Source organism: Camelus dromedarius, unplaced genomic scaffold (genome assembly GCF_036321535.1).
Source record: "Camelus dromedarius isolate mCamDro1 unplaced genomic scaffold, mCamDro1.pat HAP1_SCAFFOLD_114, whole genome shotgun sequence".
In the NCBI taxonomy this organism is placed as follows: Eukaryota; Metazoa; Chordata; class Mammalia; order Artiodactyla; family Camelidae; genus Camelus; species Camelus dromedarius.
In genome coordinates this window covers 5388587-5454736 of record NW_026989787.1, presented here as the reverse complement: position 1 = coordinate 5454736, position 66150 = coordinate 5388587, and the positions used below count along the sequence as shown (strand labels likewise).

At 40.9% G+C, this 66150-nt stretch overlaps 1 protein-coding gene and 1 long non-coding RNA gene across 8 annotated transcripts; both read left to right on the top strand.

The window, feature by feature from the left end:
* Positions 1-8437: 8437 nt before the first annotated feature.
* On the top strand, positions 8438-29762 carry LOC135320722 (uncharacterized). 7 transcript variants are annotated; one of them, XR_010379990.1, is made up of 12 exons: positions 8438-9267; positions 11117-11232; positions 11338-11419; positions 12714-12779; positions 13577-13640; positions 14999-15066; positions 17029-17233; positions 18518-18625; positions 20493-20607; positions 20993-21055; positions 23286-23370; positions 26268-29762. XR_010379990.1 is itself a non-coding variant. In XM_064483811.1 (2 exons), exons 1-2 carry the CDS (start codon positions 8571-8573, stop codon positions 10767-10769), a joined length of 711 nt encoding a protein of 236 aa, XP_064339881.1. In that variant the 5' UTR covers positions 8438-8570; the 3' UTR covers positions 10770-11106. The 7 variants fall into 7 exon arrangements, 1 of the variants encoding a protein (XP_064339881.1); XR_010379987.1 differs by adding an exon at positions 12074-12112 and having other exon boundaries at positions 23286-29762; XR_010379991.1 differs by lacking the exon at positions 20993-21055.
* Positions 29763-32711: 2949 nt separating this feature from the next.
* LOC135320723 (uncharacterized) lies at positions 32712-60612 on the top strand. The gene is made up of 4 exons (XR_010379992.1): positions 32712-34437; positions 41856-42008; positions 42758-42865; positions 60122-60612. It is a non-coding gene; the product is annotated as an uncharacterized LOC135320723 (long non-coding RNA).
* Positions 60613-66150: the final 5538 nt, after the last annotated feature.

Here is a 66150-nt window from a genome sequence, read left to right as displayed (position 1 = left end):
GTAGTTTACATAGCCTCAGAGCATCTGTTATCTGAATATGAACCAAAAACACTCTTTAAAAGATCCTGGGCACATTAATGGAATCATGATTTCCCCTAAAAGTAAATAAACCTATAGATTAATATTACAGGAAACTGTGTAAGAGGATATAGTAAAATATTTATTCAATGTTATTTAAAAAAAAATACTACTTCTGTTCTACCACGTGAGGACATCCAAGTATCAAGAATTTGAGTGGAAAGAACAAAGGAAGAAAAAGAAATAAGTAGAAAAAAGGCTTGCAGTCAATTTTCCTAGAAGCAGTACATTTTTCCTGGGCTTGGCACTTTATAAAATACAATTGTCTATGCCTGCTCTTCAAATAGAATCATTTATAAACATTGTGCAAATCTATATTATAAATTTCATAGCTCCTGCCAAAATTAAGGATATTTTCTTTGAAAAACACCTCATTTAATTGTTTTAACTGCAAAATTAATGAAATTCAGAACATCTAAGAAAAATTACAAAACAAATGACTAACATATTTTATAGCACCTCCTATTCAAGAGATGGAATCTGCATCTCAGTTCTGTGAATCTGGGCTTGTCTATGACTTGCTTTGACCCAGAGAACCTGACAGAAGTAATGGTTATCTTTTTAAGTTGTTAAGTTTCCAGGTGTTTCTTTCATTCAACACAAAATAACTGATACAACACTGACCAACAGGAATTGGACAAAATTATTTCAATAAATTTTCCCTGACAAATTAAATATCAAGTGATATCTAGATATTAAGTTCACTATTCATGCCCCCTGCCAGAATGTGGCTTTCTTCACCTGTCTAGAAATTCTAGAGACCCTGAGCTGTGGTTGCTTCTTTCTTAGAAAGGATGGATGAGAGTGGACTAGCCTGCTTATTGGCCTTGTCCTCTGTTAGCCACATCTGAATGTAGCTGCTCATCTAAAGGTGGGATTCTGCACTGTTCCTATTTATTATTTTCTCCAGAGCAGAAACTGTGGACCTATGGTTACATGTGATCACAATCCATGGAAGGACATATCACCATGGTCTTTTAAATAGATATAAAATGTCAACAGCCCTGGCTTATTAACACATACATGTCCTTAATAAAGGCTTAGGTAAAGATCGATCTTTGAGCTTCAAAAATGAAACAAAGAGCTATTGGAGGTCATCAATGAGAGGATGTGACTTCAGCTGACTCATGAGCTGGACCCACCAATCAGAGGCTCCTCAACCCCTCCCCTGCCCTTGCCATGTAACTTCTGACCACCTTTCCCACAGCTGGAGCTGTTTTCAAGGACACAGACTTGAGAGAGCAATGTATGATGCAGACCATCTGGAAAGTACATGTGACTGAATCCAGTAAAGGCCTCCAAATAAACTTTTAAGATTCTGGTGGGCAGGTTCAGAAGTCTATTTGTCCCACAGCCACCCAAGACAAACCTCATATGTAACTTCCCATGCTTATTAAACCTGCCACCTACCAGTCTGGAGTGGTTTGCCTCTTTCTTCAGGCTCTCTTTGCCCTCCATGCATGGGGTCAGTTTTTGAAACAACAAGAGCAGCTTCATTTCTCTAATGTGGCTATTAGCAGAAACCATAGATTGAATAAAGCACATCTGGTTACTACCTCCATCTACCTTAGAGGGTGGAGGAAGAGGGTAAAGGATAAAGGGCTCCTGACTTGAGTCCATGATGTTTGTAGAGAGGAGATTGCTCACTGCTTGGTAGTGAGTTCTTGAGTGCAGTATCTCAGCTTTACTACTTCAGACAAAGGCAGTGATTTTCGTAGGGAATGGCTGACAGCTGCAGCACTGATTCCACCAGGTATCAAAGGAAGAGAGGCTGAAGTATTATGCTTTTAAGTGGCCAGGTGGGTTGCTCAGATTTTTTTTATTTATTTATTTATTTTTTTAAGCAGTAGGTCTCCACCTGGAGTAATTCATCCCTGGGACATTTGGTAAGATCTGCAAAGATTTTTGATTGTCATACTAGGAGTGCAATGCTATTGCGATCTCGTCTAAGATGCTGCTAAATGTCATAAAATGTACAAGTCAGCATCCCTCCTCACTCCCCCCTACCACAGACACACACACAAGCACAATTCCGTCCAAAATGGCAATAATGCCAAAGTCCAGAAACCCTGGTCTGGAGGAGATAGACCTTCCTTCCCAGATCAGGAGCACACAGGTAGTTTTTGCTCTCAGTCTTTCAAATTGTGTAATTAAATCCCAATGACACTTCTATAATTGAAACAGAATGGTTGTGCTTAAATTTAAACTACTCTATTATAACGAAATAATGTTATCCTATTTAAAATTTACAGGGAACAGATTTCAAATGATTTAGGGAAGAATCTGTTATTCAAAGGGAAACAATAGGCCCAGGTCCCCAGTGTGGGATTCCATGAAACAATTTACATAATACATTTACCATTTAATATAATAAACCCTCACTTATTATACAATTTTAGTTTTATAAAGAAGCTTTCATGTACCTTGTTATTAACAATAGCCCCAAATCACTGCTTAAAAAACTCATCTGTTACCGAAGTTGTAAATGAATCATTTCCTTGTGATGTCAGGGATCTTGGGGCCCATAAAAGGAATTTTTTTAGTGTCTATCAGAGTACACTACAAAACAGATATCATTAAGCATATGAAAAACAATATAATGCCCTTGCTTTTTGAGAAGACTTAGAAGAAAACACTTATTTAATGAGATCCTCACACTGAACATTATACAAAGATATGTGTAGCTTAATTAGGATTAAATTTAAGCCTTGTTTAAGTTGTAATTTAAATTATGCTTTTATGTCAACTTTTTTAAAAATTTATTTATGTGTATTTCTGAAATTTATTTGGATGGATATTTAGTTATATCATATTTACTCCTCTCATTCTTTCTAAAATAGAATCTAAAATAGATTGAGGGTTGTTTATCATCTGAAAGTTAACACTCAAACTATAGATGATTTTTAGCTCCTTACGCCATTCATTTTTCCCTCCATTGTGAACTGGCCAAATGCTGTAGTTATTTAGAACTCTTTTCCATTGTCTCCTGGAGAGAGTGAAAAGAAACAGAAATGGGATAGGAGAAATTAGCCTAACGCATTGACTTTAGAAGAAATAAATGTGAAAGCTGTTATTGTACAGTTTTGCAGTTGGATAACTATTGTAAAAAGTGACAGAAAACCAATTTTTATAGAAGTTTTATACCATTAAATGTATACTTAATTTTTTTTTAAATTCTTGTTTTTCCCTTTGTTACTTACAGATCAAAATTTATAATGAGTGCTTTTTGTTATTTTTTCTTCTCCATGAAAGTCATTTTGATAATTAGTCAGTTTATTACTGTGTTCCTTGATTTTAAGTTATTTCTGCTTCTTCATTACCTTGATTACATTATCTTATACAGTGATCCAAAAAACTGCTCTTACCCCTTTTATTTACTGATTTATAAGGCAGTGAATATAGTTAGCAGAAATTTTGTAAAAACTGAAGTGTGTCATGCATGTGGAAGTATTTAATTTTATTTTTCTTGAATCTATATCCTGACATTGATGTTGTCATTCAAAACTGCTTTAAGCATTGCTTTCTAAATTCTTACATTTATTCAACAAATATTGAATACATATAACACATCAGAATGTCCTTAGACAAAGGGATATAATGATTAAAACAAAATATGCCTGCCTCCACGAAACTTGCATTATAGCATCCTCTATCCTTCTGATTATGGTGTTTCTCTTGATTCTTTCTCAATCTATGCATTCATCTTTTTAACAAATATTTATGGTGTTCTTATGTGCTTGGCTTTGTTCTACATGTTTGGTACATAATGGTGAGATGATTACTATCTTCGTGGTTTTTAAATTAGAATGGGGAAATGAATATTATATAATAAAGGCAGACATGAATACAAAATAATGACATTTTAAGTACTAAGAAAGAGACAAGTGCTTTGTAAGAAAACAATCTGGGTAGCAGATTCTTGTATAGAATATGCAGCCCAATATTGTCCTTAAAGAAGTAAATCAACCTGAGAGCTGAGTGAAGAGAAGGAAATAGCCATGCCCAAGAATTCAAATTCATGTTTTTCTGATAGAATATCATCACATTTAAGTACTGAGATGGGTAAAAGCCACAGTCTTCAGTACACCAGAGTCCAGTGCAACTGAAATTCAGTGAATAAAAGGAGAGAAAGATATTAGAAGATGCTGGGTGGTGGCCCTGATGCTGAAGATCAAGAAGGTGTTTTTTGGAAATATAATTATCAGGAATTGGTGATTTTTTGTATGTGAGGACTAAGGAATACAGAAGTATCAAGGATGGCCCCTAAAATCTGAGCTTAAGCAGCAAAATAGGGGACATAGTTTATGGAAGGAGTGAGATGAGTTTGCAAAATGTGTTAGAGACACCCTTTCTGGCACTAAAGCAGAGATGTCAGGTGGAAAGCTGAGTATAGGTCAAACTTCAGAGGAGGTGATCAGATTGAAGTTAGAGGTATAATGAGAGATATCTTGGGCTGCAATTATAAGTCATAAAAACAGGTTCCCCAAAGAGTGTCTAGAGAAGATACTTCCAGTATAGATTCAATAGTAAGGTTTGAGTAGAGGAATAAAATCTGGGAGCATGCACTAGGAAATGGAGATACAGAAAAAATAGAACAAAGCTTTGACTTCTAGGGGATTAAGGTCAAGCTGAAGAGATATACAAGTATCTGAATAGTTATATGATAAAGGTATGTACTAGCTACTAATGGAGCACAATGGAGGAAACATTTAATTCTACTGAGGATAGTTCAGAGGAGTTACAGAAGGATAATATGGAGCAATTCTGAAAAATCTTCAAAATAAAAACAAGCTAATAGGACACAGGGAAGAACATTCTGAGCAAAGGATTTGAGATTAAAAAATTCAAAGCATTTGAACAATTGTAAATAGTTCAGCTTAATTACACGGTTATAGCTTGTTTCACAATTCAAGATTTAGGTTAACCTTCACTGATGTACCTTTCCACCTGCATTTTACATTCCTGTAGTAATTAACAAATCATATCGCTTTTGCCCTCTCATTGTCTGCATTAATATTTTCTCTCCTGGCTTGTCTTTAATCTGCACACTAAAAAGAGGAGCGTAATTCCTTTTTATAAGCAAATGCTCATGCAGTTCTATGCAAAGAGCAGATGGCCTACAAATGTATCATTTTCTAAACAACTGTATTCTTGTCCCTTTGTCCTTGGTGGAGATGGAGGTAAAACTTTTAATTAGTGTGAAAACCAAAATAACTGTATCCAAAATATTACAACATATCATTCTATCCTATCTGTGATGCCCTGATGTAAATAAAATAATTCAGTGATCTGAAATTAACCTGTAATTAAAGTGTTGAGAATCAATCAGTACAATTTGTTTCATTAAATTCAAACACACTCAAAATTGAATCAATTTATTAAGCTTACTTATTTCCCAGCCCCCAACAGACACAATATTACCAACATGTAACAAGTTCACATATAAACAGCTTCACTATTCCACTTACAGAAGTGAGACTACAACTTCCCAACTAGAATAAGGTACACTCTAAATGCAAATTAAAAGCAAGACAAGACACTCTAAATTGGAGATCTGCTTGCTGTTGGTGAGAATGCCTTGAAGTATTGTTTTTGATCTATATGCAAAAGTATAGGGACACACACTTTTCAAAAGAGAATACAAAGTTCAATCTAACTGATCTATCTTGTGCAGATTTTCCCTTCATTCAGTGCAAATTTAAAATGTATAAATTATTTTGATCAGAATTCAACAATAAAATCTTAACTCAAAAACAAAAACAACAGAAGTGTCTTGTTCACACAATGCCTGTGTGTCTTTGAAAAAAGAAAACTACCTGGAAGCAATCGTCTCTGTACCTCTCTGCCAATTTTGGTTAACAGATTCCCTCTTCTTGACTTGGAGCAACTCTCTTAGAATCATAAATTGTGAAAATGAATTGCACATTAAAGGTTCTGGCACCCGAGGACCTTGAGTTTTCCAAATTATGTTTTTCAAGACATTTAACTAAATGCAACTATTGTGTAAGGGGACGGTAGTTGTCAATATGAACACTTCAATAGAGTAGTAGTAGTCATGTTGAATTTTTTGCATTCAATTATTCATTCTATTTTATGTGATAACACATAATCTATGAATTATTTGTTAACTATCACAATTAAATTTGTCAGTTTTTTTTTGGTGAAACCACTACCAAAAACAGCAATGACTAAACATGCTTTTATAAGGATCAATCAACCAATGCAGTTTAACACATGATCCATTAGAACCTCTCTTTTCAAAGCCTGGAGTTCTTTGACAGGTGCAAAAAATGTACATACTGTATACATTACAGAAGAGATCTTACAAAATTCTATCAATAAATATCCACAAAACTATTGCATGTCACTGCTAAAATTCAGTTTCACTATTCTGTTGAAAAAATTCCATTGGTTACATATCTCATTTAAGTGTTGGAAAGAATACTCCATGACTTCTAAGAAATGATGGACAATCTGAATTAAATAGCTAATTAACTTAAAATCAAAACTATAAGTTACATATTTGATAAAAGTAATCTATATGTGTGCTTATCACACTAATATAATGTAGAATAAGATGGCTATAATTGTGGGAGACTAGATCTACAGAGGTAGTAAAATGGTCCTGCTAGCTAGTAAATCTGATTATTAAAATCAGGAAGAAATAAGAAGAAAGTAGGGAAGAGAGGGAGAGAGGAAGATGAGAGGGAGTGAAAGAGAAAAAGGAGGGAAGGAAGGAAGGAAGGATTTGTAGTCAAACTGTTACATGTCAGGACCTAAAATACATTCTTTCCTCAATTCCATGAATTCACTTATTACACAATATTAACAAACTACTTAAAGAATGAATCAAAACCATATAAGATATTATTTCTCATGTAATGGAAAAAATAATACTATGAAGCAAATTAAATCTAATAGTGTTAAAATATTCAAAGCCTTTCTAATGATAAAAACTTTAAATATAAAGTATTCTACTTCAAAAATGCTTTCAGAGATGTTATCAATGGTGAGAGGATGTATATATCATATATAGTTTTCTGTTTATGAATTTGATTATATTATAGCAATGGAACAGTGTAATATTAAATTTAAAAAATGCATATCAATTGAAGATATAAATTAACCTCAAATTTGGGTTGTAAATAATTTTATATTTAGCTTTCAGTTTTCTTTATGTTTTTATATAATTTCAGGAAAATAATTATCATACATAAATGTACAGATCTGAGTCTTTATCTAATATGTCTCAATCTCAAGAGTTCTAAAACCCCTCAATATCCTTCTTTCCTTTCTTTTTTCTCCCTTCTTTCCTATTCCTTTATTGGTAATTTGGGGTATAAAAGTTAATTGTTGGCAATATTTTATCAGAACTTATATTGTGAATGAAGGATGAAAAATATATACATATATACACACACACATATAGTGATGATCCAACTTGGAATAAATATTTCCATATTTCTATGAAAAATTGTGAATGAATTTAACGATAGTATGTTATTCCTTAACATTTTTCATAATATACAGTATATGTACTTACAACTTTATACTGTGAACTTAATTGTTTAATATCTACCTTCATGCATGGAATAGATTTTATGTTATTATAAAGCATACTTTAATAATGTGATAAAGGAGAATGACATGGTGTTAAGAAATTATGTTAATGTAATGGGCTTTATGAATTCACAAATTAGCTGAGCACTGAGAGGGATTGGAATTAGATAGGCAAATCTCTTGAGGGGAGTAGGGCATTGATGTGTAAAAGATTATTCCTGAGAGTGAGAATAGCATGTGTATGGCCCTGTAGCATGAGGGAACATAGTAAGTACGAGGCTTGTAAGAAGTATATCTATGGTAATGATCATGAAGGTGAACAAGGAGTGATTTGAGGCAACTAACAAGGGTAAGGCCAAATATATAACAGTCAGCATATTACAGCAGGCTGTCCGGCCAGCCGGCCCTCCGCCCGCGCCGCGGGGTGGGCAAGCGCCCCGCGGGGGTCTCGGGCTCCCAGCCCACTGCCACGCCTCCCTGCCACCCGCTAGGCGTCGTCCGGGGACGCCCCTCGCCGAGAGAGACCCTCAATCACAAGTCACCCCGCCCTCCCCACCGTCCTCACCGTGCCACGAAACCCCGCCCCCGAACCGCCCTCCCGATCTCCGTGCAGTACCCCTCGCCCCTCGCCGGGAAGAACGCAGTGACTCCAGCAGCCCTGTCGGCTCTTTGGGCCCAAGGGGCGGGCGCGGCAGCCATTGGCGGAGGCCGCTGCCTCCGGCTGTCAATCCCGCGGCCCGGCCCCGCCCCACCGGCGGAGCGTGGCAGGACGCAGGGCCGCGGGGGCTGTCGGGACGGCTCCAAGATGGCCGCGCGCTTGGGGTCCGCACCTGCTGGCAGCCCCGAGCCCCGTTCACTGCCACCGCTGCTGACCAGAGCCGCCGGTCGGCCCGGCGACTCCGGGGGCTGACCCCGCGGGGCGGGAGGCCGCCATGGCGACCCTGGAAAAGCTGGCGAAGGCCTTCGAGTCCCTCAAGTCCTTCCAGAGGCCGCCACCGCCGCCGCCGCTGCCTCAGCCGGCACCGCAACTGCCGCCGCCTCAGCCGGTACCACCGCCGCCGCCGCCTCAGGCCCCGCAGTCGGCACCGCGGCCTCAACCGCCACAGCCGCCCGCCCAGCCCCCTCAGCCGGCACCGCAGCCGACGCCGCCTCAGCCGGTACCACCGCCGCCGCCGCCTCAGGCCCCGCAGCCGGCACCGCGGCCTCAACCGCCACAGCCGCCCGCCCAGCCCCCTCAGCCGGCACCGCAGCCGACGCCGCCTCAGCCGGTACCACCGCCGCCGCCGCCGCAGCCCTCTCAGCCGGTACCGCAGCTTCAGCCGGTACCGCCGCCGCCTCAGCCCTCTCAGCCGGTACCGCAGCTTCAGCCGGCACCGCAGCCGCCGCAGCCTCAGCCCTCTCAGCCGGTACCGCCGCCACCTCAGCCGTCTCAGCCGCCGCCGCCTCAGCCGGTACCGCAGCCGCCGCAGCCCCCTCAGCCGGCACCGCCGCCGCCGCAGCCTCAGCCCCCTCAGCCGGTACCGCCGCCGCCTCAGCCCCCTCAGACGGTACCGCCGCCTCAGCCGGCACCGCACCCTCAACCGCCACCACCGCCCGCCCAGCCGTGGGTCAGGAGCCGCTGCACAGACGGTGAGTCCCTGCGGGCCCCTCCCCAGCCCTGCGCGGGTCTCTGTCCCTCCCTCGGCCTCCCCTGAAGGCCCCGAGGTGGTCCGGGCCCCAGGCCTCTGCTTTCCCGGGTGCGAAACTCGGGAAGGAACGGGGCTGTGTTGTGATCCGAGGCCGCGCGTCCCTTTCGGCTTCTTCTGGGCCACTCCCACCCCTCTCCTCCTCCGGGCCAGGTGTAACATTTTGTCTTCCCTTTTCAACTGACGGTTTAAAACAGTGTTTCAGATAACTGTCAAAACACTATGCATGCAAAACCCTAGGTTAACTTAAGGGAAGGAGTAGGAGAGAAGGGGGAAAGGAGCGAAGTTCACCGGTCACTTCTGTGGGGGTGGGTTAGATGGTCACAGTGGTGAACGCTTAACTGCTACATGGCCCCGTGCGCTTACCATCATAGTCGTTACTGTTACTAACCCCAGACAGCACTGGTGTTAAGGAGGCATGACCACGGAACAGGTGCTCATTGAGCTTAATTTTACACAAACAGTAAGATTTCCAAGGAATCAAGACAGGCAGTAAACGCCAGCTGCAGAGGACAGCTTGTGCAGGGTTGGGAAACAGCATGGCATGATCAGAACTTTAGTTTGACTGGCTTGAAATGTAGAGGGAAAGGGAAACTTCACACTGATGAATCAGAGAGGAGATAGCTGTTTTTATTAAACTAAAATGGTTAAATGAGCCTTGTTGGTTAATGATTTGCCCTAGCAATGTGAATTTGGATTCTGCAAGTATTTTATAAGTTCTGTAAGAAGCTTGTTTTAAAATTTCAGAACCCTTAAGATATTAGAAGTTCAGTTTTATTTTAGAAGAATTTTTTTTAAAAAGTCTATATTTAACTCAACTAGAATGGAGTTCCTTTAACATAGGAGACTTTATTATCTCATGTATTAATACCTGCTAGAGGCACACAATGACAAATGTGATTTATAAACAGACACATACAGACACAAGGAAAACAGAGCATGTAGCTTCAGTAACAGTTTAAGAGAAAAGTCAGAAACAGAAATTTTCCCTGGTCAAAATATCAAAAAAAGCACCTGGGTCTTATATCCCTTAATTGATTTGAGCTCTAAATTGACAAATACACATTTTTTTTAAAAAAAATTGCTAAGAACAAGATTCTTTTTCACGTTGAATAATAATTTTGAAGTTTAAATAAATACCAACAATAGAGCTATGAGGGAGGAAAAATATAAAATACTGATTTTTTTTTTTTAACTTCACCATAAGGTGCATTCTTAAATACATAGGAGAGAACTGTCATGATTTGCGCAACTCGCTTGCAAATAGTTCAACAGTATTAACGATGATTGAATTTAGGTGGTGGGCATATGGGTATTTATCATCCTATTAAATAGTTTTCTGTACTTCTGAGACTTATAACAAAACATTGAAAGAAACCTGTTAGACATAATGCTGTATGTGAAGTAATTTGTTCCCTTTGTGAAATTCTAGGAAGGTTAAAATAACATCAAGAAAATCACAAGCATTTACGATATAATCAGAACTACCTGAGGATCTGTGAAACTTGTTGAGTTGGTGAATTTTTTAAAATGTCTTAAAACATTTTGTTTTTACAAAGATTACAGGAGTAAGAGAAGATAAATTTTAATCAACTCTTAATATTTTTTTCCTGGTTGATGTGATATAATTAAATGTGGGGAAAAAAAGGTAAATTCTAAAAGGAGACACTACTTTGATGGTTTTCTATGGTGGAAACTCAAGCAGGAGGAAGTTTAATTTAAAAACATAAATTACTGCTCTTTGTAGTACATTCTAAGTTGTCATTCTTTTGAATGCCTTCCTTTCCAAACAGGTGTGTTATTCTGGGAGATCATCAGGACTTCTGGGTATTTGGAGGTATTGACCTAACCAGTGGAACTGCTGATTTATAAGAAGTTGTCCAGAATTTTGGAAAACTGATTAGTAGAGGTAAATAATGTTTCCTTGGCAAGTGATGACAGAAAGTGACTTAAGTGAATTTTCCTTTGTTTTTAGGCAGATGTACCTAACCATGTATGTTAACAATGATTACAGGCTGGAGACCGAGAAGAACTACCATTTTTGCCCGCTGGGATGAAGAAAAAATCGGACTTCTGGGTTCCACAAATGGGCTGAGGTAACTAAGACAGAAAATGTATCTTCTTGGTCAACATGTAACTCAGGGTAATCACAGATGTGTTCCATTACCTGATATTGTTTTAATTTGGATAAATACTCAAGAAAATTTAAGAAATAGAGTTTGTTTTTGCTTTTACATCAGTTTGGCAAAACAAAACAACCTCTTAATTACTAAGTACAAACCAATTTTTTCATTATTTTTAAAATATTTTAGTTTCTGTTTATATTTGTTTTGTGATAAGTAAAATCTGTAAGCTCAGAAAATAGTCAAACCTAGGAAGCTGCTTCTGACAAGTGAATTATCTTATTGAAAATCTGATATAGATCCTTGGCATTAATTTTCAAGTTTTTACATTTTCCTTGGATTTCTTCTATCTAGGAAAACAACATGCTCTTTTAAGATGAGTATACTCTGATTATAGTCTCTCCTTTATGGATTCCATACTAAATTGTAACCATACGTATATTTTACCATTTACAAAAGTGCCTGATTGGGAAGTATAATACATTGATTTTGTAAATTGAATTACTCTAAAATTTCAAGGATTTATTTTTAATTCAATTATGATTTAATTTTCATTTGTCACTGGCTCTTAATGCTTTATTTTAAAGTGTCTCTCATAGGCCCCCTTCTTTCATCTTCTTCCCTTAGGCTCTCTGTCCAGTAACTCTAAGTTCTTACATGTTCAAGGTAGGCTTGTGTATTTTTTTAAAGGCAGGTGCACCAAAAAGCACTTTCCTGTGACTATCCTCTGTTTTGTTCATCATTTATGAGTCCAAATTTTATAGAATTGGTTTAAAGAATATCATATCTTTCTTATCATTGTGTCTGGTTTTTAAAATGCTTTCCTTCTGACTCATTTCCGCATACTTTAAAATAATAATATGAATCAAATAAGTATGGGAATAAAATCACAGTTACTTGTATCATATTTGATTCCATGTATATTGCAAAGTCATTATTATGTTGGTGTTATGAACATGCATTTCATAATACACTTATTTACATGAATCAGATCTTATTCATTAAGGTCACTTACTTTTAGAAATATGTAATTTCTTGTGAATACATGTATATAGAAATACATGTGTCTTTCTATAATTTAAGCAGCTTAGAATACAGATAAAATAAATCCAAGATACAAGATAATATGCCTTGCATTAATTTAAATTCATTTGAATTAAAAGACAATTTGAATATTGTTTCCCATTTTCTACTAGCTTCTTGATCATATTCAGCAGCACATTTACCTTTACATATAGTTAAGGAATCTTTTTTATTTCTACTGTAGCTCTGTCATAATGGAAACTCTGCAGCAGAATCAGCTGTCATCTATCCCGTGTGGCCAAGTGCAGAGGTGAGAATTCTCATTTGTGGGATGACCAGTCACAGCTTTAAATGTTTTTACTGTAACTGCTCTTATAAGGTAGCAAGCTAGAGAGAGAGAGAGAAACAGAGAGAAGAAAAGAGCTCTCTCCGCATATTCCCATGTGTATGATGGCATTAGTCTTCTTCTGCTGTATTTTTCTAGAATGTGTGTGCGTGTGTGCATGTATGTGTGAGATAGAAATGTCTTGTCTTTGTCCTAATAGCCACTCTTCTCTCCCTCTAGTTTTTTCTCTATCCTCCCCTCCTTCTTCTTTTTCATCAATATCTTCTCTTTCAAAAAATTCTTGATAAATCAAATTTCCAACTTCCTCATTTTTAATATGGTAAAGTTACTTGGATCCCCAACGTCAAGGGGTCTCATACTTTAATGTCTGTAAGGATTGCCAGGGACACCTTTTAAAAATACAGATTTCCAGGCCTTACTTTGAGCAGTTCTCTTCCAGTAGATCCAGGGTGAGGCTGAGCATCTCCGAGCCTTACCCCTTCATATTATGGTGCAGGGGATCAGGGACAGTTTTCCTCTGGGTCTCCCTGCTGTTGCTATGAACAGTGGCTACAGCATCACTAATATTTTTCTTTCTTGTTTTAATTGCATTAGTATTATCAACCAGTTAATGGCATTTTCTTAAAATTATGGTCAAAGGCATAGGCATTTGATTTATAATGGTATGTGCAAACCACTCTTTTAATGAGTTAATTTGTTTTGCTTGTATTTCCACAATTGTAAATGCTGTGATTTAAGTGACTGCTTTGCTTCAACTACAGGAGAATGTGAAAACACTCCAGGAGAGAGAGGTTGCATATATCAATGCAGACTCATACACAGAAGGTAAATTTTATTTCAGATTGTCATTAAATAGTATACCAGTATTAAAGTCTGTCAACTCCAACTCATAAACTAGGATTATCCTCTTTCTATGAGATGCCTCAATAATACCTCCATTTCTCCATTTTACCAGAGAGAACATTATTATGATTCAAATGAATCAATATGATTCATAACTAAGCTATTGATCCTAATTTCTTTAGTATATTTACCATTGGCCTATCTTGGATTACTACTTAAAACTTTAGTACTTTTGACATTCTTCCTGTGGAGCTATTTTTAAAAGTTGGGCTAAAGTATTTCATACAGAAATAGTTCCTGTATGTATTGGAACAACTCTGAAATAAGCACCCACTACAGACTTCCTTTTGACCCTGACATGTGGCATGTGCATCTGTAGGCTTTCATCGTGTTATGGTCATTTCTAGGTAAGTGTCACAGGATACATGTTAGTTACTGACACACTGTAGTCTAACGTCTTGATATTGAATTGAATGAATGAATAAAAACGTGAACATTATGGCCTTACCACTTCCTTTGCCAAAGACCCCTAGGTACTGCTGCCGTAATGAGCAATGGCCCTTACTGTTACTGCAGGAGCTGCGGCCTTAGCAGCAGAGTCTGCCTCTGCAGTCTCCTATCCTGAGTGTTTGCTGCAGCCTCTCTGGCTCCTGAAGAGTTATTTCCACCTTGTGTTTTAGTTTTAGCCAGACTGTCTGTCTGTCTATTTATCTACCTACCTATCTATCTATTCTAAAATTTTATTTATTTATTTTTACTGAAGTACATTTGATTTGTAATATTAGTTTCAGGTGTACAGCGAAGTTACACAGTTATATACATATACATATACATATACATATACATATACATATACATATACATATACATTGTTTTTAGATTCTTTTCCATTATAGGTTATTATAAGATACTGAATATAATTCCCTGTGCTATACAGTAGGTCCTTGTTGTTTATCTGTTTCATATATAATAGTGTATATCTGTTAGTCCTGAACTCCTAACATCTCTCTTCCCTTCCCCCTTTCCCCTTGGGTAACCATAGTTTCTTTTCTATGTCGTGAATGTATTTCTGGTTTGTAAATAAGTTCATTTGTATCATTTTTTTGTTTGTTTACATTCCACATATAAGTGATATAATTTGATATTTGCCTTTCTCTGTCTGATATACTTCACTGAATATGATAATCTGTAGGGTCCACCCTATTTTTAATTCTCCAGGAATGATGCCTTCAATTTGAAATCTGTTATATCTTGTTTATAATTAGAAAATAAAGTTAGAATTAAATACAGGTTTTAAGTCCATTTGGAGGTATTAAAATACTCTCTTATTTATTTTGCAGGCAATTATACTCTCAGAGTTGACTGTATACCCCTTCTTTTACAGTTGGTATATAAACTGACAAAAGAGGTATGTAAGTAGATCTGTCATAATGTTTTTTGATGAGTGGATAAATCAATAACTTTTGTTTTCTAAATTACTAATATTTAAACTGGTGACAGACATAGCTGATTTGTATAAATAACAAGTCAGAATGAGCTTTAATACACTACTTATGTGACATAACTATGAGAACAGTAGTGCTAGTCTCTGTTCTAATAATAGTTCCTAATAATTGTATACATTTGTTAAAATGTGCAGGGTCTATTGTTTCATGGGGCAGAGTCTCTTTGATATAACAGAAAGAATACTGAGCTGGGATGGGGAAGCCTTGGATGTGAAGATTGCCTTGGCTATTCATTCATTCATTCATTCATTCAGCAAGTATTTATTGTGTGGTTACTATGTATCAGGTCCTATGAAATGAATTCTAGCAGCTACAGTGATAAAAGCACAAGGTTTCTGAATCCAAACACTTTATAATCTAGAGAGGCCACAGACCTGTAAATGAGGACTTATACTTCACTTGAATATTGGATACTATATACAGTGGAGGACAGTTGTGGAGGAGAGAAGTTAAAACCCTGGGGTAGCTGGTGAGGTTGGAAAGCATTAGAAGGTGTTTACAGAAGGATTAGTGGTTAGGCTGTAAAATGGAAGGATGTGAAAGTGGGGAGAAGGTTTCTCCTCAGAGGACACAGGACCTAATAAAGACATGGATGTGTGAAAGAACATTTCCCGACCTCTGGGTAATGCAATATAACCTAAATGTAAGGTGTTGGTGAAAAAGCTGGCAAGAAATGGGGCCTGATACATAGGCCTAAGTGTTCATAAATCTGGTGATGGAGAAATTAAAGAATCTTTAACAAGGTTGTATATTATCATTTTTATTCATTAGAAAAATTACTCTGTATCAGTGCATTGAATAGGTTAAGCTGTAGTAAGTCTAAAAGCAAAATGGAAATAATTCCACATAATTATTTAGCGCACAGGAATTTATAAATACTAGTTATTGATGTAAAAAGTACTCTGAAAATGCTAATGCACTCTGAATCTCTAAAAATTATGTGATCTACTCATTGAGTATATGTGTGCTTCATTTAAATAACCCCCATTATAGAATTTAACTGTAAAAATATTTCTTTCAAGTAGGTATCACTTAGATGACAGTGGGAAGTAGATGTCACATCTCTGTGGTCCTGTTTCCCAATCGCCCTTCATCTTGCCCTGTCCTTTTCACTGTTAGTGTCTTTAACATCTCATCCTCCCAAGTGAGCATTCTCCCATGCCCATCACAACTCCCACCATACTGGGAAGCTTAGGTCCTTGATCCTTTTATTGAAATGTCCCATAAAAACATCTTATCTAAAAGCACGCTGTAAAGACAGCCCTTGTTGGGGAATCCTTCTCAGGAGATACACTTACACTCTGTCCTACAGAGGAGGCTCCTGCCTTTATAGGAGGGGTAGTAAGAATTTTAGGACCAAGAAGGAGAAGCTTAGGTCTATCCCCTTTGTACATTTATTTAATAAGTATTAAATGTGTAAGTGGTTACCATAATGACAGGATAAATCAAACAGAGATTCTGCTATTAGTGTGTTACCTGTGTAGCCAGGAGAGACTATGATCAAGAATTTTCAAATCCAAGATAGAGATTAATATCACCAAAGTGAATACAGATAAAAGTGTGGGAAGCAAAAAATAAATATCTTAGTTTATTATTTTACATGTTGGAACTAAACAGCCTGCTTAATGGGAAATTGCAAGTTTTTTTCCCATTTTAAAGCCTCTTTTATGTTAATTTGAATTTAATTTTCATGCCACTTTATATACAATATATTTGTCTTTCAGAGTTTTTGTTTTAGGTAGTTTTTTAACAGTTTAACTGGGAAATTAAAATGTATCTTTAGAAGTTACATTATCAGGATGAACTAATTAATTGTCCAGAAGAGAAGAGTGAGATTTTATAATCTTTTTTGATTTGATTGTCAGTGGAGGAATCAGACATCATTCATCTGGAGAAATGCTGTTGGTTGCTGAGTGCTCAATCCCGAACTGGATGATTTGATTTAGAGACATTTGGCCCATTGGCTTCACCACCAATTTGTCCATCTCTGAGTGAAGATGGGAATCCTTCTATTTTCTACAAATGTTCTTTGGTAAACACGTGAGCCTTGTTCCACCTTTGGAGCCTTGTGTAAGTCGGTTTACCTTTCTGCACCTGAATATTCTCATATATAAAATCAGTTTGACCAAGACAATCATTATGAAACTGTGCTCCAGTGCGGTGCCTCAGCATCTGGTGCAAGGTCAGGGTGGTGGACACTGAATAGGCAAAGCTCTAGCTTCCACACATGACCTCACCTCTTCCTCAGCTGAGTAGTGTCTATTGTATTTCTTTTATATAGAAGAAGGTTCCACTGCTGTATCACTCTCCCACCCTTAAAAAATTAAGAAACCACTGAACTAGACCATCTCTAAGGTCTCCACTTAGCTCTAAACTTTTCACTACTATATATATATAGTATATATATATATTAAATGAGGTTTACAAGGAGTAGTTGTGGCTGATAATCACAAAAACTGTATTTGAAATCTGAAAGCTTGGGTTCTGCTTCTGATTCAGACCTTTTTAAAAAAAATTTCTTACTTTTAGCAAGTCATTTAACTACTTCTTAGCTTCAATTTTCTGCTCTTTGAGGGCACAGAATTAGATTCTTGAAATAGTCTGTATTCTTCAGGTTTCTAGTGTGTTTTAGAAATATTTGTTAGGGGAGCTAGAACAGACAGGGCTTCCACTTCAGCAGTGCAGTTATGTTTTTACCTTTTTAGAATTAGAGATTGAGAAATCATTTCATTTGAAAACAAAATGATTCCATTTATTTTTTATGAAAAGTTTAAAATCCACAGGATTAGATTATAAATTGCCCTTTATTTCTGAAATTTAATATATTTATGTATACAGATTAAGTGGTACAATGAAGACTGCAGTACAGAATTTCTTTCTCTTATAATATAGTGTGTTAGTTTTCTTTGCTTCATGAAGGAGCTGTATGAAGCTTGTTAATAACAACACAGTATATCTTTGATAGAGTTCAACTTTTCTTCTTCTTTTTTCCTTTTTCTTCTTAGTCTTTCCAAATTAGGATAATTGTGGTCTCTGACTTTTTTCCAGTTACATTTTTAAAATATACTTTTATTTTTTACATTCTACAATCACTTTAGACTTTTGGAATTAATATAAGTTAGAGACAGGTAGGCAGACAAAACCAAACACTAAATGATAGTATTTTCTTCTAGGAAGTTAAATTTTGGTTATAATTATGCCAGGGGGGGAAAAAAAACTTCCTAAGACAGTGGAAACTACTGATAACTTTTAAAAACTAAGTCAGTTTATGCGAGTCATGCCTCCTTTCATAAGCATGTCATTATTAACAGGAAGTTTGTTGGCTGTGATTTATTCTGTGTTCCTATTTTACAGGGTTATTTAACGCTTTTGGTGAAAATCATGACAGCCACATAGATTTTAAGGAGATATCCTGTGGGTTATCAGCTTGTTGCAGAGGACCTCTGGCTGAAAGACAGAAATGTAAGTGTGTTAAACATCACAAAATTTGGAATCTATACAGAGAAAAAAATTAGCATCCATTCATGTAAAAAATCATCTGATTAAAGCTTGAATTTTCATCCCTTTGGCAAATAGCAATCTCTTGCTGAGGTTTTACTGAGGTCAGTGTAAAGTTCAATCATCTATTCTTTTTTACTGTGGAGTAATTTAAGATCTTTGTTATTAATAATGGTTGATTTTCCAGATGAATGTACAATTCATGATAAATGAACTACATCATTCATGATGTGTTTGAAAATGTTAAGCATATAGAAAATATTTTCTGGTAGTCTATATAGAAAATTTGCCTTGCTTAACTTGAATTCCAACTTATTTTCTAGCACTGTGTATATTGATATTTTATTAGCAAAATTAAATTTATGATAAAACAATTTTATTAAATACTAAATTTATCTTTTAAACCTAGCTAAAATATTATAGCATAATTTATAAGCATATTACATTAATAAATCTTAAACATATTTGGTTAGGAAAATGCAGCAGTTTACATTTAATTGGAACCTAATTCTTATATATTCACTAGGGTCATTATCTCTGCATCTTTGTAAAATACAGCTTCACGAATACTGCATATTTTGGGTATGATACTTAATAGTTCAATATTCTTTAGTAATGTTGTACTGTGATGCACTCAATTTAATAGCATAATTGTTACACGGGTGTGTGAAGTAGATAATTATTAAATCTTAAAACTTTAGATTTCTTTTATCTTCCCTGATAGTATACCATTACTCTAACCTAGCTTTGTGATAGATTATTTGTTCACATTAAATTTCTGGTATTAAAGAGGCTGAAGTCTTTTTTTCTCAATTGAGGTTAATTATTGTCTTAAATTTTTTTTAATTTATTTTTTGCCAGTGGACTAGTGGAAGTTAACCAACTAGACTAACTAGCAATTTTGCTGATATTGATGTTAATTAGCAAAGTGCTGATATTTCGGATTTTTAGCTTGTTGTATATAAACTTCATTGAAGATTTGAAATTGTTCTTAGGCAAAAATATTGGGTGCACATTAATTACATTGGAGACGCAAAATCTTTATACAGTCATCTCTCATTATCTGCTGAGGATTGGTTCTGAGACCCCCTCAGATACCAAATCCATGGATGCTTAAGTCCTTATGTAAAATGGCATAGTATTTGCATATAACCTATGAACATCATCCTGTATACTTTAAATCATCTCTAGGTTACTTGTAATACCTAATATAATGTAATTATTTGTAAATACAATGTAAATGATATGTAAATAGTTGTCAGTGCATAGCAAATTCAAGTTTTGCATTTGAGAACTTTCTGGGAAAGTTATATATATATATATATATTTTATATATATATATATATTTTTTTGATCTATTGTTTATACCTGTGAATGCAGAACCAATGGATACAGGGGGCTTACTGTACCAGCTTTTTGTTGATTCTTAATGTAGATGGAATATTTTCAGCATTGTAAGAATCAACTCTGAAGTGATCAGTTTTAAATATTAGAAATTAATTTAAAAGCTTGAATTACCTTCTCAAAATCTGTGAGATATTGTATAGTAACTTGGCCCTTTTTCAGTTTGCAAGAAATTTAACTTTAGATTTAGGTGAAGGATAGAGTTCTCTAAGCTGGCTAATGATATAAGGAGAGAGACTTGTGAAGTTTACAGGAATTCCTACAAGTTCAAAGGACTTTAAGGACACAGTGTCCTCCAAATAAGAACTTAATCCAGAATGTAGTTGTTTGAGGAACTAAGTAATTTTACTAGGGCAGCTTGTAATAAAATGTATTATACTTCAGAATATGAAAGTAATTTCCCTCCATAAGAGTTTCTTTTCTTTAGTTTGCTTCAAGGTATTTGATGTTGACGGTGACGGAGTTCTTTCTAGGGTTGAACTGAGAGACACGTGGTTGCACATTTAGAGGTCTGGAAGGACAACTGCACCGATGATATCCTGGTAAAGTCTGATTGCATACATCTTCTTGCATGTAAACTTCCAACAGGAACATAGAGTGAAGAATTTTTTAAAGGAGGTTGAGAAAAAGATTTCTTACTACTTCTAGGTTCTATATTATGCTACTCAAAATATTCATAGCCAAAGATGCAAAATTGGGAAGAGAATTTGCCTTAGAAAATTTAATAAACTGAATGTATTATGTAAAAAAAAATGAAACCACTGGAAAATTGTCATAAATTTTTAAGGTAAACAAGCAATCTATTTCTGTAATTAAAAAAAAAAAAAAGAAAAACCTTGACCGAAAATACTTTATACTTCAGCTACTGGCTAATAAAAATGATACCTTCTCCTTCCTAACTACTGATTTGGGTTTCTGGTTTTAAAGTAATTACACGTGGATGTATCCAACATTGTAGAAGACCCATAGAATGCGCATGATACCACAAAGGTGAGTCTAGCAGAGACTAATTTATTCTTTTCTAAAAATACATTATATTCTGAATTGGTGTACATACCTTATATATACATACTTGAATCTCTTCTACATCATACCTGCTAAATGATTATTTGGACCTGTCGTTACAATACCTCCAAGTTGTCCCTAAGGAAAGCCCATTCCACCTTTAAACAACTCCATTAAGTGTTATTTACATAAAAACATTATATTTTATAAGCTAGGCATTTTATAAAAATTAAGTAGAGACAGCCCTTGCCATTTGTAGTTTATAATCTTTACTTCTCCCATTTTAATACATTATGGTAAGACAAAACTTATATTGAGCAAAAGAAGCCACAGAATAAAAGAACACATTGTACAATTCAATTTATATGAAATTCTAGAACAGAGACAGAACTAATGTTAATAAGTGTTACAATAGTGATTTTGGAGATGGGTCATTTAACTGGGAAGGACCATAGGATATCTGGGATGATGGAAATTATTTTTTATCTCAATCTGGGTGGTGTATATTGTTTAAAAAATTTTTTTTTTCAATAATATTGGTGAGGGTCTGTCCTAAGTTCTTTAATAGCAGCCAGAATAATTGTATAATAGCAGAAACGAGCATGTACTTTACAAAGAATAAAGCCTTGAATTTATTTAGTTTCACAACATTTATTAAAGATATTATAATAGGTTTGCCTTAATGTCTATGTATCCCTGTGAAACTGAAGATAATCCATATATGTGCTACACATATGAGTTAATTTGACCCTTTCTATTCAAATGTTGACATGTACCAAGTAGCAGATGGTAGGATGTAGACCATAGTGGTCTTATACAGGCTTAGAAAAATAAGTAACATTTTTTTTAATCACAAATCCAGAAGAAATCATCATAGTCTTATTAACTGACACTCAATAGAAATAAATAATAGAAATGAATTTTTCAGGGCTTGATCTTTGTTTGGCAATTCAGATAACCATCTTCATTTACTTTTCTGCCCAAAACTAAGGTAGCCATTTCTATTTGGTATATATGAAAACAGAAACATAGGAAAGTTTCTTTTAGGAAATAACTTATGTAGAGATACAATTTCCATCGCCTTTTTTCTGGGTGTTTTATAAGTATGGAGGTTATCATTGCTGTCTATTTTTGTGTAAGACCGAGTTTCTTCTTATGACTGTACTTTTGAACATTAAAAAAAAAGATCATTTAGCTGCTCCATCTCCGTGTAACCATAATAATGAAATGGTAAAAATTTAGAATAGAATTTGGACCTTTCAACCAAACCTATTACCCATATTCACTGGTGACTAGACTGTGACAATATTACCCATTATTTTGTACCATTACATTGGTATTAATATACTTTAATGGAAGTTGCATCATGAAAGCCAATAAGTACCATCACAGTGCTTTAAAATCTTTTCTTATAATGAATGGTATTATATATTGAATGAATACATGAATATCATTAATAATAAATAATATTAAGTATCATTAAATAATAAATCATTAAATAATAAAAATATAATTAAGTAATAAAAGCTAAGAACATTATTATTCATCTAGGATTGTTAAGGTGATTGTTCAAAACATGAAGTAAGAGGCATTTGGTTATATTTTTGCCTCCCAAGAAATATTGTCTACTGTATATAAATGTAATTTTTGGTACACTTTGACACCAAAAAATAAAAAAATACTGCTTTACTCAACTTGTGAAAGTAATGTTAAATTTTATTTTGAGGAAATGTTAATATAGATACTCATTTATTATATACATTTAGTTCTTTTAAATCTCTTAAGAAGTCTAATAATGCCAGATGTTTTAAAGAAGATCTTAGAAAATTGTTAGGGTCAAAGGGCATAATCCAGAGAGTTTGGAAAAATGCTTTCAAAGTTAGTAAATAATCCTTTTTCTCTACCCAGAACCTTTTGTGGGTTCTGTTAGTAAACTTCACCTTGAACCAGAAGATACTGTGAGTTATTTCCCAGGTCTTACTGGAGGAAGATTTTTGGTGATAAATTGCCCACGTTATGACTCACTACTTCAGAGTTTGGTTACTTTTGAACTTATTTTTGCTGGCCTACTTTTAGATGAACATATAGCATCTACATTAAATCATTAGTTTTCTTTCAGGCAAATGACCATTGCAAGTTTAATAAAACAGATTTTATTCAAATAATATAAGAAAATGAAGATTTAAGATGTTCTTAAATATTGTTTCTCTTTCAGAATGGCCATCTTAACTCTAGAAGAATATCAGATCTGGAGTGTGAAAAATGTTCTTGCCAATGAGTTTTTGAATCTACTTTTCCAGGTATGTTTAAGGTAAATGACAGAGACCGAGGGCAGTGGTACCAGTAGTTCTACATCTTTTCCATTATGTAGTAGTTAGACAACTAGACTACAAACCATATATTGTCAAAAGAACTGCATTGACCTGTACACCACCTGCAGATGGTAAGTTAGAGCGTGCGTGCTTCTCAGAGTCACAATGTGCATGATAGGAAAGTAGAGTATAGCTGATAATGTTTATCTTAATAACTCATGATAGAGCAGATTATAAACTCATAGAAAAGAATTTAAAATGTAAAAGCCATTATAATTTGCTATTTTTCTTTACTTTTTTTTTTTTTTTAAGACCCTTCCTAACAAGTAACGCAGTGTGGACAGAGACATAGATCATAAGTTGGCAGCTGTAAATTTTTCACAAAGTATATAATCTTTCCAGTTAGGAGGTTATTTTAGATGCAAAGCTGTTTCTTAATTTTCTTTTTTTTCTTTCTTTCTTTCTTTTTTTTTCTTTTTTTTAATTTAATTCTTTAGAAGGCCCAAAAAAGTTGAAGGAGAAAGGAGGAAAGAAAAACTGTCAGGGGTGAACATGAAATCATAAAACTTGCCAGATTTTAACTATTTTCCAAGTTAAAGTAGTTCTCTTTGCTCCAATTTAAAGAAACAACTTATAGTTTCCCATTTTTCATAGTTCTTCATAAATATATGTTGATTTAATAGTATTTTACAGGGTGTGAGTAGGGACAGACTGGAAGTTCAAGATTTGTAAATACTGACAGTATATATAGAATAGATAAACAAGTTTATACTGTATAGCACAGGGAAATATATTCAAGATTTTGTAGTAGCTCATGGTGAAAAAATATGAAAACAAATATACGTGTATTCATAAAGGACTGAAAAATTGTGCTGTACACCGGAAATTGACACAACATTGTAAACGGACTATAACTCAGTAAAAAAATAAAAATAAAGATAAAACTTTTAGAACACTATAAAAAAAGTAGTATTTTAGATTTTTCTTATTTTATTTCCTTTTCTTATAAAAGCACCCCTATGAAGATCAATAAGACTTGATATCTTTATATCTATCATGATCCTCCATTGTAAATACAGATTAACCTGCCTGTGACACAGCTATGTTAGAATAAATGAAAATTGAACTCTTCCTGACAGCTAATAACTAATGTATATTTAAAGCATATGAAATCTGATAAGCCTATGATACCCATTTAAATCAATCAGTTGCTCTACTCTCAGTTATCAGCCAGGATCTAAGTTGATGTCTTTATAAAACATAAATACATATAAAAATAATATAAACCTACTGTAAACAGAAATGACTTGCTTAGTAATATGAAAATGGTGCAGCTATTTTAATCTCATTTAAAATGATGTCCTCAATTACTTTAAGTTATCATTAATTATATAAACATTTTGACCACTTAAGTTTGTGTCTGAGTCATCTTGCAGCTCTTACATAGCAAAGCATTTTGAACTTTTATATTGCCTTTCCTATTTTCTCATGCTTATCAGGGACTTGCATAGGCACTATTTTTTCTATGACTCTATAAACAGATGTATGCCTGAGATTTTCTTTTGTGTCTCAGTGTCTCTAGCATTATATTACTGACAGATTTTTTGTTGGTTATCAATCTAATTTTTTTCTTGGTATATATAGTCCTTTCAAATATATATATATATGTAGTCAGTTTACACTGTTGTGTCAATTTCTGGTGTACAGCACAATGCTTCATTCATACATGAACATACATATATTCATTTTCATACTCTTTTTCACCATAAGTTACTACAAAACAGTATTGGATATAGTTCCCTGTGCTATACAGTATGAACTTGTTTATAAATTGGGAGTTTGATTTGCAGGTACTAAATATTAACATTACATTTTATGATGCTCACTTTATCCCATATTCAGACATGTTTTTAAAACTTTATGTTCACTTAATATATAAGTAAGAAGACTTAATCTAAATTGTTTTATTTTCTGTCTGTTTCTAAAATAGAATTAGCTAGTAAATTCAGTGATAAAAGCTTGAATTATACTTTTATTTTATTTGCCAAGATTCCACTCCTGGCTGACCATTTTGGGTATTTAAGTATAAAGTAAGTAAATGTCAGTAGAATTAGGAAACCATTCCTGTGGTAATATTATTTTCAGTCCTTTCAAATAAACTCAGTGCCCAATATTTTGCAGAGGAAGCATTCTAAACATGATCAGGGTCTTCTATCTTGTACGTTAGAAAGCGTCAAATGTTAAACAGTTTGATAAACAGAATAGTGCACCACACTGACCCCTACCTATATCCATGCTCTAATCCTGAAATCTGTGAATATGTTATTTTACATGGCAAAGGGGATTTTGCAGATGTATCAGGTTAAGGACTCTGAGACAGGGAGATTAGCCTGGATTATCTACATGGGCCTAGTCTAACAACAGGAGTCCTTAAAAATTGAAAATCTTTCCCAGCTGTGGTCAGAAAGATATGACTTTGGAAGAGGGATTAGAAAGCTGTAAAGCTTTTAGCTTTGAAGATAGAGGAAGGGCCATGGGTAAAGAAGTGTGTGTGAACTCTAGAAGCTGAAAAAGACAAGGAAATACATTCTTCTTTGACCTACAGAAGGGCATAGTGCTGCTGACATCTTGATTTTTAGCCAAGTGATACCTGTTCCTGACGACCTACAGAACCATAAAACAATAAGTTTGTGTTGCTTTAAGCTGCAAAATTTGTGATAATTTGTTACAGCAGTGATAAATATAAGTATAGGGGAGATAATCCAAATTTATGGATTGGAGGGCTCAACATTTTAAAGATGTCAGTTCCCCTTCAACTGATTCAAAGGTTTACATGTGCACATCAAAATCCCCAAAAGTTAATTGTTGTTACTGTTTTTTTGTAGAACTTGACAAGCTGATTCTAAATACATAGAGAAGCGTGAAGGGCCAATAGCCAAGATGATATTAAAGAACAATATTAAAGGACTTATTATAAAACAATATTAAGTCTATGTGATAACTACCTAAAGTTAGACATATAGACCAATGGAACAGTATTGAATTAAACCCTGTACCATACATGAACAGTAATTTTAGATAGATTATAAACCTAATAAATTTGAAACATAAAGCAAAGCATCTGGGGGAGGGTAAAGCTCCGGTGGAATGTGTGCTTAGCATGCATAAGGTCTTGGGTTCAACTCCCAGTACCTCCATTAAAATAAATAACCTAATCCCCCACCAAAATAAAGCATCTAGAAAATAGTGTAGGAGATATTTTAATGACTTTGAAGTGGCAAAGAGTTCTTAAACAGGACACAGCACTAAACATAAAAGAAGAGTTTTAAGTTGGACTTCAGTAAAATTAAGAATTATTTTTATCAAGAGATACCATTAAGAAAGTGAAAAGCTAAGCCACACGGTGGGAAAATATATTTGCTATACCTATATCCAACAAAAGACTTGTATCTAGGGCATATAAAGAACAAAAACCAGTGGAGAAAAAGGCAGAACCTTAATATTAAAATGTGCAAAAAAATTGAACAGGTGCTTCTCACACACACAAAAAAATCCACATAAGCTATGAAAAGGGGCTGACCTCTTTAGTAATAATGGAAATACGTACTAAACCCACACTTGGAACACCATTAGGCATCCACTAGAATAGTTAGTTGTTAAGTGATACGAAGCATTGGTGAGGGCAACAAGCAATGGGGACTCTTACACATGGCCAGTGGGAATATAAATTCTTACAAATACTTTGGAAATAGGCTTTTTGAATGAAAGTTATATATGTATATGTGTGTGTGTATATGTGTACACACACACACACACACACACCCTATTACCAAGGGTAACCCATGTGTGTACCCTTCAGAAACTTCTACATCTGAGCACCAAAGGACATCCAGAAAATTCTCATAATCACTATTTGTTATACCCCCAAATAGAAAATGACCCAAACACTTTTCAACAATACATGACCATAAGTGGTGGCACATGCATACAAGTTGTGTACTTTAAAGCAATAAAAATAAATATACTAGTTTACAGAAAACACTAGTGGATGAATCTTACATAATTTTGAGAGGAAAGTATGGGACCAAAAATTTCAAAAGCAAAAAAGCCAATCCATGGTGGCTGAATTTAGGATGGTGAGTCCATCAAAGGGGTGCCGTAGTATCTGGGAAGAAACCCAAAGTGGAACAGCAATGTTCTGTTTCTTGACTGGATGAAGGTTACATAGATGTGTTTACTTTGTGAAAAATCACTGAGCTGCATACTTAAGATGTGTTCACATTTAAGCATGTATTTTATATTTGCATTTTTTAAAAAAATATTTGCTTGCAAAAAAAGATATCCAAAGCCTAAGTATTTATTAGTAGGAGGATGAATAAAACAAATGATAGTATATTCAAATAATGGAATACTATTCAACAATAAAAAAGAATCAACTACTGATACAAGGATGAACCTCAAAAGCCTAATTTATACATCTCATTGTCAGGTAAATTTTAACTCAGAAGGTAAACAAAACTGTAAACAGGCATGTGCCCTGGGGGGAGGGGTGCTTTAGCCTTTGTCTCCTCAGACCTGTGCCATTACTGGCACATCCCGCAAGAAGAGAGGCAGGGCTCAGCCACAGCTACCATCTCCTCCTGTGCATAGTGCCCGGGCGGGGGCGGGGCTGAGGCCTGAATCTGCACGTGGGGGCTCCACAACCTCCTAGGCAGGACTGAGACTTGTTTATAGCCTGAGGCAGGGAGGATCTTTCTACCCTGACACCTCAGAGAACTTGTGCTGCCAAGAGAAACAAGGAGCTCAGATTTGGCACAGAGCGTAGGCGGGGCTGTTCCGCGGTCTTCCCCGAGCCCACCTACAGACCGCCTACCCGAGGCAGAGCAGGCAGCTGCACAGAGCAGCGGAGTGACCAGCACCAGGAGAGGGCACAGCACCTGACCACGGTGCTGGGATGGGGTGTGATCTGCCCACCTGCCTCCCCCTGAGCACAGCATCTGACTGTGGCATCAGGAGGGGGAGTGACCTGCCCGCCCACTGGGTAAGAGCTCAGCTTCTGACCTAGTGTTAGGAGGGGGCACAATCTGCTAGCCAACAGCCACTGAGAGCAGCACAGATGAGGGCGCCAACAGAAGGCCTATGAAACAGCAAGCTGAGTTCGCGAAGCAGGACGAAGACACAAAGACTTCTCGATCAAATCATTAAGGGCACACCATCTCCAGGTTAAGTAGGTAACTGATACTCCTTAAGCCACGGTGCCAGAGAGATATGAGCAATGTGAATAAACAGAGAAGCCACTCCCAATGAAAACATCAAGAGAAATCCCCTGAAAGCGTGATCAAGGAAATAGACATTGATGGCCTACTAGATCAAGATTTCAAGAAAATAGTGATCAAAGTACTGAAGGAACTAAAAGAAATAGGGTTTAGGGATATAAAATATGTCAAAAATGAAATAGAAACTATAGAGAAGAACCAAGTAGAATTAGTAAACTCATTGGCTGAGATGAGAGCTGACCTAAAGGCTGTGCAAAGCAGACTAGAAAATACAGAAGAACAAATATGTGATCTAGAAGACAGGACAACAGGAAGCACCCAATCAGAACAGCTGAGAGAAAAACAAATAAAAAACAATGAAAACAATATATGGGACCTATGGGGTAATATAAAGTGTGCCAATCTATGCATAATAGGAGTTCCAGAAGGGGAAAAAGAACAAAGGGGATTGAAAAGGTATGGGAAGGACTCATGACTGAAAACTTCCCAAACCTAAAGAAGGAATCATATCCAAGCACAGGAGGCTCAGAGGGTCCCAAACAGGAAGAACCCAAACAGACCCACACCAAGGCACATCCTAATCAAGATAGCCAAAGTCAAGGATAAAGAAATGATCCTAAAGGAAGCAAGAGAAAAACAGAGTGAGTTACAAGGGAACCCCCATAAGGTTTTCAGCTGATTTCTCTACACTGTTTACAACAGCTAAGACATGGAAACAGCCTAAAATGTCCATCAACAGATGACTAGATAAAGATGTGGGATATTTATATGATGGGATATTATTCAGCCACAAAAACTGACAACATAACGCCATTTGCAGAGACATGGATGCTCATGGAGAATGTTATTCTAGGTGGAGCAGAACAGAAAGAGAAAGAGGAATAACATATGAGATCACTCATGTGTGGAATCTTAAATATATGCAAGATCTTGTGGTAACTCACAGCAAAAAAAAAAGTGACAATGAATATATTTACATTCATGTATAACTGAAAAATTGTGCTCTACACTGGAATTTGTCATAACATAGTAAAATGACTATTAATCAATAAAAAATGTTTAAAAATAAATAAAATAAAATATAACCGTTAAAATACTGTATAATGAGAGGTGTGATGTTCTAGTATCTGTTCTAAGAAGTACGTTAGACACACATAATAGCCAATGGTCAGAAAGATCACATGTTATCAGCTACCACCCCATGCAAATTAATGGCATTTAGTAGATATTCATATATGTGTGTACATATATAAAATGTGTATTAGTATATATGTAAATCAAATAAAATAATTATATTATAATCTAATGTAAAATCATATCAGCAAGCACACTGTGCTGACATAAGTGTCTTGGTGTAAACAGATTACAATTTTTCATTGAGTTTTCATAATGGGATAATATTGTGAACCAAGTGGAAATTGTAAAAAAATGTTATCCAAAAAAAAAAAAAAAAATCCTGACTACATGAAAAGATGCACAGTTACTATAAGGGCTCTCCCCTTATTTACTATCAGTGTCAGAAAGTCTCTTGGAATAAGTTAGCAGAATTAAAAACTCTAAAAAGACACAAGAATGCACTCTCTGTTAAAGAAACCAAAAGAAAAAACAAATGAATGGACAATTAAGATCCTACAGATAAAAATACCAATTTTTATGGGAAATAGCCTTAATATAAAAAATAATGAGATTATATTCTAATTTCACTTTTTGAATAAAGATATACAAAATTTAGCTGAATACTTTCGTATTTTGCACTTATGAAGAAAAAATGTATTTGCAATGAAAAAGCAGCCATTATCCTGCCTTTTGAGTATTCTAAAGTTTTAGGTTTGAATATATTTCATCTTAAATGGTCTTAAGCACTATGCACTGGTTGGTGTTTTAAAAATACCAGTGTGTGTGGAACTTCTAAAAGTGATTCAAAAAAATTTATATTTTTGTAATAATTTAGTAACGGCCCAGATATTATTTTTAACAAGACTACTCACCATGGAATGCTGCAAGATTTTTTCAATGAGTTTATATTCACACATGTTGAAGATTGTCACTATATTATGAGAAAATGTCAACCATGGCAGTATTTTGACTTGAAAACGAGATAAGATGAGAAGCATATTTTAAGTATAAATGATTGCATGCCTTTAAAGACAAGAAAGTAAAAGCATGATAAACTCTGACTTTGACACACTTAAAATATAAAAATTAACATAATGTGATTTTACACACTTGTCTTTAACTCTTTCAGTACTTTCTCAGCCCCTTTCCCATTACACCTGCGTCCCCGCTCCTGACCGGCGCGGTGTACACACCTCCAATCACACGGGGGAAGGGGGACCCGGGCGGTGAGGACCAGGGGCGCGGACACTTACGCCCGCATCCCGGCTCCTGACCCTTAGTGTACACACCCCCGATCACACGGGGGAGCGGTGGCCCGGGCAGTGAGGACCAGGGGCACGGACACTCACCCGCTCCCGGCGGGCAAGGAGAATAGTCGAAGCGGGCCCGCCAGCGCACCCGTCCCCTCCTGCCCGGCCGGCCGGGACCCCAGCTCGGTCAGGTCCACACACACCCCGGCAGGAATCGGGCTCAGGCCGTGGGAAACCGGCATAAGTTCAGACAGCGGGCGGGGAGCGTCCTCCTCCCGCGGACACGCAGGCAGCGCTGTCCTGGAGCCTCCATGGCGCCGCCCGCTCAGTACTGAGGAAAACAAGCTCCGCCCCCAGGGAAGACGCTGGCTGCTGATGCGAACTGCGCATGCGCACCGCCACCTAAGACACGCTGGCTTCGCGCGCCCCCTGCAGGTCCTCGGGGGCGGTGCAGGATACTCAGAACTCACTGTAGAACACATGACCCCTCCCAGCCAGGATGCTAAATCACTGGAAATCTCAGTGCCCTGGCCTCTTTGTTGATGGCACTGGCGATGCTCTCATCCAGCCATGCCTGCTCTCTTGCCTGACACATGCCTCAGTCCTTGGAATCCCTCCTGAATCAGATTCTGTTCTGGAGGAAGGACAGGTGCAGAAGAATCTCAAAATTCCAAACTTAGAAGATGATCAGAAACGCAAACTCAACTCTGTCAACTCCCTGGGGTCCCCTGAGGAGTGTGGTTTTCTCAGACCATCTGCCCTGTGTCAGGAGCAGACCAAGCCTCAGGTAGCTTAGAGAGACTATCATGCAGCACATGCTTTGGACGGTTCTCAGTTCTGACCTGCATGATCTTGAGACCATTTTGTAACTCCTAACACTGTTTTCTTATACCTATAGTGATGTTTATTAATGACTGAGTTAATCCTCTTACAATGCTGAGGTGCTGTTGTTCCTTGGATAACCGAATATTTTGAAGGGATCAACTGTTTATCACTTCCCCCTAATTAAGTATGTTTTTAAAACTAGAAATGTTTCAGGGGGCACTCAGGTCCTCCTCTTGCACCAGTTCCTGGTGTTGGCAGTTTCTGCTCTGAGCTCCAGATCCTGATCCTGCCGGTGGTCTATGGTGATGCCAGTGTGTACATGCTCTTCCTTGTGCACCGGTGTGGAAAGGAGGCAGCCCTTCCCCTACATGAGGCTGCAACATGCTGACACTCAAAGCAGGCACAATGAAGAATCAGCTAGAGTTCCCGGTACCAGCTGTCCCAGGTAGAAACATCACCTTCACCACAGTGTTCCTGTGCTCCTATCAGGCCTTCACTACTCCCAGCAGGCCATGCATGAGCAATGTGACAGGTGACTGCCTGTCCCAGCACAGCATGGTGGTGATGATCCCACCTTATCTGTTTGTCTTTGGAGTGTCCCCACACCTCTCTGAGCTTCACTTTGCTCTTCTCACAGGCAGGCTTGTACAGGCATGAACCTCACAGGATTATGGTAGGTAGTCATGGTAGCTGCTCACCCAGTGGCAGGCTCTGCCGAGAGGGCTGCTGGGAGTGCTGTGTGTCTTCACACTTGTCCTTCACTCTCCCCAATGAAAACACTCTTGGCCTTATCCTTCCCTGGCCTGTGGCCTTTCTGTGTTTGCAAAAGAACATGGAAACAATCTGTTTGCAAAGATGTTTTGAGGTTCTGTCCATCTGGTCCAGGAAATGCTGACTCTGCTAGATGTGCTGTTGGGTGGGCTCTCATGGGAGAGGCTTGAGCAGGACTTCCCTTGGCAATAAGCTGCCCCACCCAGGCCTTTCCATGATCCAGACTCCTGGGACCAGGGTGCAAATCCCCAGCTCCCCACTTGTCAACAATGTGACCTGGGCAACTTTCTCAAACCCAAGCTTTGTCCACCCAAGGTCATCAGAGATGGGGGATAACAGGATGTCCTGCACAGAGTGTCTGTGCAGATTAAGTGAGGTAGAACAGACAGAACAGTGGTGGGGCCTGGCCCATTGGTTGGCAGAAGGGAGCTCACCATGTGCAGCAATTTCCGCGGGTCACCCAGCAATCTGCCCAGAGGCTTAGCTACTCCATCACTATCATGTATCTGAAGTCCGCTTAACCACATGGGAGAAAAACAAACACATATTCTGAGTGTAGCTGCCACAGGAAAAAGTGCATCTGAGCGGGGAGTAATACCAGAGGGTGATCAGGATGGTGGAAGATGCCCCCTTGGGTTGAGCAGAGTGGAGCTGCCCTCTGGAGCCTGGGGTTAGTGAGGATGGGCTTGTAGAAATGCCCCTCTCCTTTACCCATCAATGCTGGGTCCTGCGGGTACTGAGTCCCACAATCGGTGTGCTGCTAGTACCCTCAGCACAGAGAAAAACCCAGGGGTTCCCACAAGGCTTCGGACACGTCCTCTGCTTCCTGAACTCCCATTCTGGTGACCGCACCTGGGATGCAGAGATGAGGTGAGGCAGGGGCTTGTGCTGTCAACACCACTGCTCTACCCTGGGAATCTGACACACAGTAGGTGCTCGGTAAGTCATTGTTGAATGAACAGCAATACTGGGCCAAGTTTCTGTGGGTGTCTGTGCCCCCAGATCAGGGACCCCTCAGGGCCCACCTCACAAGTGACATGAAAATAATAATGCCACCAGGAGCAATAAGAGTTGCTCAGAATAAGTGGGCTTTTCCAAGCACTCTCCACCTGTTGCAAAGGCCTCCCAGCAGGGAAGGGGGCTGTCAGGGGCAACACTGCACTCTCCACTGTAACAAGGAGAAAGCCAAGGGCCACAGAGAGGAGTGCCTTTCCAGTGTCACTGCTCACTTTCCCACCTTTTGGGAGACTGGGAGGCTTTTCTACTACATTCTGGCTCTGAAGCCCCAATATTGTTTGGACATGTCTCCCTCCCTGGAGCAGGGAACCACTAAGTGACCTGTCACTTGTCACCAAGCAGACAGGCTCATTTCAGCTCATTGTGCCACCTGCAGTTTGTGCTAGTAGCAGGATCCTCTGGGAGACTTCACACTCTCCCAACCTGAAAACAGGTGAACAGCTCACAGGTTTCCTGGAGAGGATGGTCACATGGCCTTGATCTGGCCAATCAGCATTTTCCATCCTCCCTGGCCACTGTGATTGGCTCAGGGCTGGGCACCAGCCCAATCAGGCTCCACGGAGGTCAGGCCTAGTTGCTGGAATCCTGGGAGCAGAGAAGTTCTATTTCAGTTGGGAGTTGAGGGGTGGTGATGTCAGCCTGTGGCAGTTGGTGACTATCTTGCTCTCGTAAAGGCAGAGCCATGTGAAGATGACACCAGTGGCAGAGCCCAGAGGTGGGGAAAGATGACTTCTGCTGATGTCACTGAGCACCAGGTACAGCCCTGCCTGAAGCTATCTCCCTGTGGATGTCTCAGTTAGGTAAGTCATTCTCTCCTGCCCTGTTTGCTTCTTTAAGCCACTTTGGTTTTCTGTCACTGGTTTTAAGAAAAAGTTTGACTATTCCTTCAAGCTGGCTAAATGGAGACCCTGGAACTGCAACAGTGTGGTGACAGGCAACAATGTGGCTAATAGACTCCAGAGGCCTCTGTTCAAACAGGGGATTGTAAATGACAAGGGAGAGTACACATGGCCTCTGTGAACAGACTTGCTAGTGGTAGCTCGCAGTTCCTGGATATTAGAGTGCATGCACTCAGCCAAGTCTCAGCCCTGCTCTCACACCTGCTAACCCATACATCTCCTCTCCCACCTGCCTGGCCTAGGGGCCTGGACACCCCCAGGCACCTGAAACAGCCCAGGGCTTTGTGTTGTAATTTACACAGGCTGCCCCTACTTCTGAGGGTGAGGGTGACTGGGTTCCAGTTTACAGAGAAAACAGACTAAACGGTCTCACTGGTGAGCTGTGGGGGTGGGACCCAAATCTACCATCTGACCTATGAATTCAGAGTGGACAGCCTCCCCACCCTCAGCCAGGATGCTTGCTAAGCCTAGGGGCTCAGGAGTCCTGCTCCCTCCAGCACCCCTCCTGGAGGTGAGAGTGGGGAGGCTCTGCCCTATACAACATTCACCCCTGCAGGGGCACACGTGTGACCTCACAGTCTGTCATCCCTTCCTTATGACCTGGAACTCCTTGGCAGGGCATGAGAGGTGCCTTGATGTGTGAGAACTGCAGTTCATGGGTGCACATGTGGGCAGGTGCACCATGACTGAGAGGACAGCACCCCAATTTAAGCCCCCTCCATGCTCAGATGATTACATCCTGGAATTGAGGGGTTCCCAGGGGTCAGGTGGCCAATTCTGGCCTTAGGGGCAAATTCTTATCACCCAGGAGGCTAATTTTTAAATTAAATTACACATTTACAATTCAATAGTCAAGCCCCTTTCTCAGCAGCCTTGTAGCCTCTCAGCTTTTACCTCTCGCTGTGACCATGTTCTTAGCTTCAAATTGAGTGCCATTATGGACATGAACATGTCCCTGTCATGTGTCACCTTCAGAGTAAGGGGCCACCCAAAACTCCCCTCCCTTCCCCTTGTCGATACCTCCACACAGGGAGTAGGGCCCTTTCGATGCAGTTGTGCAAATGTGTGAGCTAAGGGTTTAGAATGACCAGGCTAGGAGTGGTCTGCCCCACATGGCAGGGCAGGTGGCCTGGCAGGGGGTGATGGTTCACTTGTAAAACTCAGCTGGTGTCAGGCAGCGACAACAGACTGGCAGCCAAGGGCTCAGCTGGTGCAGAGTAAGCGGATTAAATGTGTTCACCCAGACGCCTCGGGGATGGCAGCCCTGGAGTAAGACTACAAGTGAGGAAGGTGGAGGGTCCCCAGTGCCTGGACCTCCACCTTGTAAAAATCAGGACTGAGATGTGGCTTTGAAATCAGAACACTGGAGTTCAAATCTTCCCCCACCACTTGGTCAATAATTCAAAGCAAATGAGCCTGTTTTCTCATGTGTAAAATCGGAACATTGAAGCCTCTCCCTCTGAGGGTGTGGAGGGAAGTAAATGCGGTGACAGCAGAGCACAGGAGCTGTCTGGGCTGAGCCTGCACACAGGCAGGCCGTTGTTGCTGCCATGACCACCGTCTTCCAGGGCAGGGTCTGCACACTCTCCCTGTGAAGGTCCAGACAGTAAACATTCTAGGCTTTGAGGGACCTACAGTCCCTGTCACAACTACCACCCTCTGCTGTTGGAGGGCAAAGGCAGCTCCTGCAGTAGGTAGTCCAGGCTCGCACCCCCGCTTCCTGGGATAAGTATTCCTGAGATACAATTGTCACATAACTTTGTTGGCTTTAGGTGTGCTGCATAATGGCTTGTTACATGTGCATATTGTGAAATGATCACTGCATTAAATTTACTTGACGTCTGTCATTACCCATAGTCACACACTATTTTCCTTGTGATCAGAAATTTTAAGAGGTACTCTCTTAACAACTATCATATGCACAGTGCAGTGTTGTTAACTACAGTCACCTTGCAGTACATTATGTCCCCAGGACTTGTTTATCTTCTAACTGGAAGTTTGTACATTTTGATTATCTTCCCGTATTTCAATCACCCCCTGACTCACCTCTGGCAACCACCAACCTGATCTCTGTTTCTATGGGTTTCAGTTTATTTTATAGATTCCACATGTAAATGAGATCATAAGTATTTGTCTTTCTCTGTCTTATTTATTTCACTTAGCATAATACCCTGAAGGTCCATCCAAGTTGTCACAAATGTCAGGATTTCATTTTTTTAATGTCTGAATAAGATTCCATTATATATACATATATATGCGTCACGTTTTCTGTATCCATTCATCTGTTGATGGACACTTAGGTTGTTTACATATCTTGGTTATTGTAAATAATGATACAGTGAACGTGAGGGTGCAGTTGTCTCATTGACATAGTGATTTCATTTCCTTTGGATATATTCCCAGCAGTGGCCTTGCTGGATCATTCAGAAGTTCTAATTTTAAACTTTGGGGGAGTCTTCTTACTCTTTTCCAGAGTGATGGCACCAATTTACATTCCCACCAACATTGCAGAAGTTTCCTTTTCTTCACACTACCACCATCACTTGTTATCTCTTGTATTTTGATGACACCCACCCTGACAGGTGTGAGGGGATATCTCATTGTGGTTTTGATTTGAATTTCCCTGATGGTGAGTGATGTTGAGCACCTTTTCATGTACCTGTTAGACATCTGTGTGCCTTCTTTGGAAAAATGTCTATTCAGTTCCTCTGCCCACTTTTTAAATCAGATTGCTTGTTTTTTTGCTATTGAATTGTAAGAGTTATTTATATGTTTTGGGTGTTAACCCCTTATCAGATACATAGTATGAAAGTAATTTCTCCCCTTCTGTCTGTTACCCTAACCTCTGCTTTCTGGATGACAGGGGTCCAGGCACTTGGGAATCTCTGCTTCTCACATGTTTCCAATGGTGGGTGGGTGAGGGCTGTGTTCTGATAAAACTGTGCACAACCGTGGGTCACTACCCCTTCTTTTAGAAGGTGGGCTCTGAAGAGTGCAGTGTGGGCAGGGATGTTTCCCTGAAGTCATCATTTGGATGGTCATGTGCCCTGGAACTCACATCTTCTAGCCCGGATGTGATGGGGGAATTTGCAAAGGGAGGACCTTGCAGCTAAGAGACTGACCAGGTGTTCTTGTGTCTTGTTGGAAGCACCTGGAAAAAATGTTGTGTGGAACAGGGACTCCTCCAGGTCACAAGGCTCAGTTCAGGCTTCTGGGATGCAGAGACCTGCTCTGAGCCACTGTCACTGAGGAGGGAAGGGCCTCAGGCAGGAGGGAGGGGTTGCTGGATTTCACTTGCCCTGTTTGTCAAGTATCAGCTCTGGTGATGTGTGGCACATGGGCTTAGCTTTGGGCATGAAACAGGAGAGGTTCCTGGGGAAGGGCTGGCTTTTTCCTCTGATTGAGGTCCTACTGTCTGCCAAGCACAGCAGTCCTGTGAGTCAGAGCTGGAAAGCCAGGCACAGAGAGGTCAGGGAGTTTCCAGGTCACACAACATTAGGGGCATCATTAGGGTCTGATGCAGACCTGACGCCCAGCCTACATTCTCTCTCCTTTCCCAGGACCATCATGATCCCACATGTCAGCATCACCCAGAGAGGCCCAGGTATGGGCACTGGGACCTTTCCTGCCTAACATGCCAGGAGCCTTAAGAGGGAGGACAAGACACTTCCTGAGTCCATGATGCCCAGAGGCTGCTCTCAGCGAGAGGCCCAGCACACACTCTTGGATGAATCCTAGCTCTGTCCTGAGTCACTCTGTCCTCCCTGCCTCAGTTCTTCTGCCCACATGGGGCTGGAAACAGCAGCCACTTCACAAGGGTCTAAGGAACCTCCAAGATACTGGAAGCAGCACCCTCACACAGGGAGCACGGTGGGGTCAGCCTCCATTGTCTCCTTAAATTTCCTCACCTCTTTGCTGGATGAGGAGCCCTAGCGGGGCCCTGGCTTGTCCCAATTCTCACCCCAGATCAGGGTCCAGCAGGGGGTGGTGTCCAGGCTGGACTCTGTCCTCTGCCCCTTCTGGGCACCCTCATTCCCCACACCTTGGCTGCCTGGACACTGTCTTCCAGGGGCCGCTCTGTGCCTCCCACAGCTACCTAGCATCCACCCACCCTGGGTTACTCCATCGCCCTCTGGCCCTTGGACACACACCTCCGTGTTGAGTGGAAATGAGGTGATGGACATGCTGGGCTTCCTGGACAGTCTGGGGGAGCCTGATATCCCCATCCTGCCCACCGCCCCAAGAGCCCAAGTTGGGGAGAGGGTGTGCCTCCATTCATACTCTGATTTGCTCAGATTCTCAGCATCTACTTTGCTGGGTGGATATGGGGGCAGAGGGATGATGTAAAAGCAGGAGACCTGGACAGCAGAGCATGAGAAGGGGGCTAGCCCAGGCTGGTCTCATAACCACCTTAGCCTTGGCTTTCTCATCTTTAAAGTGGGACAGACTATTTTGAGGTGAGCAGGATCCTTACACATAGCCAGGCACTGTCCTACATGCATAAGAGATCACTGACTCCTCATGAAAATCTGTGGGGCAGGGACAGGCGTTATCACCCATTTCTGAAGAAGCAACTGAGGCACAGAGAGAACAGGGGAGGTGACCACTCCAGATTACAGAGCCCAGGCCATCTGGTTCCAGTGTCCAGGCTCATGGTCAGTGCCCACTCTGGGTTTCCTTCCTCCCTTCACCCTCCACTGGGACCCATGGCTGCAGCCTCATCTCAGTGTGATTGTTCATGGGGAGCAGGATGGGGGCTCTGAGGGCCCGTTTCTCTGAGCACTGCTTTCCCAGAAGGCTCAAGGGGTTGACTGTATTCACTAATGGACACCAAGGCATGGGCCCAGGCCAGCCACACTGCAAGGCCTGAATCAATGATTGTTGAGTGAATACCTGGACCTCTGCATGTACCTGCATGTTGCTCCCATTTCCTCATCTCCACAGCTGGCTACCCGGCCAACACCTTATGTCATCAGGCCTCTGCCTGGGACAGTCAAGGGGACCAGAGCTGCTCATCTGGGGACAGGGAGACTCAGGGGCCCTGTGTCTGTCCCAAGCATCTCCTGGGCCAATTCACAGGGAAGCCCAGCCAGCTTCCAGGAACAGCAATCAGGTCCCAATCCCAGGGGTGTAGGGTAGGTCTTGAGGGGTGTTTCCTGAGACTGAATTTGTGTATGAAGGCGTCCTTGGGGTCAGGCTGCTTTCAACCTCCATTCCAGGCCCACACCCCTGCTGGCAGCATTGAGCTAGTAATAAAGGACACAGGCCGTGGGGCCAAGGCTATAGCAGGGCTCTGCTCCCTCTCTGTGGCTCAGTGTCCTCATCTGTAACAGAGAACTAGTAACAGGGCCAAGGGAGGGCTCAATGAGACCCTCCTCTGTAGCTTTGGTTGGACACTGCCCTCTCTCTGCTCAGTGCCCTTCTCTGTAATAGAGAACTAATAACATTTTTCTTAGCCCCTTTTGGCCCCATTTTTCTGAGTCTCTTTCCACATTGGGCCCAGGGCTTTCACAGAGATCACAGACTTGGGGGGTAATCAGAGTGTGGTCTCAGCCCTAGTGGTCCCAACTGAGGCCAGAGGAACTTCAGGAGGGGTGGGAATCCAGAAGTGCTTCATGGAGGAGGTGAGATCTGAGCTGTGTCCCCAAGGATGAGCTGTCATCCAGCTGAGGCCTGGCACTGAGCAGGACCCATGTACATGGTGAATGAGGGTGTGAATGAATGAATGGGCACCCCTCTAACAGAGAGTGAGGGGGAAGTCCCCCAGGCCAAAGCAGGAAACACAGGGCACCCTGGGGGAGCAGAGGGCGGGTCTGCAGTGTGATGCCTGCCTCACCCTTTATGGGTGTCTTGCCCCCACTTTAGCCTGTGTTCTGGTGGATTGGGAGCCCTTGCCTCTCCTCTGCTCCAGGATCCTGCTCTTCATTCCCAGCAACACCCACCTGTGTCACCTCAGTGTCCCCAAGTGGACCTGGACCTGTCTTGTGGGAGATTGTGAAGAGGGATTTGGTGTGCAGCCCAAGACTGAAGTGGGAGGGAGAGGATAATAGGGACCTCCAGAGGGGATCATGGGCTGGGGGAAATCGGAGGGGTGGGGAAGGCAGAGACTCAGGGCTGAAGGATCCTGCTAGTGGTGGCTCCTTCACAAGGGGCTTCACAGGGAGGAAGCATTCATGGGGTAAAGGCAGAGCTCAGTTTGGGGCTCGCTGACATGGAACAGCTCATCACAGAGACGTCCAGAAGAGCTGGATATAGGGAACAAAGGTGCCACTGATATCAGTGTCAGAGCCTGAGACCCAGATGAGGTGGGGTGGCGGTGCAGGGGAAGGGGCTTGAGGATGTCAAGATGTTCATTCATTGGGGTCCTCAGGGTGGGGACCTTCATGTTCATTTCACAGCCACCTGGTGCCTGACAGAGCTAGGCTTAGGGAGGTCACTGAGTAGACACGTGCTGACAACCTAGATTCTCCTGTTTTCACATAAAGTCCCTGGTGTGAAGCCAGGTGGCACTCTTTAGAGTCATACACCCTCACCCCTGGGCTCTCTGTGTGCCTAGAGCCCAGTGGCACCTTACCTCCCACTCCCCACTGCAGGACCCTTTGCACACCTGCATTTCCACAAGCTATAAAACATCTTCTCTTGCTGTGTGTTTACCCTATGAAAACTCATTGCCCCAGGAAGAGAGGCCTCACATCCTGCCCTTATTAAAGTGGTAAAGCCTGTTGTTCAGAGAAGCCCCTGACAGATTTCACAACCAACCAGGTACCTGTGCATGAATTGATCATGCAGCCCCCTCCTCCTTGTGTGAATAGCACCCCCCCAATAACAGACCCCACACACTCAACCTTGGCGCTCGTGTAGGCACCTCTTGCCTGTGTGGCCTGATGTTGCCTATAGCAGTGTCCCTATTAAACTTTCCTAGACCCTTCTCAGACGCTGGTAATTCTTTACCAACCCAAGTAACTAGCCCGCCATTGTGCCCACAACACCTGAAACAGAATTGGCTAAATTATGCAGATTGATGATGCAGTTTAATTTGCTTTAAAGGTGAAATCAAGGTTTACAAATAAAAGCAACATACGTACTCAAGGCAGGACTAAGAACTCGCATGGATAACTAAGACCCTCCACGCGCATCCCACTGTGGCCTCAGGGCCTTTGCGCTGGCTGCTCTTTCAGCCAGGATCTCTCTCCGCCTGCTTCTTGAACACCTTCAGGAATCTGCTCAAATGTCCTCCCTGACCTTATTTTTCTCCATGGAACATATCGCCTCCGGACATTGTGTATATTATACTTAATTTTCTCTGTGTCCCCCACCAGGCTGTCTGCTGCATGAGAATGGAGACCTGCCTGCTTCACTCCCTGCTGTGCCCGGTATATGGAACCCGCCCAACACACAGTAGGACCTCAGTGAATGTGTGACGTGTGTGTGATCACTGTAGGCCACAGACAAAGGTCTTCCCAGCAGTGATGGTAAGAGTCATTCATTCTCTACTTACTGAGCCCTACTGTGCACTGGATACTGACCTGGGTGTGAGGCATGCAGTGGATGAGACACAGTGAGCACACACAGCATGTTAGGAGGGACACGTGCTCTGGAGAGCACACAGGGCTGGGGGAGTGCAGGAGTGGAGGAGAAGAGGGTCAGGTGGAGACAGTGGTGGCAGAAGAGACAGAGAGGTGGGGCCCAGGTCGTGCAGGGCTTGATGGCTCCTGTGAGGGCTTTTCCTCAGGGCAGCAGAACCATGGCTGGGCGTGGAGCAGGGGCCCGGTTCCTGAATGCTATGCAGGAGATGGAGCAGGTGTCTGCTTTGGAGATGTGCGTGGAAGAGGCTGTCCCTGTAGACTGTGCAGGCAAGGAAGGCTCCTCTGAGGGGGTGACATCTGAGCTGTGCCCTTGTATGGACCATGTTTCCACCTTCTGTAGACTGGATGCTTTCGTCTGCCCTGCAGGCCTATGCAGGACACACACTGTTCTCAGTCACCTGGGCTTGGCCTCCTGCCTCCATTATGGGCCTTCCCACCCCAGAAGGAGTCCTTCTAGATCTAACACACTACCCCCTCCACTGGACTTGGACTCACACTGAGCCACTGTCCACCTGCCCAACTCACCCAGAATCAAGTCCAGACACTTGGGGGAGCCCCTCCACCCCAGAGCCCATGAACTTACTCAAATGGCCAGTCCTCAGCCTGCTCACATGCCTCACCCTCCCCTCCTGCAGAAACCCTGTGACAGATCCTGTCCACAGCACCCTGCTCCTCCGATCCTTACCCCAGGCTTTCCCATGGGGTGTGACCCCGCATGGGGTGCAGTCCCCTCCTCCAGTCTGGTGAGTAGAAACTACCTTTTCTTTTTTCTTTTGTTAATATATTTATTTTTTAATTTTTATTTTATTGAGTTATAGTCAGTTTGCACTGTTGTGTCAATTTCCAGCATAGAGCATAATTTTGTCAATTGTGTTTACTCTTTCAAGAAACCATCTCTTGGCTTGATTTTTTCAAATGTTTCTAATATCTCTATTTTATTTATTTCCTCCCTGATCTTTATTATTTCCTTCCTTCTGCTTACTTTTGTTATTTTTTGCTCTTCTTTTTCTAATTCTTTTAGGTGGTAAGTTTGATTGTTTATTGCAGTTTTTCCTCTTTTTTGAGGTAGACCTGATTCGCTATAAACTTCCCTCTAAGCACTGCCTTTTCTGGATCCCACAGGTTCTGTGTGGTTGTGTTTTCATCATCATTTGTCTCACTGTGTTTTTTTATTTCTTCTTTGATTTCATTATCCACCCATTTTTTTTTAAAATAGTATGCTGTTTAATCTCCATGCTGTCATTTATTTCTCCTTTATTTTTCTGTAGTTAATTTCTAGTTTTATGGTATTGGGTTCAGAAAAAGTTGCTTCAAATATTTTCTATCTTCTTCAAATTGTTAATGCTTCTTTTGTGCCAAAGTATATGATCTATCCTAGAAAATGTGGTACGTGCGCTTGGGAAGAATGTATATTCTATTTTAGGGAAATATAATGTTCTGAAAATATTAACCAAGACAAATTGTTCTATTTTATCATTTAATTTCTATGTTGTCTTATTAATTTTATGTAAGGAAGATCTGTCCAGTGATGTTAATGGATAGTTAAAGTCTTCTACCATGACTGTATTCCGATCAAATATTCCCTTTTTATCTGTTATGTATTTAGGTGCTCCTATGTTGAGTTCATATATGTTAATGAGTGTAACATCTTCATCTATGACTGCTTTAATCATTATAAAATGTCCTTCTTAATCTTTCTTTATAATCTTTGTTTTAAAGTCTATTTTATTTGAAATCACTGTTGATATTCCTGCTTTCTTGTCATTTCCATTTTTGTGGAATATCTTTTTCAATCCTCTCACTTTCAATCTATGTGTGTCCTTCTCCCTAACGTGGGTCTCTTGTATACAGTGTATTGTAGATACTTGCTTTATTATCCACTCTGCACTCTATATCCTTTGATTAAAGCATTTAGTCCATTGACATTTATAATAATTATTGATAGATATGTGTTTATTATATTTTGAACTTTGTTTTGCAGTTGATTTTGTATTTCCTCTTTGTTCCTTTCATTTTCTTTTTGTGGTTTGGTAATTTTCCTTTTTATTATCTTGGTGTCTTCTTAGTTTTGTGACTCTATTGTAACTTTTTGGCTTGTGGTTACCCTACTTTGTACATATATTAACCCATTACTATATCTGTTTGTTTTAAACAGATAGTAATATAAGCTCAAACTCATCCTACCAAGAACAAAAGAGAGAGAGAGAGAGAGAGAGAGAAACCTGTACATTTTCTTGTTCGCCTCCCCCACCCTTAATGATTTAGATGTCCTCTTTTATGATTTCATGTTTATTCTGTTGTAATTCATTGTAGCAATCACCTTTCCAATCATGGTTTTCTCCTTTTTATTGCATCCTGCTTCTTTTCTGTTTAGAGTAGGTCTTTCAATATTTCCTTTAGCATAGGTTTAGTGTTGCTAAATTCTTTTAGTTTTTGCTTGTCTGTGAAGTTATCTCTCCTTCTATTCTAAAGGATAGCCTTGCTGGATAAAGTATCGTAGGCTGCATCATTTTTTCATTCAGGACTTTGAATATTCCTTGCCCCTCCCTTCTGGCCTGTACTGTTTGTGTAGAGAAATCAGCTGAAAATCTTATGGGGGTTCCCTTGTATCTCATTCTTTGTTTTTCTCTTTCTGCCTTTAGAATCATTTCCTATTCTCAAAACTGGTCATCCTAATTGTAATATGTCTTGGTGTGGGTCTGTTTGGGACCTCCTTGTTTGGGACGCTCTGTGCTTCCTGTACTTGGATATCTGATTCCTTCTTTAGGTTTGGGAAGTTTTCAGTCATGATTTCTTCAAATACCTTTTCAATCCCCTTTGTTCTTTCTTCTCCTTCTGGGACCCCCATTATGAGTAGGTTGGCATGCTTTATGTTATTCCATAGGTCCCTTATATTGCTTTCATTGGTTTTTATTTGTTTTCTCTCAGCTGTTCTGTTGTCCTGTCTTCTAAGTCACATATTCATTCCTCTCAATTATCTAGCCTACATTTTACAGCCTTTAGCTCAACTCTCATCTCAGCAAATGAGTTTTCCAATTTTCACTGGCTCCTCTTTAGAGTTTCAATTTCATTTTTTGACATATTCTCTGTCTCTATAGACAATCTCTTTTAGTTTCTTCAGTACTTTGATCACTCCTTTCTTGAAATCATCTAGTAGACTATCAATGTCTATTTCATTGATTGTTCTTTCAGGGGATTTATCTTGTTCTTTTAATTGAGAGAGGTGGCTCTGCTTCTTCATCTTGCTTATATCTCTCTGGCACTATGGCTTATGGAGTATCAGTTATCTACTGTCGTCCTTTAGGAGTTTATTTATTTATATAAAGTGGATGCAGAAATAAAACTAAGCACAAAGAAATTAGTTTTAAAAGCAGTATAATCAATAACAGAAGAACATATTGAAACAAGATAACAATTGAGTTGGGATGAATTTTTAAAACATTAAAGGAAGAAAAATATTTGAGAACAGAGTATCATCATAACAGAAGCACAAAACAAAGATAAAAATGAAATTGGACAAATTGAAAGATAATAATATTAGTATTTTAAAAGAAAAATTTAAAAGTGATTAAAAATAGAAATATAAAAATTATTTAAGAAGTAACATTTAAAAAGTAAAAGAAAATGGAACAGAAAAAGAAGAGAGGATGTTCCCGTGGAGATTGTGTGCCCTTAATAATTTTATCAAGAGGTCTTTCTTAAATAAGTGTGGTTGCCAAGTCTTACTTCTGTGCCTTTTGTCTGTTATCCCTTTGGTTACGGATGTGGCCGTTAACCTGTTAACCAGAGCCTACCCTGACTATTGAATGGGGACTCCTATTTGTTTTGTGGTTGTCACAGCTCCTGCCCCTGCCTTGTTTCATGAACTCAGCTCATTGGTTCCAGAGACCCTCTGGTCACACCCTTGGTCTGTGCTGCTCCCAGTGCCTGTAGGTAGACATGTCACATCTCCTCCCAATGCTGCATCTTGGTGCTGCTCTCCTGCATGGTAGGTGGGCAGGGTGTGCCCCTTCCCAATGCCGTGTCCAGGTGCAGCAGTCCTGCACAGTAGTTGGGTTGGTTGCTCCCCTGTTCAGTGCTACTCCCCACTCCACATCTTTTCCACACTTTGTAGGTGGGCTTGAGGCAAATGGCCACACCAGCCCTAGTCCCTGCTCTTTGCCAGAACTCTGCTCCTTGTTCATTTGTCTTAGAGGTGCGAGTTCATAGACGCACCAGGACAGAACCTTCCTATATGTCTGGGGATGTAAACAAGTCTGAGTCCCACCTATGAGGCTGCAGAACTGCCAGGTACATATTCAGGTTTCAACCCTGCCTCTGCCTGGGTGGGTATGATGGCTGTGGCTGAGCCTCATCACTCTTCTTCTGAGAAATCACCAGTTATGTTGCTGTGGGTCAGCAGAGACAAAGGACAAACCTCCCCTTCCCTCAGGCAAGCCAGCAAAGTTGCTTTGCTTTATTTTTTTTTCTTATTTTATGGGGGGCCCAGGCTGTTCTGATCTGTATACAATCCAAGCAGTTGTCCACAGCACACTGTAGTCCCCCAGGGTTACCTCTGTACAGTCAACCAGAGTCTGCTTGTATCCAGCAGCCTGTCCCTTCCCATCCCTGATTCACTTCTAGGTTTGGGGGTTGTTGACACACTTTGTGCCCATATAACTTAATTCTGTCAGTCAAGGGCGGTTCTGTACACATCTGAGCCTCAGAGGTTCCCTGTCCATCCTGCTGACCTCTCCGTTGGAAAGGGGGAGACCCAGTCAACCAGCACTATCCCTCCTTTGCTGCTCCCTCTTCAAAGGACCAACCCCAAGCCATTTTGCATTTTCTTCCTTCTTTTTTCCGTTTCTCCTACCAGATTGGTGGCACATTTCGTCTTTTGAAGATGGCAATGTTTTATCAAAGTTCAGCAGATGTTCTGAGTGGATGGGTGTGTCTGTGAATATCAGTCTTGGTGTATTTATTGGAGAGGATAAGATACAAGTATCCTTCTACTCCACTATCTTGGCCTTTCTCCAAGAATATGCACTCTTAATAATTTTGTCATAAGGTTGTTTTTAATTATGGGTGGTTGCCAAGTCTTCCTTCCATGCCTATTGCCTGTTATCCCCTTTGTTGGTGGTGTGGCTGGTGTTCTGGTGGCCTGAGTCTGCCCCGGCTATTGAGCAGGAGCTCCTTTTTTTCCTGTGGTTGTCACACTCCTGCCCATATCCTGCTGTGAAAACTCCACTTGCTGGTTCCAGAGGCCCTCCAGTCGTGCTCCTGGTCTGTGTCCCAGCATCAGTTTGTGGGTGGTCTGCACCCCCACCAGATGCCTGGTCCCAGCACCACACTTGTGCAAGGTAGTTGGCAGGTAGCTCCCCTGCCGCATTAGGTCCATGCTTCATAGGTGGACTCAGAGAAAACAGCTGCACTAGCCCTCATCCCTGCTCTGTTCCAGAATACTGCTTCTTGTCCATTTGTCTTAGAAAAGCCAATTCAGAGAGGCATCGGTGTGTAATGGTCCCCTCTGCTTGGGACTGTAAACAAATCTCAGTCCCACCTATGAGGTTGTGGAGCCCCTAGGTAGGGATTCGGCTTTTGACCCCTCCTTCACCTGGGAACCATGAACCAGAAAATATGGTGGCTATGGCTGAGCCTTGACTCTCTTCTCCCAAGAAGTCTCAAATAATGGCACTGTGGGTCTGTGGAAACAAAGGCTACGGATCCCCTTCCCCCCAGGGCACACCAGCAGTGTTGCTTTGCCTTTTTTTTTTTTTTTTTTTTTGGATTTTATGGGGGACCCAGGCTGTTCTAATCTGTATACTCTCCCAGCCATGGCACACAGAACATTGCAGTCCCCCAAGGTTTCCTCTGTACAGTCAGCCCGAATCCTCTGCTCGACTCAGACAGCCTGTCCCATCCCACCTCTGCTGGTTCACGTCTAGGGCTGGGGATCATTGGGACTCTTTGTGCCCAATTAACTTAGTTCTGTCAGTCAAAGGCTATTCTGTACAGATCCGAGCCGCAGATGTTCCCTCTCCATCTTGCTGAACTCGCCATTGGAGTTGGGTAGACCCAGTGTATTAATGCTATTACTCCTTTGCAGCTCCCTCCTCATTGGAATGGTCCTGAACTATTTTCCTTTTTCTTCTTTTCTCCTACCAGATTTGTGGAAAATTTTATCTTTTGAAGAAGGCAATATTCTGTCAAAGTTCAGCAGGTGTTCTGGGTGGTGGGTGTGTCTGTGGATGTCACTCTTGGTGAATTTGTGGGAGAGGGTGAGCTCTGAGCATCTTTTTTACTCCACCATCTTTCCTCCTCCTTCACTTTTTCTTTTGATTGGAACACTTAGTCCATTGACATTTATAGTAGTTATTTTATAGATGTGGTTTTATTGTCATTTTGAAATTTGTTTTCCAGTTGATTTGGTATTTCTTATTTGTTTCTTTCTTTTAATTTTTTTTTTTTTCATTTTTGTCATATGATAAATTTCTTTTCTATAAGCTTGGTTTCTTTTTGGGTTTTATGACTCTTTATATACTTCTGATTTGTGGTTATCTTGTCTTTCAAGTATGGTAACCCCTTACTTCATCTGTTTGGTTTTAGTTGATAGTCATGTAGGCTCAAGTGCATCCTAAAAAGAAAGAAGACAAAAAGAAAGAAGAAAAAAAAAAAAGGGAACAAAATCTATATTCTCTTGCTCTCCTCTTTCACCTTTTATGACTTTGCTATTCTCTCTTTCTTTCTTGCTTTCTTTATTGACTTACTGACTTATTTATATCTTCATGTTTTCCCTTGCAATTCACTGTATTTATTGCATTTCCAATTATGGTTTCCTAATTTTTATAGCTTCCTGTTTATGTTTTATTTAGATTAGAACTTTCAATTTTTTTTTAGCATAGATTTATTACTGCTGAATTCTTTTAGTTTTGCTTGTCTGTGAAATTCTTTCTCTCTCTTTCTGTTCTAAAGGTGAGTCTTTCTAGATAGAATATCCTAGTTTGCAGCCTTTTCTCATTCAGGACTTTGAATATATCTTGCCACTCCCTTCTGGCCAGAAGTTTTTATGTAGAGAAATCTGCTGAATGCTTATGGGGCTCCCTTGTAACTAACATTTTGTTTTTCTCTCACTGCCTTTAGAATATTTTCTTTATCTTTAACTTTAACCATTTCAATTATAATATATCTTGGTGTAGGTCTGTTTGGTTTCTTCTTGTTTGGGACCCTCTGTGCCTCCTGTACTTGGATAATTCTTTCCTTCTTAAGGTTTGGAAAGTTTTCAGTCATGATTTCTTTAACTATCTTTTCAATCCCCTTTTCTCTTTCTTCTCCTTCTGGGACCCACTATTATGCATAGGCTGGCGCACTTTATATTATCTTGCTTTAATTGGTTTTTATTGGCTTTTCTGTCTGCTGTATTGGGTTATTTATTTATCTTGTCTCCTAAGTCATTTATTCATTCCTCTGCATTAACTAGTCTGTTTTTGATTGCCTGTAGTTGAATTTTCTATTTTTAACTAGCTCTTCTTTATAGTTTAAATTTTCTTTTCAAAGTTTTCTGTCTCTATTGATAGTCTCTTTTAGTTCTTTCAGTGTGTTGATCATTCCCTTTTTGAAGTCTAGTAGACTATCAATCTATTTTACTGTTTGTTCTTTCAGGGGATTTCTCTTGTTCTTTTAATTGAAAGTGGTTCCTTGGCTTCTTTATTTACTTATATTTCTCTGGCTCTATGTATTTCTTCTAGACCCGTTTCTGAGCTGTGGTGTGTAGTAGGCAGGGTGGGAGCACTTCAGTTGTGAAGAAAAATAGGCAGGAGATTTCCACTGGGGAGTTCCCTCTGTGGTGTTGTCTGTCACTTGTTATGCAGACTTACAAAGTACTATTTGTTGATGTTGGCTTTATCCCTGCTTTAGCTATGGGAATGTCAGCTACCTACTCTGGTGCCCCTCAGGTTCTGAGCCCCAGGAAACATCAGTCCAGATCCAGCAGTGTCAGTCCCTTGGACCTGCCTTAGCAAGTGTGTAGTCACACACATGAATTTGTGGTCCACTACAGGTTCAGCTCAAACCCCAATCCTGCATCCACATATGGAACCATACACCACCCTGTTTTAAATACCCTCACTGGCCACCCTTCTTGAGTCAGAACTCCACTCACTGCCTGTAAGTCCCAGAGGTGTGGATCCACAAAGTGACCAGAGAGAGCAAATCCACCCTCTCTGCCTGGGGCTGTAAACAAATCTCAGTCCCGCCTGTGAAGTTGCAATGGCACAGGATATAGATTCAACATTCAGCTCTGCCTTTGTGCAGCAGTGTTGACTATGACCAAGCCCCATTTCTCTTCTCATGAGAACACACCAACAATGGAGCCAAGTGGAGAAAGTGACTTTGGCACAGCCATGCATCATTCCTCCCCCATTATACCAACATTGGTGCTTTTTTATGAGAGTTTCAGTCTGTTCTGTTCCACACACACACACACACACACACAGCCAGAGCTCACACTGCCCTCTAGTTTCCTGATGCTGCCTCTCTGCAGTGTGACCCAGCCCTCTGCCTGGGCTCTTCACTGAATCCAGTAGCCAGTCCTGGCTCATCCCTGCTAGTTCATGTCTAGGGCTGGTCATCACAGGGACCCTCTGTGTCAGTATTCCCCAGTTCTGCCTGCCATGCAGTTGCCACTGTGTCCTCCAAACCTTGGAAGCTCTGCTTCTTTCCTAGCTGATCTCCCAGCTAGAGAGGTTGTGTCCCAGTGTGAGGGTGCCTTTCTTCCTATGCTACTTTTTCCCTGCAGGATCAGTCCTGCACTGAATTTGTCTTTTTTCTTTTTATTCCTTACCATATTTTGTGAGAATCTTCCTGTATTTCAAAATGAGAGACACTGTGCCAGAATTCAGGAGGTTTCTGTGCAATTCAATGTTTTTGTAGATGTAATTCTTTGTGTATTTGTGGGAGAGGTCAAGCTGTGAGTCTTTCTACTCTGTCACTTTGACTCCTTCAAATTTTAAAATAGGGCTAGGTCTTTCTTAATTACTCTCAACAAGCTGTTGTAGTTTCCAGCGTACATGTTTTGTAATTTTTCCTTGCCTCTATTGGATGCCGATTCAGAACATACACAACCTTCTAAAGAAACCTGTCCCACCCTGCCATTTGCTGCCAACTAGCTAGCCTGTGTCTGAGTCACCAAAAGGTTTTGTTCTTTATCTGATTCTTAATTCTTTAGAATTTATCATTTTACTCTCATAAATTCTGATTGTACTTGTAACAAATACTTTAAAATAAAAATAATAAACTTTATGCTGTGGATTCAATATGAATGAATCTCAAGTAACATATGCTTTAAATACCTTAGAATTAGTAAAGCAATATAGATACATTATGAACACTTGAATTGTTGCCTAAAGGAAAAGTGCAGAGATTTGCAAATCCCACCCCCAAAAGTGACCGTCATGAATGGCTTGGTGAACATCTCTCAGTCTCTATCTCTCTTATTCTCTCTGCCTCTGTCTCTCACACACCACAAGATTCATTTACATCTATGATGATTTGACACATATGTGGTCATAGATGGCATCTGGGATGTAGATGATGGATTAACAAGCATCCAAACTGAGGGCTTCCTTGACATCAGGTAAAGACCTAGCAGTCATTTTTCCAGCTGCACAACAATCATTCCTCCATGTGAACCAGAACTGATGAATCCCACCCCCTCTCCATGAACATTAGTGTTGCTTCCAATCTCCTACTAGTTAAACCAGAACTGTGATGAACATCCTTGAAAAGACATCTTTGAAAAATTGTGCAAGAATTTTAGTATGATCAACAATAAGCATCAGCACTACTCGGAAAGGGATGAACTTGTGGAACTGTAATTTATCCTGCATACTGTTCTCCCAGAGAGGAGTGTCTGCTCACTCTTCCCTCCAGGGGATCTACTGTGGCCTCTGCCTCCTCATGTTGTCACTAGAGCTGGTTGTAACCAGGCTAAAGTCCTGCCAGTGTGATGGTGACCAATGCTGTCTCCAAAGTGTGTACATCTGTGTGCATCCTCACTTGAGAGGTCAAGCACCTCTAATATACACTGGCCACCTGCATTTCCTCTTGGTGGAATTGCATGTGTTTGTTCTGTTTCTGTTTAGAACACAGTGTTTCAAGAAGTTTTTGGACCACAGGGATGTGAAACCTTTCTCTGACTTTAGGTTATGAAAAATGATTTTTCCAGGTTGTGGTTTGACTTTCATGGCTTTTGAATATTATTATTTTTTATTTTGTAGGTTATGTTTTGCCACAGGAAGAGCTAAGCATCTCCCTTCTGGCTCTGGTATCACACATAGAATAGCAGTGCCTATCCCGAGATTATGCACATAGTTACTAAAAATTTTCATTTTGTACATCTCATGTTTAATCCACCTGGGTTTCCCTTTCAAATAACCAAAATACTACTTCAAGTTAAAAAAAAAAAAACACCAGTCCCTTGTTAAAATATGAGAGCAGACACAAACAGCCAACTTTTGTATGATTTCATTGATAGGGAACATCCAGGATAGGGAAAGACACACAGAGAGAAAGAGGATTAGGGCTTGTCAGGGGCTAGGGGAGGGAGAAAAGAGAATGTGTGCTTTGGATACAGGGTTTTATTATGAGGAAAGAAACAGTCTGAAACTAGACAGTGATGATGGTTACACAACATTGTGAATGCACTTAATACTCCTGAATTGCACAATTTAAAATGGAAAAACATCTAAATTTTATTATTGTAAACTTAAAACATAAAAATAGATGATACTCTAAATGACATGAAAGAAAACAAGGAAATTACAGAAAAAAACAAACAAAAATGATTCCAGGAGAAGGGAAGTAAAGTTCGGGTCTGGGAGTGGGTTGATTCTGAGAATTAGATGACAGTGTTGGTGTTTGCAGAGGCATCTCAGCCCGTAGTGGTGGTGATGCCTGAATTGGCTCTGGGTCTCATAGAAGTGTGTGTGTAAGTGCAGGAGGAGCTAAAAGATCAGGCTCAGGGTCTCCCTGCAGGACTGGTAATGTAACCTGGCTCTAGGTCTCCTGTAGGGCTAGTCTTACAGTCTCCCTGCAGAGCTGGTGGGATGTGACACGGTTCTGTGTTTTTTGCAGGTGCAGGTTCGTGTTCCCCTGCAGGGTTGGTAGAATGGGACCCAGTCCTGTGTCTCATGCAGGATCCAGCTCAGGATCTCATGCAAGACCAGGCTCAGGGTCTCCTTGTAAGGCTTGTGGAATGAGACCCCATCCTTTTTCTCCTGCAGCAGCAGATTCATGGTGTCCCTGCAAGGTTTTGCAATTTCACCCTACTCTGTATCACCTGCAGGAGCAGGCTCAGACTGTCCCTGCTGGGTTGTTGGAATATGACCCATCTCTGATTCTCTTGCAGAAGCAGGCTCAGGGTACCTCTACAGGGCTAGTCAATTTTGTTCCAGTCCTAGGTCCCTTGCAGTTGCAGGATTGGGGTCTTCTTTCAGGGCTGGTGAAATGTGACTCAGCTGTTGGTCTCCTGCAGAAACAGGCAGAGTTTCTCCCTGCAAGCCTTGTGGAATGAGACCCAGTGCTGGGTCTCCTACAGGAGCATGCTCGGGGTCTCTATCCAGGGCTAGTGGAATTGGACCTGGCTAATGGTCTCCCTGCAGTGCTGTTGGAATTGGTCCAATTCTTGGGTGTCTTGAAGGTGCAGGCTCTAAGTCTCCCTGCATTGCTGGTGAAATGTGACCCAGTTGTGGTTCTCCTAAAGGAACAGTCTCAGGGTTTCCCTGCAGGGCTGGTGGATGGGACATAGTCCTGGGTCTCCTGGAGGAGCAGGCTCTGGGTCATTCTAGAGCTGTTGCAATATGACCAATCTCAGGCTCCCCTGTAGGAGTAGGCTCGGGGCCTTCCTGCAGGGCTAGTGGAATTGGACACGGCTCATGGTCTCCGTGCAGTGCCATTGGAATTGGTCCAAATCTTGGATCTTTTGAAGGTGTAGGTTCTAAATTTCCCTGCATTGCTCATGGAATGTGACCTGGCTCTGGTTCTTCTGCAGGAGCAGGCTGATAAATTACCTGTAGGGCTGGTGGAATGTGACATGGCTCTTAGTCTCCTGCCAGAGCTGATTCAGGGTCTTTCCACAGGGCTGGTAGAATTGGTCCCAGGCCTGGGTCTCCTGCATATGAAGGCTCAGGTATCCCTGCAGGGCTTGTGGAATGTGACTGGGTTTCTGTTTCCTGCAGGGGCAGGTTCAGAGTCTCCTTGCAGTGTTGCTGGAATGGCACATGGCTCTGAGTTTACTGTAACAGCAGTCTTATGTTCTTCCTACAGGGCTAGTGGAATATGACTCAGACCTTGGTCACTTGCAGGAGCAGGCTAGTTTTCTCCCTGCTGGGATGGTGGAATCAGACCCTGTCCTGGGTCTTCTGCAGAAGCAGGCTCCAGGTCTTCCTGCAGGGCTGTTGGAACATGATCCCATCACTGGTTCTGCTTCAGGAGTAGGCACAGGGTCACCTTGCAAGGATAGTGTAATTGGACCCAGCTCAGGGGTCACTACAGGGCTGATGGAATGTGACCTGGCTCTGTGGCTCCTGCAAGTGTAGGTTCTGTGTCTCCCTTCAGGGTTGGTTTAATGGGACCCATTCCTGGGTCTCCTGTAGAATTAGGCTCAGAGTCTCCCTGCAGGGCTGGTGGAATGGGACCCATCTCTGGGTCACCTTCCAGAACAGATTTGGACTCTAACTTCAGGCTGGAGGAATTGGGCCTGTTCTTGCATTTCCTGCAGGAACAGGCCTTGGGTCTTCCTGGAAGAATACTGTAATATGACCCATCTCTGGTTCTCTTGCAGGAGAGGCTCATGGTCTCTCTAGAAGGTTAGCAGAATTTGTCCCATTCCTTGGTCCAAGGCTCAGGGTATCCCTGTAAGGTTGGTGGAATGGGACCTAGTCCTGTGTCTCCTGCAGCAGCAGGTTCTGTTCTCTTTGCAGGGCTGGTGGAATGTGACTCCACTCTGTAGTATTTTTTGCAGATGCAGGCTTAGGGACCTCACCAGAACTGATGGCTCTTAGTCTCCTATGGGAGCAGGTGAGGGATTCCCTGCAGAGCTGGTGGAATTCATCCCAGTCCTCAGTCTCTTGCAATTGCAGACTCAGTGTCTCCCTGCAGGGTTTGTGGAATATGACTTGGCTGTGGGTATCCTGCAGGAGCAAGCTCAGTGTTTCCATGCAGGGTTGGTGGAATGAGATCTAGTTCTGGCTCTCCTACAAGAGGAAGCTGGGATTCTCCCTGGAAAGGCTGATGGAATTGGACTGGGATGTCTGTCTCCTGCAGGAGCAAGCCTAGGGATTACCTGCAGAGCTGGTAGAATGTCACACAACTCTTGTTCTTCTGCAGGAGCTGGCTCATGTTCTCTGTGAAGGGCTTGGTCTCCCCCAGGAGCAGGTTTGTAGTCTCACTACAGGGCTGGTGTTATGTGACCCACTCTGTTTTCTGCAGATGCAGTCTCCGTGTTTGACTGCAGGTTTGGTGGAATGGGACGAAGTCATGGGTTTCCTGGAGTAACAGGCTTACAGTCTCCCTTCTGGGATATTGGAATGTGACCTAGTCATGTGTTTCCTGCTGAAGTGGCCTCAGGATATCCCTGCAGGGCTGTTGGAATTGTACCTCGCTCTGTATCACCTGCAGGATCAGGTTTGTGCTCTCCCAGCAAGGCTGGTGGATTTGGACCTATTCCTGGGTCTCCTGCAGGAGCAGGTTTTCAGTCTTCCTGCAGGGCTTCTGGAATATGACATATCTCTAATTTTCCTGCAGGATCAGGCTTGTTGGTCACCCAGCAAGGCTAGTGGAATTGGACCCAATTCAAGGTCTTAGTGCAGAGTTGATGGAATGGGACCCAGTCCTGGGTCTCCTGCAGGAATTGGCTCAGAGTCTCCCTGCAGGACTGGTGAAATTGGACCCATTCCTGAGTCTCCTGCAGGAGGAGGCCCTGCATCTTCCTGGAGGGATGGTGGAATATGACAGAGATCTGGTTCTCCTGCAGGAATAGGCTCAAGGTCTCCCTACAAGGCTAGTGGAATTGGACACATTCCTGGATCCATTGCAAGTGAAGGCTTGGGGTTCTTCCTACACAGCTGGTGGAATGTGATTTGGCTCTGAGTCTCCTGCAGGAGTAGGCTCAGGGCCTCCTTGAAAGATTGGTGAAATGGGACACAGTGCTGTGTCTCCTGCAGTAGCAGGCTCAGGTTCTCCCTACAGTGTTGGTAAAATTGGACCTGGCTCCAATTCAACTGCATTAGCAGACTAAAGGTATACCTGCATGGCTGGTTTAGTGTGAAGGAACAGCAAGTCTTAATACATTGGCCCACTCCTGGTAAAAGTATAAACAGGGCTTGGTGCATGGTCTCTTGTATTGTCTGAAAAAGCCCCTTGAGATGTGTTGATTCTGATGACCTCTTCCAAGAACTTGAACACTTTTAGAATCTCTGCCAACTCATCTTGTTTAGACTGAAGGAATCTGCCTTTCATCAGTTCTTGGAATAGAGATCAACACAAAATGAAAGAGGGAAGAAAAAATTACCAATCTATCTATTAAGAAATCAGCTGAAGACATTAGAAAGTTCTCTTGCAATGCACTTGATTCTATTTTGGTGCATTTAGAATCATTTCTTTATTATCAACTTTGGCCATTTAAATTAGAATATATATTGTTGTAGGCCTAGTAGGGTTCATTATGATTGGACCCTCTGTGCTTCCTGTGTTGAGATAGCTGGTTCTATCTTTGGTTTAAGAAAATTTCAGTCTGATTTCTTCAAATATCTTTTCAAACCATTTGCCTTTCTTCTTTTCCATGTGGGTTCCCTATGAGTCATAGACTGGTATGTTTTCTCTTATCCCAGGTTTCAGTTGCATAGCTTGCATTGGTTTTCACTTGCTATTCTATGTCGTGTTCTGACTGAGTGATTGCGGTTATCCTGCTTTCGAAGTCACTTATTTGTTCCTCTGCATTATCTAGTCCGATTTGGACTGTTTTTAGCTTAGCTATTCTCACCATTGAGTTTTCTGATTCTATTTGGCTCATCTAAAGTGTTTCTCTTTCCATTTATACTAGCCTGCATTTGTATTCATAGACTCAAGATTTCCTTCAGTGTTTTTATGTCCTCCCTTTTCAAGTCATGTTCTAGTAAATTTTGGTGGTCTAAAACATTGCATGTTCTTTCAGGAGACTCCTGTCTTTTGAAAATTTTGAATGGTTCTTTTAATTTTATTATATCTCTCTATCACTATGGGTTAAGGATTATCAGTTATCTATTATAGACTTGAACAGCTTTTGTAAGTGAAATCATTTCTGTGCACATTTAGTATTAATGCTGTGAGGATTGTTTTTGGTATGTAATGATGCCATGCATTCCTTCTGTGTCTGTTGCCTGTTATATCTATGATTGCTAGTGTGGTTTTTGTTGTGGTGAATACAACCTATTCTAGTAAAGTTAGCAGAGTGTCATTTTGGTTAAATGCTTATCATAGCTCTGACAGTGCTGGGACTAGTAATTTTTGCTGGAATACAGGCTTCCAAATGGTTTCTGGCTGCCGGCTGGATATGTGGATAGGGAATGGTTCCAATACACTTTCATGAAAGTGCATTCGTCCTTACTATTGCCACGGAAAAGTCAAAATTTATAATGGGTTCCCTCAGGTTCTCTGCAAACAAAAACAAAAGTGGAAACAAATCTAATGATGTCACACATTAGAACCTGTTGAAGCGTGCAGTGCCACAGTTGGGTCCTTAGTGTAGTACTGGGTCAGCACCACAACTATTGTTGCATTAGCCTGTGGTAGTCAAGTCTGACGGAAAGGCTTCAAATTCACATATTGTTCAGCAGATCTCTGCTCCAAGAACTCTTGCAATAAGGCATTGGAACTCAAAGGCAAGCATGGGGCATTTCAAAAACCTCTGCTTTGGACAATAAGAAATTTCAATCCTGCCTATGAAAGTTGCAGATCCTTGGGCTATAGAATCTGATTTCAACAATAAATTGCCCTGGATTCTAGAAACTAGATGAAGATGCCTCTGAATGAGACCCATTTCTCCTTTATGGAGAAAATGAGCAATTATACCGTGGATGTGGAAAGACTGTGACTAAGGCCCTGGGTTACTATGCTAATCCACAACACATATGCCAGCAGATTTAATATTAAGAGAGGACCCAGGCAGATCTGTTCTCTAGATAGTACCAACCACAGCCCAAAACAATCTCCAAACCCCTGGGAATAAATTTGTGACATCAGCCACAGCCCTAACACACAGATTCCACAGGCACTCCTAGCTCAAAATTAACAGGTGGAGTATTGGTCTGGGAATGAATTGCAGAGAAATTTTGTGATTATTGCTTTCAGATATGTCAACCAAACGTCCACTATGCACTCTTTTAACCCTCAGCACTTTGTCTTCCAGCTCAAATGACCTGTCCACTTTAGAGTGTGCATTCCAGTAAAACACAGTTTCCCCTTTACTGCTCCCTCACCAAAGGTCAGGTCCTGCACTGATTTCCATTCTCTAATTTGCCTTCTACTCTTTCCAGGTTATGTGAGAATTTTCTGACTTTTGAAGTAAGAGATGTTTGGGCATTTTTCAGCAGGGTTCCTGAGTCAAGGGCTGGGAGAGTGTATGTTTATCTTGCTGTATACTTGGGAGAGAGTGAGCGAAGTTTGCACTGGTACTCTGCCAGTTTGGCATGGATAAATTAACACAATTTAGTCATAACTCACAGACACTTGATTCTTGTTTAGCTATTTTTCTGTATATCAGTTGTGGGAGGATGTGTCCGAAAACTCCAGGTCTGACAATGTGTTCATACCTCATTGCAGACTTTCAAATAATAAACAGAATTAAATTACATACATGGGAAATGTATCAAAATAAATACAGTTTTAGAAACATACTATATCTAACTATAAGACAGAGTTGCCAAATTTAGGTACCAGCTTGAAATATCCAAATAAGAAAAATGCACAGAAAATATAAATTAGCAGCCAAAAGTCATGAAGGAGGCAGGTCAACAGTTTTCTCTTGGTGCTTCCAGCACTAACAGAAACAATGAAATAATTCTTAGAACCATTAACAACCACAACCCTAGGTTTCCATTGTGCATGTGGTGCCCTTTCCTAATAATGACACATACTGGTCAATGTTGGCGATTCAAGGGGAAAAATTATTATTTAGGAAACCACAAAGAAACCCAAACAATGTATTTTTACATAGGCTTGGTTTCAATAGCACTTAGAGATATTATAGATATGAGAACACTGCCGCAGCTTTGCTAGGCTATTGACAATCATGTGCTCTTCTATCAAAGATGAGAATGTTTAATCGACTAATTATGTTGAGAAAAGCAATTTAACCCAAAAAATACAGCAATCACATTATATCCTGCTCCTGGGACTTGACAAAAGGGAAAAGACGGTCCACAAAAGAAGTGTCACTACATATCTATCCCAACAATTACACTTCATTTCAATAACTGAATTATAATAGTTACAAATACTGTTTTGAAAAAATGAGGATAAATAAATATCCAAATTCAGGCAAAAAATTCACTCACTTACAAAACTCCCTTCACACCAAAGTAGACATAAGCCCAGCATTTGCTGAATCTAGGGGAAGATCATCATTTCAAGGTGTGAGCGAAGAATTCAATACCAATCTATTTTAGTCGAGAGTAGTTGACAATGGAGGAGTTCACTGTTGTGCACAGAATGTGAAGGAGGAGAAACTCTGATACAAGGAGGGGCTTGCTCAGCTCCTACTGGCTTCATTGCAACTCAAGTGCTGATTCTTTAAAATGGATACATGAGGGGAGGGGAGGGAAGAGCAAGTGCTTGGTACCAAGGGCCAACCCTGGGAAAAGGCTTACCTGTGCTTCGTGCTTGGTCGTCTGAGTGGTTTATAAATGCCCCTTGGGACGTGTGGATTCTCACGACCTCTTCCAAGAACATGAGCGCTTTTATCATCTCTGCCATCTCTTCTCTTTTAGACGTCAGTAATCTTGGACCCGTTCTTGGAGCAGAGAATTGAGTACCTTCCTAAAGTGCACGTTGACACTCCATATGTTTCTGCCAGTATCAGCGAGGTTCAATATGTCTCATGAATGTCTTTTGAGCCTGGTATTCTCAACAGAAGTCTCCATGCCAGTATTCTCCATTGTAGCAGAACAACTCTCATCAATGTGTTCGCATCTCACCTCAATTTGTGCAGCCAGCTTTTCTGCCAACTTCCTTCATGTCTCCTATAAAGTCAAATTCTAAAGGACAGGGCAAGTCTGAAAGTACCTCGGAGCCTCACCTGTAAGCTGATGACAGGCAGATCTTCCACTATCTGCCCTTTCAGATTCTGGAAACTGACCTGTGAACTCAGGCCATTGCGCAGCACGAGTATCTCGAACTTACACAGATTCCAGAAAAAGAGACTTAAGCCAAGCTCCATAGAGGGCGGTACCGCCTCCATGACACTGATCCACCCACAGAATTCTGCCCAGTTACCTTGGATCCACCAGCCATAACAATCCTGGCAGAAGACACCAAGATTCCACCTGGAATCCAACCGGTAACTGCCATCCCCAATGGTTGCTGCATCTTGTCAGTGTTGGGGGAGGGGCTGCATCAGACGAGAGGTTCCAAAGGTAAATGTGATTCTCTCCATTAGCGTCCCATGATCAGTTTTTTCTTCCCTCTATCCTTTTGTACAGATCTGTATACACAGTACAAACGGAGGGAATTCTGTCCATGTTGTTTATGGTTTCACACGTCTTTAAACTTTCTAACTGTTAACATTACACAAAGACCCACTATAAGAATCTTTTGTTTGTGTAATATCCATTCACCCACAATGCATATCCGTCTGTTGCTTTTCTGCTGAAATACACACTCTCTCAGAACATGGATCCATTTGTTTCATGGGGGCTGAAATTCCTAGAAGTGAAACCAATCCCAATGTGCACTTTCCTGTCTGTCTCTTTTGCTCTTAGTACAGTTTTGCAGAGCTACTTGTCTTTGTTATAGGTGTATGCCATTTATTCTCTACGTAGGGTTGAATATGCCATTCATTGATCCTGTTGGAAGACTTGTAAACCTATATCACGGACTATGACTCCATCTTATTCAAAATCGGCATTTGGGTTAGGTCACGATATGCTCTTTTGAATCAATATTTATGAATATTAATGCACACGTCTGTGTTCTGAATACATGTGTGTTGATTACATGCAAGCCTCGATACTGGGTCAATGCAGGCTGAATCATCCTTGACATCACTTTGAGTAATTTATTTTGAATTATCATGTTTCCTTTGGATAGATGTCAGCCAACTGTACACTTTTTGTGTTTATTTGTTTGATTGTTTGTTTGCTTGTTGTTTGTTTTGCAAACACATTACGCCATGAATCTCTCCGTTTGCTTCAGAGAGTTATGTAAGCTGATTTACTTAGTATAGTGCTGAAAATCACCTATGATTTCCTGCTCCCCACTTCCATCTTCAGGATTTTGATTTCCTCATTGCCTTTTTGTTTATTCTTTGAAACTCATTTCTCTTCTTGCATTTCCAATAATGGTTTTCTTATTTACATTTCTACTTGCTACTTTTCGATTCAGGGTGGAATTCTCAATCTTCCTTTAAGGATAAGTTCCTAACTGCTGAATTCTTCTAAGTTTTGCCGGTCTGTGAAATTATCTAGATCTGCCTTTAATAGGAATGGCAGTCTTGTAGCATAGGCTACCATAGATTGCAGCTTTTTCTTATTCAGGATTTGGTCTATGTCCTGTCACTCCTTCTATCCTGCAATATTCCTCTCGAAATATAAGCTGAAACCCCTCTGGAGGTAGTGTTGTGACTAAGTTGTTTTCCTCTAGATGCATTTAAAATCACTCGGTTGATCATGAACTTTGTTGATTTGAATAATACTGCTGAATGTAGGTGTATTGGGTTTCCAACTCCTTTGGTATGTGTACTTTCTGATTTCGTATACCTCATTCTTTCTTGTCTTTCAGCAAGTTACAGTCTGATTTTTCTACAAATATCTTTTCAGACTTTTTTTTGTTAATCTTGCTTTTCCATCTGGGACTCTTACGAATCTTACTCTTTCATGCTTTGTCTTACCCCAGGCTTCAACAGCAATGTTTGCATTGGGTTGCACTTCTTTTTCTATGTCTTCTTCTGATCGAGGGATTTCTGTTCCCCTGTCTTCACAGTCTTTCACGAGTCCGTCTGCATTATCAAGTCTGCTTTGGACTGACTTTAGCCCTGATATTATCTCATCCTTGAGTTTTCTGATATTATTTGGCTCGTTTTTAGAGTTTCTCTTCCCCTTTCCTGGATAACTGCCTTTTGTGATTCTGAGACACTGTTGTACTTCATGTTTTCCTCACCTCAGTTTTCAATACATGCTCTGGTAGCGTTTTGCAGTCTAGATGTTTGAAAGCTTATTTTTTGGGCCTTCAAACTCTTTGGAACTGAAAATGGTACTTCCTGTTTCTTTTACTAAACTTCTTTATCTCTACTGGTCAAGTAATATCATATATCTAATATAGATTTATAGGGCTTTGTTAAGTGAAAATTTTAGACCATTGTGTGTACAAAGTTCCATGATATTTCTGTGAGGGCAATTTTCCCTAGGCATTGAAGCCATGTCCTGTTCCTGTGTGTGTTGTCTGGTATATCTCTAGTTGCTGGTGTTGCCTTTGTTGTGATGAGCACACCATATTATTTCAATTAGTAAAACTTCGTTTTATTGCACTTACCTCACAATTCTGAAAGTGCAGAGTACACTTCCTGTTCTGGAAATGAAGCTTAAAGGTTTTCAGCACGGCATTCTGCTGTACGTCATATTGGAGTCTTTCCAAAACAGCAAACTGAGAGTGTGCTTGTGCTTTCTATTGCCATGGGAATGTCCCAACGTTACCAGTTCTTCCCAGAGCTCCTCTGTCTACAGAAACACCAGTGGAAACATATGTATGGATGCCATAAATCAGGGCTTGCTTGAATGATCCCGCAGACCGATCTTTCTGTCCTCTGTGCAGTACCATGTCAGTGCCATACAAAATGTAGCATCTGCATTTGGGAGATAATGCTGAAGGAAATGCTTCAACTTCTCACGTTGTGGACTTTGACCACTCTTCCTTGATCCCTCATCCTTGGGTCATGGGTGCATGAATGCAACCACAGAGCTGTACCGAATTCTCTTCCTCAAACCAATCCATTATCCCTGTCCAGGTTATGACTGTAGCAGATCCTAAAGGTTTTAATACTGATTTCAAGCCCAAGGGCCACTGAATCCCTCAGATCAGTTGCACGACATCTCTGATTGAGCCCCACACATGCTCTATTGGCAAAATGCCAAATTGATCCTGGGCCTGCAAAATGCAGTGGATGTGGCCATGGCACATATCGAAAATCTCAACCTCACACGCCAATGTGGTTGCTTTCTTAATGGGGTAACAGGTCGGTTTGCTCTCTTGATAGAACCCACCACAACCCACAATGCACTCCAGATCCCTGAGACTCAGCGTGTGCCATTATCTGTAGCTCTATACCTCATTTTCCGCTGCCTCTGCTGGCTCAAATTTGGCAGATCGGATCTTTGTCTCAGAATCAATTGTGGGGATATTTTGTGCTGATTTCTATGAGTTATGTCAGCCAAGCACCTGTTGTGCACTCTTCTAACACTCAGCGCATTACCTACAATCCCATCTGTGCTGTCCGCTTGAGAGTGTGTGTCCAAGTAAAACAGAGTTTCACCTTTGCTGCTCCATCAGCAGAGGTCAGATCCTGCACAGATTTCCATTCTCTACTTTGCCTTCTCCTGCTTCCAGGTTTTCTGAGGCCTCATCCTGTCTTTGGAAGTAACAGACCACACTTCGGAAAGTGTCCTGTGCCAAGGGCTGGGTGAGTGGATGTTTACATTGCTGTGTACATGAGTGGGAGTGAGCGCAGGTTGCACTGGTTCTCTGCCAACTGGGCATCGGTAAATCAACACTTTACAGATATAATTCACAGAATTGTGATGTTTGTTTAGCTCTGTTTAATATGCAGCCATGGTGGGAGGGTTTGTCCGTAGCCTCCAATTTTCACATTGTGTTGATAACTCAGTTGCAGTTTTTAAGAAGGTTAATAGAATTGATTTACATGTTTTGGGATTTATAAGAAAATGAAGGTAGATTTTGAAACATACTAAATCCACCTAGATGCCAGACCTGTCAATTTTGTAACATTGTGTCAACTATAAGAAAAATATAGACAGTTATAAAGTAAAATCACTGTCCAATAATTTGAAGGGGATATGTCAACTCTTTACTGTTGAAGCCTCCAACACCAACCGGAACCATGAAGTACCTATTGGAACCACGAAATAACCGAGAACCTGGGTTTCCCTTGTGCATGTGGTTCCCTTTACTCACAATGACACATACTGGCCAATGTTGGCATTTCAAGGGGTAACATTCCTCTTTAGGAATATACAAGAAAAACCAAACAAAATTATACATTTAGGCTTGATTCCAAAGCACCTAGAGGCATTTTAGCTATGAGAACCCTGCTGCAGCTCTGCTAGGCAATTGAGAACCAATTGTTCTTCTATCATTGATGAGAACGCTTAATCATCCGATCATATTGGGTAAATAAATTTCACACAACCAAGTGTGCACCCCCATGATATCGTGCACCCGGGGCTTGTCTGAAGGGAAAGACGCCCCACATAACCTGTGTCTTTAATGTCTTTCACGACTTTTACAGTTCAGTTCACTATCTGACTTATAATATTTGACTATACTGTCTTGAAATACTGAGGCCTAATACATATTTAACTTCAGTCAAATATTCCCCTCACCTACCACACTCCCTTCACCCGAAAAAGACTTAACCACAGCATTTGCTGAATCTACGGGAAGGTCATCATTTCTTTGTGTGAGCTGAGTATTAAATTCCTATCTATTTTAGTCGAGAGTATTTGACCTTTAAGGAATTCACCATTCTTCACAGAGTGTGAAGTTGGAGGAACTCTGATTCTAGGAGGGGCTTGCTCTTCTCCTACTGGCTTCATTGCAGCTCAGGATCTGATTCTTTAAAATGGATGACTGAGTGGAGGGGTGGGAAGTGCAAGTGCCTGATAGCTATGCCCAAACCTGGGAAAAGGCTTACCTGGGCTTGGTGCATTTTGGTCTGAATGGTTTGTAAATGCCCCTTGGGACCTGTGGATTCTCGTGACCTCTTCCAAGAACATGAGCGCTTTTATCATCTCCGCCATCTCTTCTCTTATAGACGTCAGGAATCTTGGACCCGTTCTTGAAGCAGGGAATTGAGTAACTTTCTCAAGTGCACGTTGACACTCCGTATATTTCTACCAGTATCACCGAGGTTCAGTAGGTCTCATGAAAGAATTTCGAGCCTAGAATTCTCTAGAGAAGCCTCCATGCCGGCATTCTCCATTGTAGCAGAACAACTCTCATCAATATGTTCGCATCTCAGCTCAATCCATCCAGCCAACTTTTCTGCCAGGTTCTCTTCGTGTCTCCCATAAAGTCGACTTCAACAGGACTGGGCAAGTCTGGAAGTAACTCTGAGCCTCACTATTATGCTGATGACAGGCAGATCTTCCACTGTCTGCCCTTTCAGATTCTGGAAACTCACCCGTGAACTCAGGTCTTTGGGCAGCAGCAGTAACTCGAACTTGCACAGCTTCCCGAGCAAAAGACCAAAGCCAAGCTCCACAGAGGGCGGCAGACCGTCCATCACACTTATCCACCCACAGAATTCTGCCCAGGTACCCTGGTTCCATCAGCCACAACAAGCCTCGCAGTACACAGCAACATTTCTTCTGGAATTCCATCTGGTAACTGCCATCCCCAATGGTTGCTGCATTATTTCAGTGTTGGGGGAGGGGCTGCATTAGACTAGAATTTCCTAAGGGAAATGTGATTCAATCCACTGGCGTCCAATCGTCCTTTTTTCTTCCCGCTTTCCTTTGGTCCAGACTGTATACAGAGTACAAACGGAGGGAAGTGTGTCCATTTTTAG

Excerpts from the sequence above, each read along its gene's own strand:
- LOC135320722 (XM_064483811.1), top strand. The coding sequence starts at position 8,571 with ATGGCGACCCTGGAAAAGCTGGCGAAGGCCTTCGAGTCCCTCAAGTCC.